At 37.0% G+C, this 71,881-nt stretch overlaps 4 protein-coding genes across 10 annotated transcripts; 1 reads left to right on the top strand and 3 right to left on the bottom strand.

Annotated features, from left to right (window-relative positions):
* Nucleotides 1–11,705: 11,705 nt before the first annotated feature.
* Nucleotides 11,706–19,066, bottom strand: LOC132153079 (inhibin beta B chain-like). 2 transcript variants are annotated; one of them, XM_059562259.1, is made up of 3 exons: nt 18,698–19,065; nt 18,270–18,593; nt 11,706–13,921 (listed from the first exon to the last, which is right to left on the bottom strand). In XM_059562259.1, the coding sequence occupies exons 2-3, from the start codon at nt 18,505–18,507 to the stop codon at nt 13,140–13,142; spliced, it is 1,020 nt and encodes a 339-aa protein (XP_059418242.1). In that variant the 5' UTR covers nt 18,508–18,593; nt 18,698–19,065; the 3' UTR covers nt 11,706–13,139. The 2 variants fall into 2 exon arrangements, with proteins under 2 accessions (XP_059418242.1, XP_059418241.1); XM_059562258.1 differs by having other exon boundaries at nt 18,270–19,066.
* A 3,644-nt stretch (nt 19,067–22,710) lies between these two features.
* LOC132152510 (ras guanine nucleotide exchange factor F-like) lies at nt 22,711–29,619 on the bottom strand. 4 transcript variants are annotated; one of them, XR_009436541.1, is made up of 8 exons: nt 29,449–29,619; nt 27,891–28,085; nt 27,685–27,767; nt 26,600–26,678; nt 26,265–26,311; nt 26,065–26,201; nt 25,743–25,923; nt 22,711–23,593 (listed from the first exon to the last, which is right to left on the bottom strand). XR_009436541.1 is itself a non-coding variant. In XM_059561272.1 (8 exons), the coding sequence occupies exons 2-8, from the start codon at nt 27,894–27,896 to the stop codon at nt 22,999–23,001; spliced, it is 1,137 nt and encodes a 378-aa protein (XP_059417255.1). In that variant the 5' UTR covers nt 27,897–28,085; nt 29,449–29,617; the 3' UTR covers nt 22,711–22,998. The 4 variants fall into 4 exon arrangements, 3 of the variants coding, with proteins under 3 accessions (XP_059417255.1, XP_059417254.1, XP_059417257.1); XM_059561272.1 differs by having other exon boundaries at nt 26,065–26,185; nt 27,685–27,788; nt 27,887–28,085; nt 29,449–29,617; XM_059561271.1 differs by having other exon boundaries at nt 26,065–26,185; nt 29,449–29,617.
* A 1,990-nt stretch (nt 29,620–31,609) lies between these two features.
* LOC132152508 (actin-fragmin kinase-like) lies at nt 31,610–35,501 on the bottom strand. 3 transcript variants are annotated; one of them, XM_059561269.1, is made up of 7 exons: nt 35,326–35,501; nt 33,772–33,970; nt 33,570–33,673; nt 32,483–32,561; nt 32,148–32,194; nt 31,948–32,068; nt 31,610–31,806 (listed from the first exon to the last, which is right to left on the bottom strand). In XM_059561269.1, exons 2-7 carry the CDS (start codon nt 33,779–33,781, stop codon nt 31,622–31,624), a joined length of 546 nt encoding a protein of 181 aa, XP_059417252.1. In that variant the 5' UTR covers nt 33,782–33,970; nt 35,326–35,501; the 3' UTR covers nt 31,610–31,621. The 3 variants fall into 3 exon arrangements, with proteins under 3 accessions (XP_059417252.1, XP_059417253.1, XP_059417251.1); XM_059561270.1 differs by having other exon boundaries at nt 33,570–33,652; nt 33,780–33,970; XM_059561268.1 differs by having other exon boundaries at nt 33,570–33,652; nt 33,776–33,970; nt 35,326–35,499.
* Nucleotides 35,502–37,499: 1,998 nt separating this feature from the next.
* On the top strand, nt 37,500–55,042 carry LOC132153078 (ras-related protein Ral-B-like). Its single transcript, XM_059562257.1, has 5 exons — nt 37,500–37,610; nt 51,712–51,871; nt 52,031–52,239; nt 52,364–52,541; nt 54,053–55,042. The coding sequence occupies exons 2-5, from the start codon at nt 51,758–51,760 to the stop codon at nt 54,173–54,175; spliced, it is 624 nt and encodes a 207-aa protein (XP_059418240.1). The 5' UTR covers nt 37,500–37,610; nt 51,712–51,757; the 3' UTR covers nt 54,176–55,042.
* Nucleotides 55,043–71,881: the final 16,839 nt, after the last annotated feature.

Raw genomic sequence — 71,881 nt, 5'->3', positions numbered from 1 at the left:
CTTGTAAAATCCATATATGTGTGTGTGTAAAATACAAAAATGCAATTCAATTATATTATTATCATATATTTAAGATGGTTTTAAAAAAAGTATTTTCAAAACTAGCTCCGGTCTCCCTGTGTATATTTATAGACACCAGGTGTAAGAATTATGTAATTGTGTGTATTTCCTTGTAAACAGATACACAATAGGGAAGTAACAGCACATGATTAATATTTTACAGTACAGTGGATTACAGTGTTCCAGTTGACCGGCAACAATACCTATAAAAAGACGTCTTTGTTTTTTGTTAAACATTTTGGTTTAACTTCCTGGTCCTCTGTCTTTTTTTCCCGCTCCCTGCATATTTGTTAGTTCTTTCACATGCCATCTGACACAATCAGTTCTAATATATTCTTTCTTTCTGCTTCTTTATTCAGCCAATGGCAGACAGGGGGAGTGCTTGAGAAACCTATTTGCTAACAGTCATTTTTTTAAAACAATTTTTTAATCCTGCTGGTTACACACTTTTTCTTCAGTAGCCTGTATCAAGTATGTAATTAAAACAAAAATATGAGAGACAAGCAACCTACATTTATTCTAGATTGTTCTTGACATTGTTATTGCAGAACAAAAAAGTACATCGATTTTGAAACGTAATAGACCACTGAATGTCATTTCTTTCAGAAGTGCTGCCGTTTCAGGTCAGAACTATTATTCAGTCTGCCTTGGCGGTCTCTGTTCCCTTCTATACTAGTGTGGACCACTCTGAAAGCCTGGTTGAGCTGACCCTGACCTGCAGTCATTGTTCACAGAGCTTGGTATTCCCCTCGCAGCACGCTCCAGCCTCTGAAGGATGGCCTTTTAGGACCGGTGTTCAATTCAAGTTCTCCCATTTCCCCCCTAACATTTAATTTATCAAACCTCACAGGCTTTCTCTTAAGTTGCACTTTTCTTTCTACACAATCTCACATTTAAATTTGTGTACATGGTTTTACCCACACCATCTTGCATTGTGCCCAAATTGCTCTTTGTTTACTTGTAACTTGCCCTCCCTCTTCACTCATTTGACAGAATAGCACTGTTTGACACAGATGGGACACCCTCTTAACCGAAAAAAAAAGAAAAATCTATCAATTATGGCTATGTTTTCTGAGTCAGTGAAGTGTACGGGATTGTAATAGAAGGCTTCTGGGAATCCTGAGCACAGTGTATTGACAGATATTGATTGTCAGTTGCAGTTTGACCTAAAGATACACTCACAGAAGTTTACTAATGCTTTCCCATGCCTGTGCAAATATTTCTCCCACACTAGTTTATCCTCAGAAGGAAGTTGTTTTATATTTAAAATTATTTGGAATTTGGGGAATCCATTCATTTCTTGCTGCATTTACAATAGAGCAAGAAACTGTGAGTGTTTTATCCATGTAAGTTTGCCTAAATCCTATCAACTGTGCTATGAAGGCAGTTTTTCATATGGTTTGTCTCTGTAGTAGTTGAATACATACCTGTGGTATAATGTCATGGCAAATCTGACAAAGACTAGCTATCATGTCAATGGTTGTTTTTATGGTATTGTTTCGTTATGCTTTCATGGTCGTATGCATGTCACACTTTGATGTAGATCTGATACAGAGTATGTCTTATCTTGTAATTGTGTTTTCGGTTTGGCTGAGTTATGTTTGGTGCTGGGAGACAGTAAGAGTAGTGTGTAGGAATGAGATGGAGACACATTTAGGAAGTACCCTGTCTGACATCAGCTGTGAAGGCTCTGCTCTGTGTGTTTATTTGTCTGAGATATCTAGACTCAGACCCTGGAAAGTGTCAGCACATTCAGCCACTGACGCTGATTCAACTTGAAAGTGGTGAAGACAGCAACATTATACTACACAACTAACAAGATTTAGAACAAATAAAAAAAAGAACAATTTAATTCAGTTAAAAAGGTCCTTTAGATCATTAAGGGTCATTAAGATGTTATTCTGTTTTTTTTTTTAAAGAAATAAATAAATGAATCATCTTACTCATCAAGGATGCATTGAATTGATCAAAACTGACAGTACAAAAATTGTGGTTAACATAGTTGTACAAAAACACCTAACAGTTCTTGAAGTGTCTATTACTTTGTGGTGCAGTAAAGACATAAGACAGTAAGTAATATTTACACAGTTCATTTGAAATAGACAGGTTCTACAGCTATTGGTCTAATCTCTTTATTCATGCCATTGTGTAGAGCCTGAAAATAGCATCATTTCACAGCCAGTGTTCTCAGCTATGAAATGGACTTACTGAAGAATTTCAAAGGAATGTGACCTCAGAGAATCAAACAAACGTATTTAAAGTAGCAAGGAAAATCTTCATAAGCAGGTGAAAGTATTCGGCATTCGCACCATGAGCTTGCATAAGCCCTTAAATGAAATTCACCGTGCATTGGGCCCGGACAGATACCTTCTTGACTGATGGAATCACTCAGACCAAGAGATTAGTTAAATCCACACAGGGGCCTTGATCCCGAGAAGTGCTGTACACTCTGCCCTCCACCATACCTGAAGTGAACATGCAACAGCAGGCACAGGGTCCTGTCTGAGCCTTTTTTACAGATCAGAGCAGGATGGCTGCACCATTCCAGCATCAGCCCCAGTCAGGAATGCTGAGCTAATCTTCATTCTTCAGGTGCTGGAGCAAATTCCAGCCTTCACTTTCTTTCTTCTTTACAGGCCCTCACAATATAAGCAAACAGCCATTTTTCTGTAAGAGCTGGGCATTTGATAAACACCGTGTACCAAGATGACAGGAGACATAGTGTGCAGTTGTGCTTGGATATAGCCATTTAAACTTAAAAGTCAAAATATTGTGGAACTGTTTTGTGAAGTGACATTCAGCCAAGTATGGTGGCCCATACTCAGAATTCACGCTCTGCATTTAACCCATCCAAAGTGCACACACACAGAGCAGTGAACACACACACAGAGCAGTGGGCAGCCGTTTATGCTGCAGCGCCCAAGGAGCAATTGGGGGTTCGATGCCTTGCTCAAGGGCACCTAAGTCATGGTATTGAAGATGGAGAGAGAACTGTACATGTACCCCCCCCCCATCCACAATTCCTGCCAGCCCAAGACTCAAACTCACAACCCTTCGATTGCAAGTCCGACTCTCTAACCATTAGGCCACGACTTCCCACATTAAATGACTTCTTGACGTTAAAATGTTCTTAGTTAAATGTGCAGACTGGATTTCTGGCATTTCTGTTAGATTGAGTGGCCCAACATAGGAAAATGTACTCAACCACTGGCGCGAGTTCTAGGCGGGACAATGTTCTGAAATTGCCAGTCAGTCAGTAGAGTGGGAATCTTCTTTGAAGCTTTAATTTTTGCAGTTCCATTATTGGCACAAAAAGAACATACACCTGACACATTTATCCACGTCTTCAAACTAAAATAAATATTGGCAATAGCAATTTAAATATCATCCAATATAAAGCTAGTGTTTTTAGTTTTTCACTGTTTTCACAACGAACACAGTGCGGCCAGTGTTCTTTGATTTGTGAACAAATTACTCTTAACAATCATTTCATTTAGTGAGTTATTCACTAAAGTTATTCAACAAACAACATTAAACATGCTCATGAGTTTGCAGTATAAACAGACGCACTCAGTGAGCTGTAACTGAGTTTACAACTGACTCCCTCAATTTCAATACAAAATGTATTGTACTTTAGGTTTGTGATACTTTCATCAGTCTATGTACTGACTGATTGTTCATACGCTGAAAAGACTTGGGTATAGAAAACAATTTCTATCAGAGATAGCTAGTAAATTCCACAAATAATGTCAAAGTAACAGCAAGTAACACATTGAATTAAAGGTGACATTTTAAAGTAGAAAAATGTTTCATGTTTCATTTACTGTACATCTTAATTTATTTATTTTTTTAACTGCATATTCACAACAGAAATATTCTTATGAAACAGTGCTATTTCTATAGCAACAAAACAAATGACTAATTACTATCTCTTAAGTGACAACATCAATTGTTAATAATGAACAAATTCATAATAAATTCAACAAATAAACACCTTCATCATAGTCTATGTATACTAAACATCCCTTCATCACCCTTTGTAGAGTAATAACTTTGTAATTTTTCTACACACAAAAAAGAACACTAAAAAAAAACACATGGCACCAAAATGTTTTATATTAGTAGTCAATGCCTCTCTCTTCATTATTTTTGTTAATATTTTCATATATAAGATATCTGCAAGATTTATTTCAGAAAAATGGCCATGTGTTTACTTGTGTCTGAGTGTTCCTGCCTTTACAATTTTTGTTAGTCATAAGTTTGATTTATCGCCCACTGTAATCCTGACATTCCATCCTAGAGCAGAGTGTCTGCATTTGTTCTGTACATCTTCAAGTTTGTTTACTTAAAATAAAAAGAACATTTATGATGTTTGAAAGCCACAATGTTCCATATTCAGGGATATCATGATAAAATCTTCCAAGTAAGCTGCAATGAAGGCATACATCCAACGTGGAAGCCTTGGTCGCTACGGTCAGTTAGTGGTTCGAGTTCTTCACAGACAATCTCTGTGGTCTCCTGGCGCAGGGATGAGTAAATCCTGTTGGTGAATCATGGGACTTTGCGGAAAGCTCCATTCCTTCCCTTATCTCCGTTGTTGTTGCCAGAGTCTTCATGTTTACAACTGGACAGCTGAACATCTGTTGTGATGAGTCCTCCACCCTTCTCTGTGAGACTGACTCACTCACACAGAGGATTCCCATCACGGTCTGAGTGACTGGCTTCAAAACAGAGGTGGCTAGATGTGTTCTGTATTACTAGATACAAACACACATTTACATGCTCTTTACATGCTATTTTTTTAAAATGAAAGTTAACAAACTAAATGATTTGGCCAGAAGCTAAAGCATAGACTTTGGAGGTTTATTTTTGTTTTGGTAAATTGCTCTTAGGGTGACCAGATTTTTAAAGTCTCAAATCGGGCATAGAGGGTGCCCATTCATTAAAATGAATGGGCGGTGTTGAAGGGGTGAAGGGGTGGTGTTGGCGCAGTGGATAAGACACATGCCTTTGGTGTGAGAGACCCAGGTTCAAATCCACTGTAAGTCACCAATGTGTCCCTTAACAAACACACAACCCCTAGTTGCTCCAGAGGCGTGTGATCTCTGACATATATATATATAGCAATTGTAAGTTGCTTTGGATAAAAGCGTCAGCTAAATTAATAAATAACATTAAAATAATAAATCCTCCTGATGATGCACTTTGATGTTATTGGTAAAGACAGCAAATAACATTGTTCATGTCATATTATAAAACACAAGGTTGTGCAAAATTCTAAATCGAAGAATTGGCTCTATTTCAATCCGTGAGTTGGAATTTTCTTTCATTCTTTCTTTGGTTCGTTCAGTCCTTCTTTCAGCCATTCTGTCTGTCTGTCTGTCTGTCCATAAGAACTATAACTTCAAAGCTTTTTAAAGTTTTAATAAAGCTTTGTTAAACCAACATTCAAAATCTTAAATTTTGCATTTGCATTTTTAGTTAGGATTTCATGAATTTAATTATAATTTAAAGGACGTTCTTAATTAAATTCTGATTCAATCCTGGGACATTCAATCACTCTGTATAAGAACATCTAATAAATACCTTATGTTGTTCATCACTAATTAACATGCAAAAGCGATGAGTGTTTGGAGTTACAGTTTCTATTTTTATAAGGAGACATGCCTATAACATTCTAGAGGTTTCCCTACCTGCAATCCACATATCCCAAAGGCTCACTCCACCCTTAACATAACATTGCATAAGATAGATACCATGGACAGACACACATATTACAGCAGCATGAACTTAGCATTATGTCTATGAGTGTCTATGTGTCAGCACTGATAGCATAGCGAAGGCCTGCTGCTCTCGAAGCACACACTGCATATCTTTTCCATTGGCTCTGAGGATGCAAACAGCTGTCCAACTTCCCAATCTAATCTCGACTCTGGCCTGGTACTCGGCCGCCTGACCGCTGGCCCTCACATCAGCTGATAACTGTGGTCAACATGAGGAAGTGACTGAGATAACTAAGGGATTATTCAGTGCTTATGTGCATTAGGTAAGATGTGTGGAATCCATGGTCATTACCTCAGTCAGGCGCACTTGAGCAATCCACACCCAGTGCCACCCAATGCTTTTTTTGGGCAAATGGATCATGTCATCGTTGTGGAATTGGAAAAAACAGCATTAAACATTGACATGTGCTCTGTAAAGTGGTTTTGAGCTTTAGCAGTTTAGTTGTTGAGCTTCGGTTGCTAAAGAGTGGGATGAAAACACGATCTGAATCATTGTGTTATTATGCCTCACTTTTTTAATGAATCAACCAGGACAGCCCATACAATGAACATGAATGTAAAATTCCCAGGTAAATATTTCCTAAATAGAAACTGTTCTCTTCAAAACATTCCTGTTTCTGTTTTCCCCTCATTAAACAGTTACCTGTTGTGTGGTTCTGGCATAGGCCTCTGGAATGTTCAGTATGCACCTGAAAATGTCATCAATTAAAGTATTTCAATTAAATCACACAATGGGATCCATATGAAAGCAGAGGCTTTTGTTGCGTTTGCTTGCCTGGTGGTAGATTACGGGCAAGCTTCCAATCACACATAGAGCAGCCTTTGAGAGTGGAAAAACTTAAGATGGTATCACGAGCCAAAACATCATCATCAGAGGCATCGGAGAACCGCAAGCTGTGTGTGGTTCTCATTCCCTCTTTGACTCAGCACTCTGTGAAATTTATTTGAATCGGGTGATAACCGTAGCCTTTGACTTATGTTGTACCCCGAGGGAAAGCCCAAAGTCTGACAGATATCTAATCCCGGAGAAGTCTTTGATACTGTGCTGTCCTTGGGTCGCTAGCTCCTGTCCAATAAACATCCTTTTTGGTTTTATCGTTTTGTGTGTTAAATCAGATAAAGGCAGAAAATAAACTTTCTTTTAACATTGTTCATATTTCCAAATGGCAGTAAACGTTTCTCATGCTTCCTACGTGTGAACAGTCAGGTTATAGCTTTGCTGAGGCCTTGCAATTAGGCATGCAACTAAAGATTATTTTGATAATTCACCAATCTTTTGATTATTTAAAACAGTTATTTCCCATCCTGTATTTTCCTCCTTTTTCTAATTACAGTGAAAAATAACATATTTTAGCTAAATCAATATTGCATTTAGTGTTATTGTGTTCCATCTTTTTGATTCGTATATACTCACATTCAAGTTTGTTGGTTTTTGGTTTGTCAGTTGTTCCCAAGAAGAGAGATGGATGCAAATAGTAAATACACACGTGTGGATTTAAACATTTACGGAGAGGGATATAGCCATAAAATGTAAGTTGTGTATTATGGAAAACATGTTTTAAACGCATTAAAGAGCACCACATCTGTCAAAGCGCATGGCAGGTTGTAAGTTAGTTTGAAATGCTTACTACAGAGTCATGAGTTATTACTACAAAGGTATTAAGTTATGTTTTGACTCACTTGAGACTTGTACTTTTAAACTACTTACAGATGTGTTTTTTCCATAGATACAATTTGCAACCCATCATCTACTGTCAAGGTTTAGTAAGGTTTTAAACATATGCCTGTTACCTATCCTATGAGATAATGAAATATAAAATTAATTTCACAATTTTTACAACGAAAAATATCAATAAAACCTGTTGTGGTTTTTCACAGGTGAGCAAACAATCATTTCTGTGTTTTAGTCTGAAATGCGAAAGGAACAACTGATTTTCTACATATGTCTTGCATTTTACTTTTTACCAGGGGGTTAATTATGCCCCTGAGACTGGGTGGAATCTCCTTGCTAACTGCATTTATAGAATTGTGTTTCTCCTTACTGTATAGTGGCGTGCAGAACTGAAAAAAATATTAATGAGATTTGTGCTGTTCTATGTATGATGCAAAGATCATCTTGGAGGCATTGTAACCTGTTCTTTGTGAGAGGTTCAGCAGAAGATTCAAGGATTCATTTAGTTTAGGTCAGTCAACGCTTCATTTATAATTCACAGTTCAGGCCTTTATTAATGAGGCTTCATCCATGTAAAAAAAACAGTGCGTAGTTCACTACTCAAATTTGGATACTTTGTCACCATTGTAATGATATGATGCCTAATATTCCCTGCCATGTGGAACATCCCCTGAGTATGTATCTCATATATTAACTTGGTCCACATCCATTAGCATAGAAGAGCATGTCAAGCCTGTGTGTATCTTTTCATCTGATCAGGTTGCCTTCTCTCTTTGTGTCTTTGTTTCTAGCTTCCTTTTAACCAATAGGTGTGTCACCCAAGAGTGACATTCTGCTACTCTTTCCACTGCCCTTCTCTCTTTCACGTCTCTTCCGACATCAGTTTCTCCTCACAAAGGTCTTCTTTCTTCGAAGCATGATGGAGACGGCAGCATCTTGAGTCACCCACACTCAGCATCACTGTTTTGGTCGAACTATAAAACTCTGCCAAGGCTGAACAATGGAAAACAATGAGGCACCTGCTTAATAATGAGACATCAGTCAGCCGTGATAAGCCACACAGGCATGATGGCTTGCTTTAAAGTGGCCTGTGATGAATGTAAAACCACACCTGAAATCCCCTCAAATGGAATTCCCTCTCACACAAACACACAGTGTGTTCGGCGATCCAAATATGCCCTTATTTTCCCCCATATTTTTGTGAGATCAGAGAGTCACAGGCTTTTGTCTGTGCACTTGAAGGCAGAGCCGTTCTGCAGTTTCACTTGTGCTCATCATTGTCACTATCACCGTCAGTAGTTTCAGTCCTTGCATGCACCACGTCACATGAATGTGGGGAGAAACTCTGCCTGGCTGAACAAAAGGCCAGCTGTTTGGCTAAGCTTTTAACTACGGCGTACACACGGGGAATTACTCCCAAGTACAAGTCTTCTTTCAGTCTTTCTTCCGTTCTCCAAAGGTTAAAATAATCCCATCCTTCAGAATGCTGCCACAAAGCAGCCTCACTTAGCTCAGCCAATGGCCAGAGAAAAGCCAACATCAACATCATGTTCGTCTGTGATGGATATGAAATGAGTTTTGGATACCAGACAGAGGGTAAGGGGTGATTGACTGTGGGTATTCGGTGTTGTTTAGTTGCGCTTTTCATGCCTTACACTATAATATCAGCTCTTTCACAGTGGCGACTCTCTCCTAGATTCCCTATAGAGGTGACCCTCGTTGATCCCTGATCCCCCAGCCAGTACTAGGTAGAACCACGGCACAAATGGAAGCTTTGTGGGCTTGAATGTACGCTAGTGCTCAAGGAGTCAAGGGGTCAATGTGGAGGAGAGAAGGGAGGTGGAGAGTGACAAACCTTAGGTTGTTTCCCTGCAGAGTAAAAGGTGTTTCCTTCGAGCATGATGGTCAGGAATGAGCTTTTTGTATAATTATCCATTTAAGATTCAGAATCGAGCTTTAAAGCCCAAATCAAATTGTATTTAGTGTTTTTTTCCCCCATGTCTATAGTAGCTTAGGTGTGCAGACATGGGAGAAATGCTGGATTAATGAACTTTCTGCTCATTGGGCCACTCAAGCATGCTTTCATGTTCCCAAACCTTTTTACATGGCCTGTAATCCCCCTCTGAGAGTTCACAGGCCTTGTGCAGGTCAGTTAGGGTCAAAATTTCAACCAGCATTTAAATGTGACATAAAAGGGGGAAGAATGATTAGTTTTAGTTTGTTTAGATTCTCTCAAGCCTACTTACTTGTCTCACATGCACTCAAAGCGTAAATGCTGCTGCTCAGTAAGTGCAATTGATAAAACACTACAAATTTCTATAATAATAAGTTGCATGTTTTTCACATTTTCAGAATAATAAAAAGTATTTAAAAATTATACAATAGCGCTTAAAAGTTTGGGGATGGTACGATGTTTTATTGTTTTTGATAGAAGTCTCTTATGCTCACCGAGGCTGTTTATTTGATCAAAAAAACTGAAAAGACAGAAATATTGTGGAATATTATTACACTTTAAAGTATCTGTTTTTTTTGTTTTAATATATATTAAAATGTAAGTTATTCCTGTGATGGTAAAGCTGAATTTTCCCAGTCATTACTCCAGTCTTCAGAGTCACATGATCCTTCAGAAATCATTCTAATACTATAAGCTGATCTGATGCTCAAGAAACATTTCTTAGTATTATCAGTGGTGAAAGCACTTGTGGAAACTGTGATATTTTTTTTTTTATAACAATGTAAAAGACATTACTGTGATTTGATAAATTTAATCATTGCTTAATAAAAGCATTAATTTCTTTAAAGAAATGTAGTGTTATATATATATTTTTTTATCATGCAATTTGTTATAACAGAAATTATAATATAATTCATAATTAAATAAATATATCTAAAATATAGATTTCAAGTGCATGTGAACCCTGTAGAACCATATGTGGACTTCTGAAATTATAAGCATTTTTACCTATAATAATGACCATTTTAATGACAAATTATGCCAAGTATGTGTCTATATGTTGTTTTGCTTTTGATTTAATCTCCATAAACCTTTTGACACCTGTTAACCTCAGTTGGTGTTTACAGATTGTATTGTATGTGTTTTGTCATGTGAGATGGTTTAAGGTGTTTTCTTAACTTGTGTGTGGCTTCACGAGTTTGCCTGCAGCGTAGCTATGGTGTCATTAACATTCCAGCAGTCATGGCGGCACTGTTAACAGTCCGCTACATGATGAGACAGCTCTGCCTGTACCTCTCTACCTGCTGCAGTTTCTTTCCGAAAGTCTCTCGTACTTTTCTCACACCCGAACACCCACCTACACAAACAAATACATGTATATATATATCAACCTCCATAACTAAGAGATTAAATCTGGAATATTTATTTTTGTTACATGTGGGTGTCAGTTCTAACTCCATCATTCTTGTGCTGTCATTTTGAGGACTTTTATAAACATGTAATTTTTCACACCACTTTAACTGCTTTTCTTGACATATGCAAGACAGGAACACTTCAGGTAATTGTCTGTGTTATGTGGTATGTTTTGGAAAGCTTTTGTTTTGCAGTATTGAACTAGGATTTGGCTGATACACCCCAGACCATTGGTAGGTGCGGTGGTCTGGCACTCTCTGTTTGCCTAAGGTATTTTAATACTGCATGTTTTGCATCTATACCTCTAGGGCTCAGAAAAGGCAGTATAGGTTGATTGTACTTCCAGGGGACCCACTCTGATGTAATCAGTCTCTGTGCCTACATGTTGCGCAGTGAGAGCCCTTTTGCCTCTGAGCCAAGAATTTAATAAGAATGACAAATATTGAAACATGGAGCGCAGTCATTATATTTATGTGCAAGATGTTAACTGGTTTGTATATATATATATAAATATAAGCTGATTCTATCATAATTTGTTGATCAATATCTCTATGAGGTTTCAGGCACTGTGATCTCATTGTCTTAACCAAGCATTTTTGCAGGCTTTGCAGAACACTGCATAGAACTGCAGTGGTTGCAAGACTGCTTCCTCTGTCTTGTAATCTCAACTTAAAAAGAGAAAAAAAAAGAAAAAAAGGTATATTCTTTTACATGCATGCAACAGTGGGACTGTCTGAACAATCTGTGTCATAGTTTTGTCACAGTTAAAAGCAACTTGTTTACAAGAATGCAAAGTAAGAATTTATTTTAAAATTGCAAAATATTTAAGAAAGAATATTTTTATTTTGCATAATCTGTACAGAGATGATGTCCATTTAATTAAATGACACTGTAACATCAGCTAAGTAATAAATCCAATTAAATAGTAGACTGGAAAATTAAAGACAAGGAAGAGATTGTGTTCATCAGTTTTCTGTACACAGTATAAAAAATTAGACAGAGCTACAATGAAATCCATAATGTTGTACCCTGATTATTAGGCTCTTGAGAAGTATCAACAATTACTTTACAAATATTGGAATGGCCTTGCCACCTTATTGTAATAGCTAAAATATTGGCCGCTTTGGTACAATTAATTAGGTACAATACATTTTTCATAAAATTCAGTTTTACTACAAAAATATCATTTTCAATGGCATTTTTTTTTTTTAACCAATCCCGCAACTTTTCAGTGCAAACATCGTAACAATCATCCGCTTTGGAAAACAAGCGAAAGATCACATTTCAAGTATTGATAAAGAATTAAAGATAATCAGAAAGAAGAATCCTTTTTTTTTCTTTTTTTTTTTTAAATAGTTCAGGATTACTATACATTGCATAGTTCTTGCGGCACTTTATATTAAAAGGACTATGGGCAAGGGTAGGTCCACATCTATGTACCCTTTTGAAGGCTTTGCAATATGCTAGTGCTTTAAATGGTGCATTTCGAGAGTTGTCGCAAGTGCTGTACTCCCTGTAAACCAGCTGGACAGAATGGAAGCAGCTCCGCGGAACGCACACTGCTGCGAGCATTTGTCAGCCACTGAAGTGTGCAGATGAAGGAAGTGGGGAAGTTTGCACTCTACCGGTTAGACCTCAAGATCTAGTTATGCAGTCAGCTACAATCAAGATGTGCACATATTAGTAGAATGCCAGAAGTGGTTTTAGTTTCAAGATGATCTTGTCCAGAGGTGCTTACAGTTTGTGTAGAAGCCTCACAATAGATTTATCAATGCCGCAGACAACTGGAGTCCTTGCTGTGGGAATGCCTCTGGGGAAAGACAGGGAAGATGACACACTGATTTGGAAATCTCCACATCAGCTGGAATGATTTGTCATATTGTCTTAAACAAGCTATTGAAGTGCTGGTGTTCTGAAGAAGGAGATATGTCAGTGCTTGTACAACAGTCTCTAAGTACTTATGTCAAAGTGTGATGCCAGTTTGTCTCCTTTTTGCTGTTGGAGAGGAAAGTATTGAGACATTTTTTTTAAGTCTAGAAATGGCAAACTAGAGAAAAGCCATGTGGTGTTCCCTTTCCCTTACCATCCTAAAGCCTTTTTGTTCATCTACCTGTCATTCATCTACTGCTTGATGTACACTGCACACACTGTTCTTTGTGAGTGTACAAATATTAACATAATCTATATGCACATGGTTAAAAAAGACCATAAATATGACTGTCACTGTCTTCATAACATGTCCTAACGTAGATTTTCTTCAGGCACAGCCACACTCCTCCACGATCATGTTAGGCACGTCACGCTTGACGATGTTGTATTCGTCATCAAAGTAGAGCATGGACATGGTGCTGAGTTTGGTGGGTATGCAGCAGGAGTTGACTGAACCAGGACTCATGCCTCTCATGCGGTACTGGTTTACTACTGCTGTGTGAAATGATGAGGCAGAACCTGGAACTCCTGCCAAGAAAGCTGGGCAGCTGCCTTCACAGTAGTTCCCATAGTACCCTGCTGGCGCGATGATCCAGTCGTTCCAGCCAATGAGCCGGAAGTCAATGTAAAACTGTCGTCGGCAGCACAAACCTCCATTGGTGCCGTCACACTCCAGGCCTCGCTTTCGGATACGGTGTTTCCCATCAGCCTGCTGGGCGTGGACCACCAGGAAGGGCCGGTGTGAGGGATCGTTTGGGTCCACCAGGATGGGCTGAACGTTGGCAGCCTCGCAGCCATCGCAGTGAATGTCAAGGTCCTGCCGACGACCCCCTTTTGCCAGCATTTCACGTACGGCTTCGGACACAGGGAAGGTGTGCCAGCCACTGCGCTTCAACTCCACACGTTTTTCCATCATGGGCCAGTGCATGTTCTGCCCTCCAGGCTCATAGTAGTGCACTCTCACCATCACCTTCCGTCGCACTCCTTTTTCCTGAGTACCTGGCAACAGCTTGAAGTACAGCCACAGGTTTGCCTGCAACACGTAGAGGTTCTGATTCCCCTCATTGGAAATTAAGAAGTATAGGCTGGACTTCGATGGAGTCACATCATCTGTAAGAGACCGCAGACGTTTGTTAATTCTCAAGTAGCAACTCTTTCTTACAAAATAAGCTCATTTATGTCTTTTCTCACATTTGAAATAACACAAACAGGTCTCCTTAGCCACATTCGCTGAAAAAAACCACTTAACTTTTACAGATAGACTAGATGCCACAGTTCTGGGCCCAAGTCCAGTTGGACTCTTGGTTTGGGCTGAAGATGCTGGGCCATGTGGAAGGGTGGGGGGGTCGGACATGGGTCTTGCCCCAGGGGGTTCATTGAGTTCACAGGGAGTACTGTGAAAACCCTGAGCTTCTGAAGCCGAAAGACTGACAACACAATGCACTGCGAGAGGTATTAGGAGACTGCTGTGGCACAGCCCAGCATTGAGCGTGTGACCTCTTCAAATGAGAAGCATGATGAGGCATTTACATCACACTGCTGACTTTCTAAATACAATTGTGTAGCAAATGGTATTTGGAAAGTCCAAGATGCAGAGCTTTTTTGCTGTTGTAATTTGATTGTAAAGATTATTTTGACCACCCAGAAAATTAGAGAAATTCACTCAAATTAATCATATTCTCTGTAATCCTAATTTGAATGCCAGAGCTGTTTAATATTGGCAGGTTTTGAAATGGTAAAACAACCATGTTTGCCAACAGATTAGTTAATGTCAACAACTTGCCACAAAGGGTGGCTTCTTCAGTTGACAGCCTGACCTCACATGGAGTAGTAGTGACTTTACATGCACTATCTCTGCTTTTTTTTTTAGAAATTTGTAAAAAAATTATAGACTTGAAAGCATGTTCAAAACTTCAAACATATCAGTAATGATTTGCATCATACAGTGTGCTGTCAAAATGTTATAACAGTTATTCTTGCTGTATGATATTGTTAATTAGTGAATCAACCTGCATAGCTTTTAAGAAGAAAAAAAAAATCTGGTTATGCTAAGACATCTAGTTTGTGACCTGCTTTCAAACACATGCTAGTGACAAGCAGTGCGTTTTTTGTTTTGTTTTTGTTTTTTAAACAAGACTGTCAAGACTAATTTGCTGGGAGCCAATCCTTTTATATCACACAGTGCACAAACATAGTCAAAGTTCATCAGTGACAGAGAATCAGCCCTGGAGAGGTGTCAGGTGTGAACATGTATGTCCTGTGATGATAGGGAACACACTGACTGAACTGATTACTCCACCATTTCACCTCGTTTACCTGCCTTTAAATACCCCCGGGATACACATATACTTGTATGGCCATGTGCTCAGAACCTGTCTCAACAGCTCCTGCTTAATGTGAATCTAGTCAAACAAGGCTTTGTCCACTTCACACTCTGCAAGGCTGTGTGAGCAGGGAGACGAGATGATGTCAGTGTTGTGGCATACTTTATTCCCATAATTATCAACACTTACCTACATCAGTTTGGCCCATCAGAATTCTTTCAACATATTTGCATAATAACTAATAAATGATTTGTAGAACACTTAAAAATTGACTATTTCAAGTTTGTTTAGCTTGTTGCTTCTCCTGCATCCTGTGATTCCCTGTGGCTGTTTAACCGTTATCTTCCCTCTGAGCAAAAGTATGCAAACTGACAAATATTTATTTCAGCAATGCATTTGAGATTTTTGTTTTGGTGTAGGCCCTTAAGATCTAATTTAAAAAAAAAACTATTTCCCAGACATTGTTGGGAATAAATGGTGAGAGATGCAGAATATATCTACATGTACCCGTAATACAATGAAAAAAAAAAAGTAGCATACAGTCTAGGTATTTTTATTTTGTTGATACTTTTATTTTTTGTCAAACAGAGCACAGGCAAATTAACTTTTGAGAAAATGGGCATTAGCTTTGTATCTGTGTTTCATTGAAGAATGCTCTCATGCTTAAAATGCTTAATGTGTACTGCTTGTCGAAGATCAATAAGATCAAGACCATGGCATGGTGCCTGATTAGATTTTGACCGTGTGCCAATCTGTTAGCACTACAGGCTCTAATTTCCTTTTTTGGATCAAATGTCAAAAAACAAAAAAATTCTAAAGAGATCAATTTGGCTCTTTGACCTTATGGACACTGTGCCATGCTGAATAATGTCTAATAATGAAGTCTTAATACCCCGTGATGAACTGGTTCTGAAGAGTTCAGTGAGTCTGAATGGTTATGCTGACAAATGAGAAGCAAGCATCTACCGCTCCGCTCCTGTGGCTACGGGACACCAAATACTTCTGAAATGGCCCATAGGACAGTGTCAATAGAGACCTGAAATTGGCAGCCGTCCTCTCCTGTACCTTGGCAGCCCTCTTCTTATTGCTCTCCTAAAGCATGAAGCAAGATCGGAGCCGCCTTCTGACTAGCAGTCATACCACGTAAAAACAGGGAAGAGCATGCAACACATGAGACAACTCAACTGCCTGCAGCTGCAGTGATTTGCACATTACATACCTCACAAATTCCTCTTTTTGTACCTCTGAGCAGAATGGATCTTGGGTTTTCTAATTCTATGCCCTGGCCGGCAGCCCTCACTTGAGGGGTTAGCGCCAGCTGGCCTTGAGGCAGATGGGGGTTCAGAGAGCCAGTTTCAGGATGCATTGTTGCTCAGTGGTTCAAAGTTGTTGTAAATAATAGGGGACACTGCAAAGAGGCCTGATCGCGCTTTAATATTTGAAATTCATTTTCAGAGTAGGATATAAGTAGTCCAGCCTCTCTGTCACCCACAACGACTCAGATGTCTCATACATTATTCTGAGTGATTTCTTTTGTTTTCTTTTTTTTTTTTTTCAATGTTGACATATTGGGTTCAGCAAGAACTCACAGTACTCTCTTAATAATTGCCGCCTTTTGTTGCACTGTCATTAGTGTGTTCAGATCATTCTTATTGGAGCAAGAAGTTCGGATAATGTCCAAGCTAATTGTGCTGCACAGTGTGCGAGAATAGAAGAAAAAGAAGCCAGTTTTAAAAGCTTAAATGTGTGTCAAATCTGAGATATTGGAAAACTTTTGAAAATAAAGTCATTAAAACATTTACATTAAAACATTAACATATCTCCATATCAACTATCCTTCCCCATAATGAAGATAGATTATGATTGTCTATATAAAAATCTGGGTAACGCTTTTTTAGGGAACACTGTTCACTATTAGCTAGTTGCTTATTAACATGCATATTACTAGCACAGAACCTGTTTATTAGACCTTAAGCACATATTAATGCCTTATTCTGCATGACCATATTTTAGATCCATATTCTAGATGTATTTCTTCTATTAATGTCCTTTTGCTCATGCAAACTTGATTGACACAATTAAAAATGTAAAGAAGGGTTAATCCATGTGTTTTTCTTTAACACTTAACAAGCTCCATACATTCTCCTGTAAACTGAACTGTACCATAGATCTATAATTGATGAACTGGTTAATAAAATGAAATACATTAATCGTCATCACTTTCAAAAAATAAAATAAAATTGAATTGACAATCAGTATATTTCTATTACTTTTTTCAGACCTCATATTTCCAGGCTGTCCATGACACTTCAAAGCAATGAATAATTCAATAAAAGACATTGGTTTTTATTAGTTCTAACAAAAGAGTTTTATGGCTGTATTGTCTGTCAGAAGGCGTGAAAATGTTCTTGCCCTCTTATTAACAAATTATCTGTAATACTTTGATTGCCATGTTTTTGATGCTCTCTTGGCGTTCCTTGGGATGTTCTAGGATTTTAATTGTCTCAACACCAACCTAGCAAAGATCACAATTTGACAAACTACTTATGATTTTCTGTCAGCATATCTAATAATATGTTAAGAGAGGGTAATGTGTTCTGATTGCTCCAGTTACATCATAGAAAAATTTGATGCATGTGTCATTAACCCCTCGAAGACCCACTAAAGCAAAATCGCAACACTTGTCCAAAGAAATTCAGATAATTCTAGCAATATAATTAAGTTTTGAAACAAACCCACTGGATGTCACAGCTAACTAAAGTCTCATAAGGTAGTCATCGTCTACTGACACCACTGCTAATACTTTGAAGCAAAACAATTTTACCTGTTAATTAAATATTTGACTTGTAATACTTGTAAATTCTGTAAATTCCAAGCACGTTTTGCGATAAATTAATTAGCCTACATGCCCCCAAAATAAATGTAAGCTACTCCAAATATTTAAGTTAAAGCCAAGATTTATAAATAATTTGTACTTGTAAATTTAATTACCCCTAACTGGAGAGACATTATTCCAAGTTTAGGGTGTTTCAAAATATTCTTAAATATTATTACAAATAAATACAATAGATAAATAATGTGAAATTTCCTATAAAGTAAAAGTAGGCATGCAACATTCGAGATCTTTTACACACCTGACTCGGCGAAACTAATTATTTCCGAAGTTTCTTCTTGCACCTCGTTGTAGGCAGCATGTCCATCCAAGTTGGGAATTTCAACCCTCCCGTCCTCCCGAACTTTACCCGCGTGAAGTTTGCGCAGCGCCGTTACCATGGCAGCTTTAGGAATGGAATGAGTGATATTTGGTCTCTCTCTCATCTGCAGTCGGTTCAATATGTGCCTTTTAACCGCCTCCAGAAAGTCTGTGTCCATTCGCCCCGACTCATCCGGATGCCCGAGTCCACAAGAAGCACACTGAGACTCCTGAGACACTGTCTCAGCTCCCAGACTACACTGAACTGAGAGTATGCAAGCCATTAAACAGGTTACAGAGAGGATGGGGATACTCATTTTCCTAAATAACGTGTCCATTCAACAAACAAATCAGTTCATGAATTCCTACCGTAAAACAATTTGACTATAAACCGAACAGAGTTGTACTTCCAACAACCTCCTCTGACAGATGTCCATTCATCATCATGCTCGCGGTCACTTTTGTAAGACGTTCGCAGAAAGTGTGTGTTTTATCGCCCGGTAAACACATTGAGTAATAACGAGGGCAAGTCGCGAAAACCTAAGTCTTAATTGAAGCGCGAAAACGTCTCCTCATCTCCAAGGTAACTGACAAATTGACGCGTGTAAAGGATTAAAACAAACCGGTTTCTAGTCTTGTATTCCTTTAAAGGTCAGTGTAGTCAAAAAAAACTTTCTCGTTTGAAGACAAATTTGCACTATTTGTCTTTGTTCCGGCTCCTCTTCTCTCAGTAAGGGTAATGTGAATTATGTGTGTTCTTGCGTATTTCTTCAGCCTCAGGAGGGATGTTGTCCTTCGTGTAAACACGACTCTAAAGCACCTCGCGCTGAAACTTTTTTATACTTCAAACCACGTGGGACGCTCGACCAACTGCAATAGAGGGGATTATGCGCTAAAACAGGTTAGGCTCTCAAACTCAGAGCGCATCAGTCCAAAAAACAAAACAAAACAAAAAAAAAACATCCTTTAGCGTGCATTGCCTCTGGATCTTGTACGTGACACTTAAAAACCATCTCACATTAACTTTTTATTTTTTATTGGGAAAATAAACGACTGCGTGGCTTTCATAACGCAACAGAAATCAGATTCCTAAATAAATAAATAAATAAACCGGGGCAAACCTTTTAAGCATAATATAAATGGCCAGTGCATATTGTTGTTTTCACGTCAAATTTACACATCGAGTTATTATTATTGTTAGTTATTATTATTGTTATTATTAATATTAACTAACAAAGCAAAACCTTTAATGTTTAATGAGAATCATATAGTCAGTCATTTCATATACATTTCTGTGATATTTAAATAAATAATGCAGACGCTTTCGACGCTTAAGACGAGTTTTAAGAAATTCACACAAGTGTGGCTTTGTTTGTCCGTTCATCTCAGTATTAATCGACTTTTTGTAGTGCTAATAGGAGGTTTGCGTTGCCAACTTTTCCTGAAGTGATATGGCGCCCTCTATGGCTTCAACAAAATAAATACACGTTACATTCTCTAGGCATCTTTCTTGTATGGCCACATCTGTCTTGAGGGGGCAATTTTAATTAATAACAATTTTTTTGTATTAAACAAAATCTTAAATAATTTTGTCGTAAAATCTGGAGTATTCATAGATTATCCTCATAATTATTATTTGACTCTACATTGAACTACAACCCGAATTCCGGAAAAGTTGGGACGTTTTTTAAATTTTAATAAAATGAAAACTAAAAGACTTTCAAATCACATGAGCCAATATTTTATTCACAATAGAACATAGATAACATAGCACATGTTTAAACTGAGAAAGTTTACAATTTTATGCACAAAATGAGCTCATTTCAATTTTGATTTCTGCTACAGGTCTCAAAATAGTTGGGACGGGGCATGTTTACCATGGTGTAGCATCTCCTTTTCTTTTCAAAAGAGTTTGAAGACGTCTGGGCATTGAGGCTATGAGTTGCTGGAGTTTTGCTGTTGGAATTTGGTCCCATTCTTGCCTTATATAGATTTCCAGCTGCTGAAGAGTTTGTGGTCGTCTTTGACGTATTTTTCGTTTAATGATGCGCCAAATGTTCTCTATAGGTGAAAGATCTGGACTGCAGGCAGGCCAGGTTAGCACCCGGACTCTTCTACGACGAAGCCATGCTGTTGTTATAGCTGCAGTATGTGGTTTTGCATTGTCCTGCTGAAATAAACAAGGCCTTCCCTGAAATAGACGTTGTTTGGAGGGAAGCATATGTTGCTCTAAAACCTTTATATACCTTTCAGCATTCACAGAGCCTTCCAAAACATGCAAGCTGCCCATACTGTATGCACTTATGCACCCCCATACCATCAGAGATGCTGGCTTTTGAACTGAACGCTGATAACATGCTGGAAGGTCTCCCTCCTCTTTAGCCCGGAGGACACGGCGTCCGTGATTTCCAACAAGAATGTCAAATTTGGACTCGTCTGACCATAAAACACTATTCCACTTTGAAATAGTCCATTTTAAATGAGCCTTGGCCCACAGGACACGACGGCGCTTCTGGACCATGTTCACATATGGCTTCCTTTTTGCATGATAGAGCTTTAGTTGGCATCTGCTGATGGCACGGCGGATTGTGTTTACCGACAGTGGTTTCTGAAAGTATTCCTGGGCCCATTTAGTAATGTCATTGACACAATCATGCCGATGAGTGATGCAGTGTCGTCTGAGAGCCCGAAGACCACAGGTATCCAATAAAGGTCTCCGGCCTTGTCCCTTACGCACAGAGATTTCTCCAGTTTCTCTGAATCTTTTGATGATGTTATGCACTATGGATGATGAGATTTGCAAAGCCTTTGCAATTTGACGTTGAGGAACATTGTTTTTAAAGTTTTCCACAATTTTTTTACGCAGTCTTTCACAGATTGGAGAGCCTCTGCCCATCTTTACTTCTGAGAGACTCTGCTTCTCTAAGACAAAGCTTTTATAGCTAATCATGTTACAGACCTGATATCAATTAACTTAATTAATCACTAGATGTTCTCCCAGCTGAATCTTTTCAAAACTGCTTGCTTTTTTAGCCATTTGTTGCCCCCGTGCCAACTTTTTTGAGACCTGTAGCAAGCATTAAATTTTAAATGAGCTAATTAAGTGGATAAAAGTGTAAAATTTCTCAGTTTAAACATTTGCTACGTTATCTATGTTCTATTGTGAATAAAATATTGGCTCATGTGATTTGAAATTCCTTTAGTTTATTTTATTAAAATTTAAAAAACGTCCCAACTTTTCCGGAATTCGGGTTGTATAATATGCAACTTAATATTTTAATTATTTTGGTTTCTGTATTCATAAATCATTTAAAAGGTTAATGTAATAACGATATATTTGCAATTGTAATTCTTGTGTATTTATGCCGCCTCTCTGCAGTATTAAACAGACTGTGTAAGAGCACCTTTTTTGCAGAGAATATGTGCCACTTCCGAAGATACAACCTCCATACCAACTTTGCAGTCTAAAGTGAACAAATCATGCCTTTATACATATTATCAGTATATATATGAACACTTTTTTTAGCGTCATATGTATGATTGTCCAAATATATAACAATTTATTCTCTACAAAAATGCAGTTAAATACCATTTTAAAATGGATATGCTGTATTATGACCCGTCGTCCAGTTCTTGGGAAAATCTCTTGGACTTATGTAACATTTTTCACAATAGAACATTGGTATATTATCCATTAATATTAAGGATAAAGGATACAGATGATGGTCTGTGTCTGTTTAGCCTTCAGGTGTGAACTGTGTTTTTCTGTCTTTTATTTCAATAAACAAGAAATACTGTGCAGAATAACCCAAATGTGTCAAGGAGATTGTTGGAGCATGCTGTGTGTGTGTGTATCTATATGTTTTGTGCATTTGTTAAAATTTTGTGTAGCGTGACTGGCGAAGTCTGTCGCCCTCAAGTGGCAATAAAGACTACATGCATGTAGAAATGTAAGGACAGTTCAATGTATAACAATTACTGATCTACAAGCATAGTTTACTCATTTTTTCAAATTAGTTGTATCTTTGTAATATACTTTAGTCAAGCTAGTTATATTTAATACAAATATGCTATAAATGTAGTTTTCTATCTGTTTTAAACAGATAAAAAATAAATACAGATTAGAGCTGGTTTTAACATTAGCAGAGCAACACATTTTAGCTTATTGCGAATGGATTACACATTGCTCATGTAATGCATTACTTATTAAAGCATTCGAGTGCAACTATCCTGAAACAATGTGAAGGCAGGAAAATGAATGTGTTCTGCCAGCAATATGCATGGATCTAACAAAACACAAACAAAGCAAATTACAAAATGTGACAATGTTTGGATTGATTCCTAGTATGCAATAAAATTCACAACAGCCTTTTTGACAGGTATTTCACACTTGGTGAAGACTATTTAATATAAAATTTTGATACATAGTAAAATGTTAACCAGCATCTCCAACTCTTACAGAAACTAATGACATATACTGTGGAAGATAAAAGCCCTAATTGGTGCCTTTCAGAGTGAATGTGGTTCCTCAGAGTCACAGTAATAATTACAGACAGTGTGAAAACTTTGTACATGACTGAATTCAATTGTTCTCCCACAGGATATTAGTATTGTTGCTAAGGCCCATTAATTTCTCTCAGAGAATGTAGAATGCACTATAAACAACAGATTTATGCCACTGTCATATGCCACACTGAAATCATATGCTGCCCTTGCAGAGGTTTACCACCCAGGACTAACAGCAAGTCAGGCATATGGAGAAACATGGCATCCTCTGTGTCCTCTGCCAGGTCAACACTATTCCGCTTCTCACTAATAGCCTCCTGGTTCTCAAAGGTGAGACAGCTTTCTTTCACCTTAGTGTCTTTCAGTGCAATACTAAAATCTGGTGAATGCTTCTTATTGTCCATGTGGAAAGTCTTGAGCTCAATGCAGGGCTCATGCAAATTAGGGCGGGATGGTTGGCACTTGTTCTTAAATGGTCTTAGTCTGTTATTGATGATGTGAGAGTTGGGTATTTCCCTTAAATAGACACGGTTTGTGACTGTTGGCTGGAAACTCTGGCCTAGACCAATGCTGCAGTGATGGATCCGGCACAGATAGGGGGATCCAGGCAACAATGCTAGCTTTTTCCAGGTTTGTTTTTCCAAGTTGAACCTCCACAAGCTGCTCTGAGGAGAGCTCTGGGTTTCCCCACCACCAAAGATGAGCATGCTGTCCTTCAACAATACAGCAGAGTGACCAACCAGCCTGGGAGGACCTGAACTGCAGAGTAAGGGATCAGAGAAGTTTAAGTGTATGTCTGGAAAAAAACAAACAAGCTATATGCCAACATTAAAGGGGTTATATGACATTGCTAAAAATAACTTGATTTTGTGTATTTGGTGTAATGCAATGTGTTTATGTGTTTTAAGGTTTAAAAAACACATTATTTTCCACATACTGTACATTATTGTTTCTCTTCTATGCCCCGCCTTTCTGAAGCAGGTTGATTTTTACAAAGCTCACCATTCTATAAAGCAAAGTGTGCTCTGATTTGCCAGCTATCCAGTACGTTTTGAGTGGCCGAATGCCTCAAGAATAAAAGTTAAGCCTTCTTTCTTTGTGTGAACATTTGGATGGCATATGCAAATCTTCCCATATCGTGATGTAGACATGTGGGGGCATGATGGAATGAACCATTTTAGGTAGGAGTGGTTGACTCTTAACTTTTATAAAGAATATCTCTTTGGATTTGAGACTTTAGTCTTTGTAACTTTAGAGATTGTGTTTATGCACCAAGAGCTTTTAACACTCCATAGAGAAAGGAAAATTTTTAATCGCTTAATTTGACCCCTTTAAAGGCAAAGTTCGCTCAAAAACTAAAATATGCTGAAAATGTCTCAGCAAATGTCACCCTCAGACCATCCAAGATATAGATCAAGTTTGTTTCTTCATCGGAACAGATTATGAGAAATCACTTGCTTACCAATAAATGGGTGCTGTCAGACTGAGAGATGAAATAGCTGATAAAAGCATCACAATAATCCACATGTATTGTAAGTAATCCACAAATGGTGTACTTGTAAAAAACAATCCATCATTAAGATGCTTTTAACTTCAAAACGTTGCTTCTCCATCCATAATATTACTTTCTCCTATGAGAAAGTCTTATCTGAATCAGGAGAGAAATATGCACAAAAAAAGCTCAGTTTACAATTCAAAACGGTTCTAAAAAAATATATATTAGTGGATTTTAATAAAATCACTATTTTAATAATTTTCACTACCCAGTGAAAATTAATGGATTTTCACTGGGGGAAGCTTCATTATGGATTATGAAATGGTATTTTGGTCAGAAGTGCCTTGATCGAATTTGTTTTTTACAAGCATAACGATTTTCTCTTCACAAAACATTAAATAATGGACTGGAGTGGTGTGGATTACTTGTAGATTATTGTGATGCTTTTATCAGCTGTGGTATCCATTCACTGCAGAGGATCCACTGGTGTGTAAGTTATGTAAAAATAAATTTCTCAAAAGAAAAGAAACAAACTCATCTACATCTTGAAAGGCCGGAGGGTGAGTAAATTTTCATTTTAGGATGAACTATTCCATTAAAACGGAAGACACTGCATAATGTTGTAAAGTGACCAACTACAGTATGTTTTGTTTTTATGTGCCATTTAGGGGTGAATTAACCAGAAATAGATGATGCTACAATAATAATACATAGGCACAGGAAACAACTGTGTGAAGAAATGCGTGACTACTTTATCCTTGTTCAGAATGTCAGTCCAAAACTGATTTTTTTGTGCATATTCCATTGGAATACGATGATATTTAGCAAGTCTGAACAGCAAAAAATTATGTGAAATCTGATTTTTACAAATCCATTTCAAGCCACATTCATATGAAGTTTGAAATCCTATTAATTTTTGGAAATCCGTTTCATTCTTACCGCTCAGGTCTGAATTAGTGTAGCTTTTTTGTCACTTTCTCTCGCAACGTAAAATGGTAACAAAACATAACTTTGTTTTGTAGAAAACATGCTAATGTCTTTGCAGAAACAAGGCTTTGTTGTTGCGCAGTGAATGTCAAGCAGAAAATGACTATATACTGCTGGCCTATGCACCTCTCTGAGTTTTGAGACCAGAGGGTATGGCAGCACAGATATAATCAATGCAATATAATCCAGTGTGACAGCAATGTAGTTACAATGCAAGACAACATCTGTATTGCAAACTGTAGTGCTGTTGTTGTTTTAAGCTTAGGCATACCAACACAACGTCATTGCTTCCTACTTATTATGTAAAAAAAAACTCTTTCAGAAATACAGGTTAAGCTAAACTAAGTTGAGGCCAAATCTATTGATTTTTTGTATGGAAATTAGGGTTTGTGTTATGGATAGATAGATGTTAATAAAGAAACTCACTGGAATTTGATGCAGCTCCAGGTTTGACTGGCAGAACTCCAGCTCCACAGGTCCTTCTGTTCCCTCAGGCCCTGCAGGCCACCATAAAGGTACATAGAATCCTGGTGTGTCATAGCTGAGTGACCATGTCTGGGACCAGGCCCACCTTGTACACTGCTTAGTAGCGACCACCCCCTAGAATCTAAAATATCATTATTTGGCGAGGTCACTTAGCAATCTGAAAATGACAGAAATCATGCATGACTTTTAAAATAAATATTTAGTCTTAGAAGATGCTTGCTCACTGAAAAACTTAAATCCCATGGAATGTTATAACACTCACCAAAATCAAATTTCCAGAATTCCTTCGTTGATCCTCTTATATCAATGTATCCACCGTAGACATACATAGATGACCCAAAGATAACAGCACTGTGCCCTTTTCTGTTTGCTGGTGTCACTCCCTACAATAAGAGTTCACTATAATAAAATAATCATCTGTTTCAGCTGTAGGTCTTGTAAAAAAAAAAAAAAACTGTTTACCTGTATAGGTTCACTCCCTGTTTTCCAGTTAATCCAGCACTCTTTAACTGCAAAGAATATAAAACTGAAGACGTGAATGACAAAGTGGCCTATTACTGTGGTAAAACACAATCTGCGTTCATAAACACAAGTGCTGCTGTCAATAGAACAAAATACCTTTTCCAAAACAAATAATGCAAAAATTCTGAAAGTTACATATGTTTGTTTTTTAAGTTTTTAAGTTAAATTCCATTCAAATAATTTATAACTAAAGTACATAAAACCTTTTGTTTAAGCATTGTCTAGTGGACTCAGAAATGTTGGACCCCAATGAACATGCACTGATTAAAAAATACCTGTATCAAATACCCAAAGAGGTGTTTTTGAGCTAGTATATGATGAGTCTTGAATTCCTCCGAAGACATACATAAACCCCTAAGAAGAAAAATGGTAAATTAATTCACTCTTTTTGGTGCAAAAAATTAACTTAAGTTATATGTGGAAATATACAGTGCTGTCTTCCACCTTCAATAACAAAAGGTTGAGCAAAAGGTACCCCAACTGCTCCGGGTTTGTGCTTATGGTGTTTGTTCACTACTCACCGCTGTGTGTGTGCATTTGGACGGGTTAAATGCAGAGCACAAATTCTGAGTATGGGACACCATACTTGGCCACTTGTCACATCACTTTTACTTTCATATATATATATATATATATACAGTACAGACCAAAAGTTTGGACACACCTTCTCATTCAAAGAGTTTTCTTTATTTTCATGACTATGAAAATTGTAGAGTCACACTGAAGGCATCAAGGGCTATTTGACCAAGAAGGAGAGTGATGGGGTGCTGCGCCAGATGACCTGGCCTCCACAGTCACCGGACCTGAACCCAATCGAGATGGTTTAGGGGTGAGCTGGACCGCAGACAGAAGGCAAAAGGGCCAACAAGTGCTAAGCATCTCTCGGGGAACTCCTTCAAAACTGTTGGAAGACCATTTCAGGTGACTACCTCTTGAAGCTCATCAAGAGAATGCCAAGAGTGTGCAAAGCAGTAATCAAAGCAAAAGGTGGCTACTTTGAAGAACCTAGAATATGACATATTTTCACACTTTTTTGTTATGTATATAATTCCATATATAATTCCACATGTGTTAATTCATAGTTTTGATGCCTTCAGTGTGAATCTACAATTTTCATGTCATGAAAATAAAGAAAACTGTTTGAATGAGAAGGTGTGTCCAAACTTTTGGTCTGTACTGTATATATATATATATATATATATATATATATATATATATATATATATGGAGCCATTAGAATGTATAGCATGATTTACATGTACAGCTTTTAATAAAAAGTGAAAATGTGATAAACTGACAGTCTCTTGTTTCTCATAACTGGTGAACACCTTATGCTCAGTTGTGAGTTTGTTGCAATTACCTGATATGCTACCATTGTGTGCTCCTCCAGTTCTTCAGGTGCTTCTTCGCTATCACAGGGAAGCCCGGCCCACTTGTCACAGACTACAAATATATATATTTCCCCTAAATTGCAATCAATCAATGTAACAGGAACCATATACTATGTCACAACAAACAGAAGTATCCAAATCAGCAGGTAGCCTCTGATAAATAACAATGACTTACCCACATTATATTTCCAGAAATCTCTCAGTGAGCATTTTTCTCTGCCACCTAATACGTAAACATGGCCTCTGTAGACACAAGACGCATGCTTGTAACGATCACATGGTGCGGGGTAGTGCTGAGGCACTGAGGTCCACAAACAAGCACCTCTCCCCTGGTTCATGCTCAGGCTCTGAGAGTCTCATGGGTTAATCTCTGCGGAGAAAAGCAAGAATGAAATACATAGGGACTACTAATGAAGACTGGTTAACAAGAATAGTACAGAAACAGCAATACAAGAATATTGCAATGAAAGGAATTTTTATTATGGAGTTAAGTAATACATTAGACAAGAGTTGAGCAAATATTTGACCAGAAGACAAGTATTTCTAGTAAGCAACAATGCAGATTTTGGACCATATAATATAATTATAATTGCTTTTATACAGTTCAATACAAACATTATTACGGAAAAACTTACATTTAGACACAATATTGTATATTTCAACATTAGAAATAGAGCAACAGAACTGACTGAATGACTCATTCACATAAAGTCAGTTACTTGTTGCCATCTACTTTGCAATGTAAATATACTGTATGTATATGTGTGTGTGTACAGCATAAATGAATGCACCTCTTCTGAAATTTAACAAATTCAGCAATTACCCTTTAGTTTTTTTGTTTAATACATTTAAATTTGTCCATCTTTTATGAATTGTATTAGTAATTACTAAATATTAAGAAAATACATATTTTGTATGTATTATGTTGTGCACTGTATTTACACACACACACACACACACACACACACACACACACACACACACACACACACACACACACACACAAAGAATATGAATTAATTGTTTACTTGGACACAGATGTTATTTCCTGTTGTTTACAGACACTAAGAAAGTTTCCGGTATACGTTACCTGTAGTATACAGTATTACTATTGAAATTGAAATGTGTTTGATTATGGTTTGAATCTTTATATGACATTTCGTAATTTTTTTAATTTTTTTTTTAAACAGATGTGAAATGTTTTTAAAATAAATTCAACATGTCACATATCCAAAAATATAACAAACAATATGGGATGTTAGGTGACATTTAATGAGGGATTCATCGTATTAGTCAACATTTAGTAATTAAGTAAACAATGTAACATACACAGTAAAGCAAGAATAGAATACCCTTTCTCGACAAAATAAATAAATAAAAATGTTTTTACTTTTATTTTTATGTTGTTCACCACCGATATTTTTAACACATATAGGCTAAGCTTATTTTATCTAGCGTAAGCCTGTTATACTACATTTACTATCATTCGCACTTGTAACGGGCATATTAATGTAACCAAGAAAAACTGTGTCCAAATCGCTTTACAGTGGTCGCCGAGTAAGTTTATATGTGAGTTTTCATGGTAAAGAAAGTGTCACATGACCGCGAGGAGGAACTGCTTCAAACCTTGATAGAGGTCCTCAAAACAGCAGCGCGAGCGTTTGTGTTATTTTTGCTGACTGTAGAACTGTTAAGATTGCGTTGTTAAGAAATGTAGTATTAAAGTCCCTTACCGCTCAAAATCGTAGTTGAATATCTGCCCTTCCTTTAGTTTCACTGAAAAGATAAGCGATGATGTGAAGTATGGTGGCCAATGCCACTTGATTGAATAACGTTACTCGAGGAGGAGGGGCGAAGAAGGATCTTCTGTGGGTTGCTTTTTTCTCAAGAGGGTTTCTGGCCTGTACTGAACACAGCGCATTCCCACTTTTAAAACAAAACTCGCGAGCACAGAAAACTAACATTTATATTATAGGCCTATTGTTTATATCATATTTCGTATAGAATGTATTCATTTTGCAGATGCTTTTATCCGAAGATGGGTAAAAAAGAGAACTTGTAAAATTTGTGAAAACATGTAAGATGGTACGTTATCAACGAACAATTTTATGCTAGGCTACTTTAAGGCCTTATGTTTACTGTTTCTGTTTACTGTATAATTTCTGAAGAAGACTGGCCATAATCTTGTTTTCTAGAGTGTTTTGTTATTGAGCCACAGCCCATGTGTGAGCTCAAGCCTTTGAAAAATAACATTTTAATGTTTATTAAACTGTTAACATTTTTATACGCAATTACTGAATAACCTTCAGCTTCTGGAATATGTACTGTATAGCTGCATTTCCATTGGCACCTACGTTATTCAGTGAGAGAGTTCACTGATGTTACAAGTGCTGCCTACATCGCCAAAGTATTGAGTCTGACATTGTGCTCAGTGAACTTCATAAACACCCTGAGGGATTTTACAAAATAGCAAGTTACTTTATCCACCAACCTGAAGTAAGTACTGCTAAACTAATCACATGTCTTTGGCCCTACAAGAGGAAACAGTGTTTTAGATTATGAATACATATACAGTCTTCTTACTGAGTTTTTTCCCATCTTTTGTTTACTTGCACACCAGCCACCCTTGAAATGAAAGAAATTGCTTACTACAGAGTCAGAACATGTACAAATATGTTAAAACCTGCCATGTATGTACCATTTAATTAAGAATATGGTGTTGTTGCACCACGATTACTCAACAACCATGAGGCCTTGGCTAAATACATACATTGACTTGTGCATGATGCCTACAGACAGAGCCACTCCACTGTGGATGATTAAACGGGACATATGACGTTGCTAAAAATAACATTATGTTGTGTATTTGTGCAATGTGTTTATGCAGTTTAAGGTAAAAAAAAAAAAAAACTTTATTTTCCACATATTGTACATTATTGTTGCTCCTCTATGCCCGCCTTTCTGAAATGAGTCAATTTTTACAAAGCTCCTTGTTGTTCTGAAAAGTAAGGTGTACACTATTGGCCAGCTATCCAGTGCATTGTGTTTGGCCGAATACTTCAAGCGTGTGGCGGAAATGTTACGCCCCTTAATATGTGATGCCGTCTCTCGGCATGGAGAGACAAAACCAATAAAAACCATTGCAAACGAGGCATTTGTTGCATCCAGTGGGGACATAATTACTGATTATAATCACTTATACTGTTATTTTATGCATTGCGTTGTGTATCGCGCCACATAAACATAAAACCATGTCTGCATTTGTGATTGGAGAAATGGCAAACAAGCACTACTCTACACTGCTTAAAACTAACTAGCGTTTGAGTCATCAGTGGCTCTATATATATATATATATATATAAATAATGTATTTACAAGCTGTGATTCAGAAGCACCAGACTGTCCTTGCAAAGTTGAAACTGCCCCACTTTATAGAACAGCCTTTGAGCACAGAACCATTTTAGGCTACTCTGCAGGTTCAAGAAAAAGTCCTCCATAAAATATCTCAAAGTGTCTAAATTTGATATTATTTATTGTCCATATAATATTGTTACCAGTTTTTGTTTCATTCACTATTATTTATTTGTTTATTTATTTTCAACAATAGGGGGCGCCATTTAGTCTATCTCAGCCATCTCTGTCATTAACAGTGGGTAAATAAACAGTGCCAACTTATTACACAATAACATTTTTCATAACATTTTAATAACTAATTTAGGATGCAACTTTTCTTACTTTTTTCTGCCTTTACATTGTAGGACGTTTTTTTCTTCTTTAAAGTAATAACATTGACTATCATGAAATATCTCCAGCTGCATACCATATGATCAGTCCATGACATCATATCCCGTTTTTTGTATGGAAATTAGGGTTTGTGTTATGGATAGATAGATGTTAATAAAGAAACTCACTGGAATTTGATGCAGCTCCAGGTTTGACTGGCAGAACTCCAGCTCCACAGGTCCTTCTGTTCCCTCAGGCCCTGCAGGCCACCATAAAGGTACATAGAATCCTGGTGTGTCATAGCTGAGTGACCATGTCTGGGACCAGGCCCACCTTGTACACTGCTTAGTAGCGACCACCCCCTAGAATCTAAAATATCATTATTTGGCGAGGTCACTTAGCAATCTGAAAATGACAGAAATCATGCATGACTTTTAAAATAAATATTTAGTCTTAGAAGATGCTTGCTCACTGAAAAACTTAAATCCCATGGAATGTTATAACACTCACCAAAATCAAATTTCCAGAATTCCTTCGTTGATCCTCTTATATCAATGTATCCACCGTAGACATACATAGATGACCCAAAGATAACAGCACTGTGCCCTTTTCTGTTTGCTGGTGTCACTCCCTACAATAAGAGTTCACTATAATAAAATAATCATCTGTTTCAGCTGTAGGTCTTGTAAAAAAAAAAAAAAACTGTTTACCTGTATAGGTTCACTCCCTGTTTTCCAGTTAATCCAGCACTCTTTAACTGCAAAGAATATAAAACTGAAGACGTGAATGACAAAGTGGCCTATTACTGTGGTAAAACACAATCTGCGTTCATAAACACAAGTGCTGCTGTCAATAGAACAAAATACCTTTTCCAAAACAAATAATGCAAAAATTCTGAAAGTTACATATGTTTGTTTTTTAAGTTTTTAAGTTAAATTCCATTCAAATAATTTATAACTAAAGTACATAAAACCTTTTGTTTAAGCATTGTCTAGTGGACTCAGAAATGTTGGACCCCAATGAACATGCACTGATTAAAAAATACCTGTATCAAATACCCAAAGAGGTGTTTTTGAGCTAGTATATGATGAGTCTTGAATTCCTCCGAAGACATACATAAACCCCTAAGAAGAAAAATGGTAAATTAATTCACTCTTTTTGGTGCAAAAAATTAACTTAAGTTATATGTGGAAATATACAGTGCTGTCTTCCACCTTCAATAACAAAAGGTTGAGCAAAAGGTACCCCAACTGCTCCGGGTTTGTGCTTATGGTGTTTGTTCACTACTCACCGCTGTGTGTGTGCATTTGGACGGGTTAAATGCAGAGCACAAATTCTGAGTATGGGACACCATACTTGGCCACTTGTCACATCACTTTTACTTTCATATATATATATATATATATATACAGTACAGACCAAAAGTTTGGACACACCTTCTCATTCAAAGAGTTTTCTTTATTTTCATGACTATGAAAATTGTAGAGTCACACTGAAGGCATCAAGGGCTATTTGACCAAGAAGGAGAGTGATGGGGTGCTGCGCCAGATGACCTGGCCTCCACAGTCACCGGACCTGAACCCAATCGAGATGGTTTAGGGGTGAGCTGGACCGCAGACAGAAGGCAAAAGGGCCAACAAGTGCTAAGCATCTCTCGGGGAACTCCTTCAAAACTGTTGGAAGACCATTTCAGGTGACTACCTCTTGAAGCTCATCAAGAGAATGCCAAGAGTGTGCAAAGCAGTAATCAAAGCAAAAGGTGGCTACTTTGAAGAACCTAGAATATGACATATTTTCACACTTTTTTGTTATGTATATAATTCCATATATAATTCCACATGTGTTAATTCATAGTTTTGATGCCTTCAGTGTGAATCTACAATTTTCATGTCATGAAAATAAAGAAAACTGTTTGAATGAGAAGGTGTGTCCAAACTTTTGGTCTGTACTGTATATATATATATATATATATATATATATATATATATATATATATATGGAGCCATTAGAATGTATAGCATGATTTACATGTACAGCTTTTAATAAAAAGTGAAAATGTGATAAACTGACAGTCTCTTGTTTCTCATAACTGGTGAACACCTTATGCTCAGTTGTGAGTTTGTTGCAATTACCTGATATGCTACCATTGTGTGCTCCTCCAGTTCTTCAGGTGCTTCTTCGCTATCACAGGGAAGCCCGGCCCACTTGTCACAGACTACAAATATATATATTTCCCCTAAATTGCAATCAATCAATGTAACAGGAACCATATACTATGTCACAACAAACAGAAGTATCCAAATCAGCAGGTAGCCTCTGATAAATAACAATGACTTACCCACATTATATTTCCAGAAATCTCTCAGTGAGCATTTTTCTCTGCCACCTAATACGTAAACATGGCCTCTGTAGACACAAGACGCATGCTTGTAACGATCACATGGTGCGGGGTAGTGCTGAGGCACTGAGGTCCACAAACAAGCACCTCTCCCCTGGTTCATGCTCAGGCTCTGAGAGTCTCATGGGTTAATCTCTGCGGAGAAAAGCAAGAATGAAATACATAGGGACTACTAATGAAGACTGGTTAACAAGAATAGTACAGAAACAGCAATACAAGAATATTGCAATGAAAGGAATTTTTATTATGGAGTTAAGTAATACATTAGACAAGAGTTGAGCAAATATTTGACCAGAAGACAAGTATTTCTAGTAAGCAACAATGCAGATTTTGGACCATATAATATAATTATAATTGCTTTTATACAGTTCAATACAAACATTATTACGGAAAAACTTACATTTAGACACAATATTGTATATTTCAACATTAGAAATAGAGCAACAGAACTGACTGAATGACTCATTCACATAAAGTCAGTTACTTGTTGCCATCTACTTTGCAATGTAAATATACTGTATGTATATGTGTGTGTGTACAGCATAAATGAATGCACCTCTTCTGAAATTTAACAAATTCAGCAATTACCCTTTAGTTTTTTTGTTTAATACATTTAAATTTGTCCATCTTTTATGAATTGTATTAGTAATTACTAAATATTAAGAAAATACATATTTTGTATGTATTATGTTGTGCACTGTATTTACACACACACACACACACACACACACACACACACACACACACACACACACACACACAAAGAATATGAATTAATTGTTTACTTGGACACAGATGTTATTTCCTGTTGTTTACAGACACTAAGAAAGTTTCCGGTATACGTTACCTGTAGTATACAGTATTACTATTGAAATTGAAATGTGTTTGATTATGGTTTGAATCTTTATATGACATTTCGTAATTTTTTTAATTTTTTTTTTAAACAGATGTGAAATGTTTTTAAAATAAATTCAACATGTCACATATCCAAAAATATAACAAACAATATGGGATGTTAGGTGACATTTAATGAGGGATTCATCGTATTAGTCAACATTTAGTAATTAAGTAAACAATGTAACATACACAGTAAAGCAAGAATAGAATACCCTTTCTCGACAAAATAAATAAATAAAAATGTTTTTACTTTTATTTTTATGTTGTTCACCACCGATATTTTTAACACATATAGGCTAAGCTTATTTTATCTAGCGTAAGCCTGTTATACTACATTTACTATCATTCGCACTTGTAACGGGCATATTAATGTAACCAAGAAAAACTGTGTCCAAATCGCTTTACAGTGGTCGCCGAGTAAGTTTATATGTGAGTTTTCATGGTAAAGAAAGTGTCACATGACCGCGAGGAGGAACTGCTTCAAACCTTGATAGAGGTCCTCAAAACAGCAGCGCGAGCGTTTGTGTTATTTTTGCTGACTGTAGAACTGTTAAGATTGCGTTGTTAAGAAATGTAGTATTAAAGTCCCTTACCGCTCAAAATCGTAGTTGAATATCTGCCCTTCCTTTAGTTTCACTGAAAAGATAAGCGATGATGTGAAGTATGGTGGCCAATGCCACTTGATTGAATAACGTTACTCGAGGAGGAGGGGCGAAGAAGGATCTTCTGTGGGTTGCTTTTTTCTCAAGAGGGTTTCTGGCCTGTACTGAACACAGCGCATTCCCACTTTTAAAACAAAACTCGCGAGCACAGAAAACTAACATTTATATTATAGGCCTATTGTTTATATCATATTTCGTATAGAATGTATTCATTTTGCAGATGCTTTTATCCGAAGATGGGTAAAAAAGAGAACTTGTAAAATTTGTGAAAACATGTAAGATGGTACGTTATCAACGAACAATTTTATGCTAGGCTACTTTAAGGCCTTATGTTTACTGTTTCTGTTTACTGTATAATTTCTGAAGAAGACTGGCCATAATCTTGTTTTCTAGAGTGTTTTGTTATTGAGCCACAGCCCATGTGTGAGCTCAAGCCTTTGAAAAATAACATTTTAATGTTTATTAAACTGTTAACATTTTTATACGCAATTACTGAATAACCTTCAGCTTCTGGAATATGTACTGTATAGCTGCATTTCCATTGGCACCTACGTTATTCAGTGAGAGAGTTCACTGATGTTACAAGTGCTGCCTACATCGCCAAAGTATTGAGTCTGACATTGTGCTCAGTGAACTTCATAAACACCCTGAGGGATTTTACAAAATAGCAAGTTACTTTATCCACCAACCTGAAGTAAGTACTGCTAAACTAATCACATGTCTTTGGCCCTACAAGAGGAAACAGTGTTTTAGATTATGAATACATATACAGTCTTCTTACTGAGTTTTTTCCCATCTTTTGTTTACTTGCACACCAGCCACCCTTGAAATGAAAGAAATTGCTTACTACAGAGTCAGAACATGTACAAATATGTTAAAACCTGCCATGTATGTACCATTTAATTAAGAATATGGTGTTGTTGCACCACGATTACTCAACAACCATGAGGCCTTGGCTAAATACATACATTGACTTGTGCATGATGCCTACAGACAGAGCCACTCCACTGTGGATGATTAAACGGGACATATGACGTTGCTAAAAATAACATTATGTTGTGTATTTGTGCAATGTGTTTATGCAGTTTAAGGTAAAAAAAAAAAAAAACTTTATTTTCCACATATTGTACATTATTGTTGCTCCTCTATGCCCGCCTTTCTGAAATGAGTCAATTTTTACAAAGCTCCTTGTTGTTCTGAAAAGTAAGGTGTACACTATTGGCCAGCTATCCAGTGCATTGTGTTTGGCCGAATACTTCAAGCGTGTGGCGGAAATGTTACGCCCCTTAATATGTGATGCCGTCTCTCTGCATGGAGAGACAAAACCAATAAAAACCATTGCAAACGAGGCATTTGTTGCATCCAGTGGGGACATAATTACTGATTATAATCACTTATACTGTTATTTTATGCATTGCGTTGTGTATCGCGCCACATAAACATAAAACCATGTCTGCATTTGTGATTGGAGAAATGGCAAACAAGCACTACTCTACACTGCTTAAAACTAACTAGCGTTTGAGTCATCAGTGGCTCTATATATATATATATATATATAAATAATGTATTTACAAGCTGTGATTCAGAAGCACCAGACTGTCCTTGCAAAGTTGAAACTGCCCCACTTTATAGAACAGCCTTTGAGCACAGAACCATTTTAGGCTACTCTGCAGGTTCAAGAAAAAGTCCTCCATAAAATATCTCAAAGTGTCTAAATTTGATATTATTTATTGTCCATATAATATTGTTACCAGTTTTTGTTTCATTCACTATTATTTATTTGTTTATTTATTTTCAACAATAGGGGGCGCCATTTAGTCTATCTCAGCCATCTCTGTCATTAACAGTGGGTAAATAAACAGTGCCAACTTATTACACAATAACATTTTTCATAACATTTTAATAACTAATTTAGGATGCAACTTTTCTTACTTTTTTCTGCCTTTACATTGTAGGACGTTTTTTTCTTCTTTAAAGTAATAACATTGACTATCATGAAATATCTCCAGCTGCATACCATATGATCAGTCCATGACATCATATCCCGTTCATCCCAGAGGGCGGAGTTTACGGGTAGCGACGTCATATCCTGTTAATTCGCAAGTCCTGACAGCAACTACAGCTTCAGAGAAACCACTGGGTGTATGACTTGGAAAGGCGATTAATGCGTTCCACAAGATAGCATAAGAGACTGTGGAGGACATAGTCACCGAGAGGTAATGTGCCTTTATTTATGCCCCAATTTATTAGTTTGTTTGTTTTTAAATTTTAGAAACGATCCACTCCAGCCCGAGCTTTTGTTACTGGTCGACAGGCAGTTATCACAAGTCCCTGTGGGCGTATTTACTCTGTGTAAAATGTTTAAACCAGTTGAATAAGGCTTAAAACCGTTATATTTTTTTCCCTGTATGGGTTATGGTAGTTCCACCCAGCCGACGGCTGATCTCGAGAGACGGGCGTTTTTGCGGATGTTATTTTCGAAGCTGGATGTGCTGCTTACAGCGTGTATGAATCAAAAATATAATAGGCACTTCAAGTGAATAAAGTACAGCATGAATTGTTCACTTTTTCAGCAAATAAAGTGTACTTAGATGCTTATACTTAAGGAAATATTGCTCATTAGCCCCACTTGGTCAATCAAATATCAGCCTGCATGACCGTTTCTGTTCAGTTTCTCTAGAGACCGTTAGAAGAATTGGAGCATGGCTGAGTGTCATTTAAACACTAAATACACATACATTTAAACATATATATAATGAAAATAATTGTGTTTTTGTTAAAAACAAAGCAAAAAAATGCTCAGTAAAGCTGTCATTCATTAAGTGGCTTAATGATTGGGACCAAATATTAGTTTGTGGTTATTGTTAGACTTCTTATCCTTACTTCCAGTAATTCCCTAATAATATATGATAGTAAATTACATACTGGTAAAATGGAGCACATGAAGGCAACTATGTACACTTTTCCATTTTAACCAAACATTTCAACTGTTTGCCATTATATTTAGACAGCACAATCCAGCTTTGAAATCTTTTTACTTTTACAATCCATTTTAGTTTATATTTAGTAATCCATCTTGTATTTTTACCAGGTATGTAAAGATGTACTTTTATATCTCTTTAGTAATTTGAAATATGGATTCAGATGTCCTTGTTACCCCCCACCCCTTGTCTCTAGGGTGTTTGTCCTTGTAATCCCCCCCACCCACCCTTTGTTTGGGTGTAACCTCAGTGCCAGTAGTGGCTGTGCCCTTACCACCTTCAGTTCGGGAGTTGTAAAGTCATGGGCCAGTTACATTCATTTATTATTATTTTTTACAGTATTGTAGAAGTATGATCAACTCCATGCATATTTTTTTAATTTTTTTAATTGATAGTGGTTTGATTTTTAGCTGGAAAGCTATAATGTACATATTATATACAGTACCATATTTTCAAAAGATTATGTATAAATCCTTTTGAACTGCGATAGAATAAAATAACAATTTCCCTTTCAGTTGATGAGGCCTGTGCAACAGGTTTTTAATTATCTTTTAGATGGCTTGCTTGCACCTGCATTGGCTAATTTATCATGAAAACAAGCAGGGTTCTGAGTTCAACGACACATTAATGACCTATCCAAAGCTTGTACCATTTAATTTATTTGCTGTACTCCATCTCCATTCCAGACATAATCTGCGTTTGGACATCTGAACTGATGTTTCCTCAAGTTAGCTAGCTCTGTAGTTACTATTTACTGGTTTGAAGTAGGGCTGCAACTAACAATTATTTTGATAATCGATTAATCTGCCGATTATTTTTACGATTAATCGGTTTATGTACTTATATTTTAGTTTTGCCCATTTTCCCCCAAGTAAATAAAAAATAAAGGGTATTTATCATTCAGCATAGATTTTTAAGAGATTTTAACCATTTTGCATTGTCATATCCTCATCAAAATATACCTGGAGTTGTTTAATTATGTGTTAGTAATCCTTTATCGAACTCTTCTGCAATCAAAACACTGACCCATACTCTAGCAAATTTCACAAGGAGATTTCAAATAATGTTTTCATCATGGCAGTCCTTAGAGCTCCTAAAGTAGTTTAACATCCTGAACAAAGCTTATTAAGGAATCTTTAAGAACCTATTTTCACGAAGAATAAGGATAAAACAGAATAAAATTGCAGTACACTGCATTTTATAATTTACTGGGAAACAGCTTTATAGCTTATGCTGTGAAATTGTAAACAATCCTTTCGAATAAAGTGCCAATGGCATGAAACCTGAATGGAACTCACATTTTAAAGTAAAATCCATCAGAAGGTTGTCCAGAAAAAAAAAAATCGGACACACACAAAAAACCTGCTGTGTGAAAAAGAGCAATGAATCCTTAGAAAAAAAGTGCATTTCAAATATCTTTAAACATTTACCTCTCTCATTCAGTCATAATTAAGCTGCAAGACTGAATTATGAACTGGTAAACGACAAACTGATCACAGAACATGTTTGTAAAGCTTTAAATGTTAACTGTTAAAAAGCAATGTTATCAGCTTTTACGACTAAACATTTGCAAACAACATTGTACTGGAGAATCTGCACAAATAAAAGTCTTAGGGGCTGTTCACATATCGTGCCTAAAAATCTGTGGAAAATGCTAGGCGCGCTGCTTTCTCCTCCTTTCCAAAGCGCTCGTGCAGAAGCGCCCCTGAGGCGTCTGCCTTTGCTAAGCAACCATGACCTGCTCTCTCCATGAAGACGCGGAAATTTCAGCAAAGGATAAATGGATTTGCAGCTCTAAAAATCGCTTGCAGTAGATCTGCTACTAAATTTATTTCAAAATGGCAATCCATATACAACTATGATTAGCTGTTCCTTCATCTTGGCTGAGCTTTCAGCGTTGTTACGGGAAAGGATGAAGCTGATTGGTTAGTTCTTGCACATGACCCGCGGTGCGCTTGCGGCTCTCTGAAAAGTTGAGATGTTTTTAACTCTATGCGGTGGGGACGCGCTTGGAAAAACGGGTGGCTCGCGTCCGCGTCGCTACATTGGAAATAACGAACTTGAGCGCGCAAAAGTCGCGATATGTGAATGCCCCTTAAACAGTTCAGTAGTGCAGAGTTTACAGGTTACTCTTCTTTTTTGAAGGCTCAAAGTAAAGTACTCCCACATCCTGCTGAATGCTGCTGAGACGCTTTTCGGGAAGCATGTGACATAAAACGAGGCCAGCTATTGGCTATTCGCTACTTCTCCTGCTGTACTGGCTGAGTAAAACCTCCGGTGGCTCATTACTGCCACACTTTGGTCACCTCAGATTTGAAATATGCACGAAATGAGCCGCTTACGGCAAATAAAAGTTATCTAGCAACTAATCGATGACTAAATTAGTTGACAACTATTTTAATAATCAATTTTAATCGATTAAATCGATTAGTTGTTTCAGCTCTAGTTTGAAGCTTTTCAGCTTTAATTTGTAAGTGATTCATTGTGTACCATATTGGTACTTGAGTGGTTTTCATTAGGTTTTGCAAATATTCTGAGTTTTTGATCCCTGTAGTCATACCTTATCATTAAAATCTATACACATGACTGCATGCTCACTTATAGGTGGTTGACATTTCACATTTGCTGAGCTCTCTGGTGTACACATTTTAACATGCAAAGAGTGCAAATTATTTGACATTTTATATCTGTATTTCATGAAACACATTTGCCAGTAGGTCTCTCTCAGAGATAGTTTCTCTGATTGCCCCCTAAACTGCAAAGTTTTGACCTGACAAACAAGCTCAAGTGTCAGTTTAAAAAGAGTGTCATTGCAAAAATTGCAAATTTTATAATATTCATATGACAAAATTAATCAAAAAGGAGGATATATCTGCTTTTTTGTTGATGAAAGGGTACTTGAGGCTCACTAATGATGATGAGAATACAAAAAAGGTTAGAAAAAGACTAGATTAGAATTTGAGAATGACTGTGTAGTAAGCATACATGCTGTATATTTTGTCAGTAATCTCAGTCAGATGCTTTTACAAAGTTCCTCAACCAGATATCTAACTATAACAGTAAACTCGTGTATCTACTCAGTTTATAATAGGATCAAGTTTTAAACTTATTAGGATTAAACCTAATTCTAGAAGACTAAGCATACATTCCCAATAAACATCATAAAATGCTCCAGATGTCATGTTGATGTGTAAATAATTTACCCTGTTGGTGTAAAATTTCATCAGATTACTGGGAATATAGGCAGAAATGTTGAATCATTCATTTTATGCCCATCTTTTTTTTTTAAATTATACGAGCATGCATTATGCCTCGTTGTCATATTGTGTTGAAATACCATCTTTGCATGTTTATAGGGCTGGGTATTGCCAAATACCTCAATACCTTTGTGTATTTTGGGAGTGCAATAAACCACCAAACCATGTGATTTGTTGCTTCTTCGCCACGGTAAGAAAAAATCCCATACCGTCACAGCCCTAGTAACTACAGGTATAGATTTCTTATTCATGTTACACCTTAATGTTTTAGAGCTTTTTCCTGAAAAATTTCCTCTCTGCTAGTCATTGCTCTTTGAGGTCAATAAGGGTACTTTTTGACGAGAGATACACATCAACCCGGCCAAGTTTATGAATGTCAACGGTTTCCCTCAGATTTGTTTCTCTTTTGCCAGGCCTTGTGATCTGACTGAAAAAAAATCAACCCTTAGAAAAAAAGGTCAAGTTCTGCTTTTTATTACAGGCCGTTTCATACCAGCATCATTAGTATGTTCTGTGCACTTCCTCGTATAGGCAAAAGGTGCTGATTTAATACAGGCCCCAACACGATAGCAGATTCTGTTCAGCAAAATGTTCATTTTTGGTTGAGATTTAGTTTTCGACTGCACACTTTTTCTTATAGAAACTTTTTATTCTGGAATAATAGTCTGATATTCTTAATGTTACTATCATCATTCACTTTATAATTCATTATTTTTAATAATGCTCACATGAACTAGGGCCATGAACTAGTCATACCAGTGGGGAATGTGGAGCCAGAAATGAGTTCAGTAATTTGTCTCTTGGTTTTGACTGTGCTCCTAAACACTCCCACTTGGGATGTTTCTCTTGCCCTGCATACCCCTTGAGAACCCAAATGGAGTCTGTATCTCTGGGAATGTGATTTAAAAGGGTTTGAGATAAACGGGGGCCTGCTTAAATCCATCTTTTATAAAGTGTGTGATGGGATCAGCTACATTGAGGTCTTTGTCAGTGGTTTCTTTTAAAACTCTTTGCTGCTTTCCTCTTTAAACTTAACATATTATTGCTTATAATTAGAGGTCAGTGAGTAATGCATTTTGCCCATAATTAGAAAAAATCTTAATAATCTCAATTACCGCCGAATGCCTTTCAACGTTTGCTCATTAACAATACCTTAAGGATAACGTTCATCAGTTCTCACAGTTTTCTAAAATTCCTGTTCACCCGTTGATTGCATAAGGATTTATCTGTAATTTATTTGAATGGAAAATTCTTTGTCTGTCTAACACTTAAACAGATTATTTTCCCTCCCTGTAAATGAAATGGAGAGATACTTGGGATGGTATATTTAACTTGCTCTGGAGAATGTTTTCGCAGTGTTGACATCAATTCAACCTTTCCCACAGAGCAGGGAGCAGCAGCATGTTGGAAATTATTTAATATTGGGGATAGAGGTCTTCACGGGTCCAAAAATTCGTGCCCGAACCCGAAAGAGACCCGTAATGTACTACACCGAACCGACCCGGACCCGTCTAATATTTCAAAAACTGGACCCGGACCCGTGTAGATCCGAGAAATGCCTACCAGGACCCGACCCGGACCCGTATATTATTTAAAATCTGGACCCGAACCCGCCGGGAAGACACAGACCCGACTGGACCCGACGTTCACATATTCCACCTTAAATTACTATTACAAGTCAATAAACCTGTTGCGAAAAATAAAGCTTTTTGTCTTACCTAATTTAAAGAGGCGTAGTATCTCTTCCTTGTACCTGCCTGTGATGCATTAATCCTCCGACAAGAAAGTTATTCATGTTATTCCTCTCGTTATTCCAAGTCCAAGCTGAATCCACTCATTATTTCAGCTTAAAAATCCACTTGATGTCACGGTGACGGATGACAAATCCTACTGTGCACATGTACATTCTGACTCGAGTTAACTCGCATAATAACTTCGACTCTTTGCCCTTTTGAACTATAATAACGATAGCTCGTACAATGCCATGGCTGCTGACGTTATTTATTTGCTATCATCTGATCTCTGTGCTCTCTGCTCTGCATCGAGTCTGAATCTAACCACTAAAACTTTAAGATTAAACGGTTTATTTATAATATTATAAAAATGGGAGAAAATGTAAAACGCGGTTTGGCGGTCGAAGTGTCCCTCACTGGTTGCCATATAAACATGAAACGCGATCGAGACTGCACATGCGTGCTAGCTGTATCAACCTAAAATGCTTTAACGCAATTTGAGCGTCATAGAAAACATTAATGTGACAGTTCACCTCAGATTGTGTTGCTGATTTGAAATATATTAAATATGAGTGTGTCAAGTCTTTAAGCATTAATACCGTGCGCGCTCTGCTTCTAAAAGCAGAGAGAGAGAGAGAGAGATCGATCACTTTTTTTGGCTCACTCTTTTCTTTTCCTAATTTTACAAGTTGCAAGTTACAAAAAACACAAGCAGTCTTTGATCACGGCCGGATGTTCTCCGAGTCCGATGATTCCGATCGCACGGGTATTACACACAATGTTAAACAGACCCGGGACCCGAGGTAATAGTTTCGGACCCGACCCGGACCCGGCTGATGATTTAAAATATAGACCCGAACCCGTACGGGTCCCGGGTCGGGTCCGGGGTCGACGGGTCTCGGGTGCACTGTGAAGACCTCTAATTGGGGAAAATTGGGCATGATATAAAATGTTCACTTTTCAGAGAATATCGGGGCTACTTTTGCTTGTTTATTCATATTAGTGAAAATACTATTAGGCAGCTGTGTGTAAAAAGATTGTGCATTGGTGTTCAGCTTCCAATCTGCAGTTTGGATAACAACATGGCTGTAAGGACCCAGTTCATCACCACTGCCTTTATATATCTGAATGAAGCCTCTGTGTCCCAGCTCTAGATGGTTAGTATTCAACAGAGATGCTCACCTTGAGTGTAAGGGAGAAACAAGCTCCTCAGACAGCAGGTCCTTTGCTTTCTTGCACAGACAGTGCACATTTTTGCAGTTTAGTTGATTCATAACTGATCCAATCTAGAAAAATATGAAAGGCAAGACTGGTGGCTGTCAATGCAATGTGTCAGTACAGCATAGACATCATACTGTAATTAGGCATTCAGGAAGTTCACTTAAATCATATTCTGTGTATTATTAATCCTTATAGTGTGCAGTCTTTTTAAATTTTGTAATATAGGCATAGATCTGGGTTGGGCAGTCATGTTTAGAGGAAAGTGAGTGGTGCAATGGTGTAATGACATTAAAACTAATTTTTTTTTTTTTTTCGAAAACACACTGTCCATATGTGTCCATATACCAACCAGGGATCACTGTTAGGACCAGAACAAGAATGCCATTTTCCATTAGTTTCTCTACTATAGGGCTGCAACTAACGATTATTTTGATAATCGATTAATCTGTCGATTATTTTTTACGATTAATCGGTTTATGTACTTATATTTTAGTTTTTTCCATTTTTCCCCCAAAGTAAATTATTAATAAAGGGTCTTTATCATTCAGCATAGATTTTTAAGAGATTTTAATAATTTTGCATTGTCATATCCTCATCACAAATATACCTGGAGTTGTTTTATTATGTGTTAGTGATCCCTTGTCAAACTCTTCTGCAATCAAAACACTGACCCATACTCTATCAAATTTCACAAGGAGATTTCAAATAATGTTTTCACCATGGCAGTCCTTAGAGCTCCTAAAGTAGTTTAACATCCCGAACAAAGCTTATTAAGGAATCTTTCAGAACATATTTTCATGAAGAATAAGGATAAAACAGAATAAGATTGCAGTGCATTGTATTTGATTATTTACTGGGAAACAGCTTTATAGCTTATGCTGTGAAATTGTAAACAATCCTTCGAATAAAGTGCCAATGGCATGAAACCTGAATGGAACTCACAATTTAAAGTAAAATCCATCAGAAGGTTGTCCAGAAAAAACGGACACACAAAAAACCTGCTGTGTGAAAAAGAGCAGTGAATACTTAGAAAAAAAAAGTGCATTTCAAATATCTTTAAACATTTACCTCTCTCATTCAGTCATAATTAGGCTGCACGACTGAATTATGAACTGGTAAACGACAAACTGATCACAGAACATGTTTGTAAAGCTTTAAATGTTAACTGTTAAAAAGCAATGTTATCAGCTTTTACAACTAAACATTTGCAAACAACATTGTACTGGAGAATCTGCACAAATAAAAGGCTTAGGGGCCATTCACATATCGCGCCTAAAACGCTAGGCGCACCCATAGACTGTGCGCACCGCTTTCTCCTCCTTTCCAAAGCGCTCGTGCAGAAGCGCCCCTGAGGCGTCTGCCTTTGCTAAGCAACCATGACGTGCTCTCTCCTTGAAGACGCGGAAATTTCAGCAAAGGATAAATGGATTTGCAGCTCTAAAAATCGCTTGCAGTAGCTCTGCTACTAAATTTATTTCAAAATGGGAATCCATATACAGCTATGATCAGCTGTTCCTTCATCTTGGCTGAGCTTTTAACGTTGTTACGGGAAAGGATGAAGCTGATTATTTAGTTCTTGTCACATGACCCGCGGTGCGCTTGCTGCATTCTGAAAAGTTGAAATGTTTTTAACTCGATGCGGTGTGCACGCGCCTGGAAAAACGGGTGCGTCGCGACCGCGTCGCTTCCATTATGGGCGCGCATACTGCGCGCCTACATTGGAAATAACGAACATGAGCGCGCAAAAGACGCGATATGTGAACGGTCCCTTAAACAGTTCAGTAGTGCAGAGTTTACAGGTTAATCTTCTTTTTTGAAGGCTCAAAATAAAGTACTCCCACATCCTGCTGAATGCTGCAGAGACGCCGTTCGGGAAGCACGTGACATAAAACGAGGCCAGCTATTGGCTATTCGCTACTTCTCCTGTTGTACTGGCTGAGTAAATCCTCCGGTGGCTCATTACTGCCACACTTTGGTCACCGCAGATCTGAAATATGCACGAAATAAGCCGCTTACGGCAAATAAATTATTTAGCAACGAATCGATGACTAAATTAGTTGACAACTATTTTAATAATCGATTTTAATCGATTAAATCGATTCGTTGTTTCAGCTCTACTCTACTAGCATAATCGCACCCTTCTGTGAGGGCATGTGCTTTACATGAAAAATGGGCCCATGATGCAGTTTAGCAAGAAAGTCCCATGAATACTTCAGAGGAATTGCTCATATCAGTTGCTAGTGTATTATCATTTTACATTTCAAACTTATTAACAGCTTGCACTTACTGAAATGTATCATTCCCTTTGGAGTAGCAGTTTTATTTCAAGGTATGCTTCTACTCTCACTCATCAGAAAGATCTAAACCCATTGCTTTCTGCCTCTCACGTGTATAGAATAGGTAAAACACATTGTTTGTTTACCCATTCTTCACCAGTGCATTCCTGCAGAATTAATGATTATAACCTGCCTGACCTGGCTCATGATATTTATTTGTACTGTATTAGTTTCCCCGCTGTACATACTTTTTGCAGTACTCTAGGCTTAGGTGTCTGTTGCAGATGAGCTTATCTCTGCTGTCAGTTCCCAGCTGGCACTGGTCTCAAGGGTATGAGAGCGTACAGGAAAAGTATGCAGGGAAGCAAGCATACTATGTGGAAGGGGAGAGGGGGTATATGGAGCACTATCTGGCTTTGGCCTAGTTTTTCCCTCTGTTTTTCCCATTAATCTGGCAGGAAGTTCCAAACAAGCCTAGCTTAGTAAAAAAAAAAGTCATCTGGTTTCCTGTAGGTCAGATATTTCCTCTCGCACAGCATGTCAGAGGATCTATATGGATTTTTGTGTGTGTGTTTGTAGAACCCATTTTAGATTGACAACTTCATCTTAAACACATTTATAGCTGTTGAAAAGTTTATTCGGCAATATTTCTTGTTCAGCCGAGACTGTTTGCCTTTAGTACTAAAATACACTAGAAAAACTATTTTAAGCATTGTACTTTCAAAATATTGGGGTGAGTACTTTTTTTTTTTTTTTTTTTACATTGTTACAAAAATGTATGTAAAATATATGCTGTTCTTTTGAACTTTATTCATAAAAGAAATAATACTGAAAATAAATGTATCACATTTTCCACAAAACCATTAAGCAGTGCTGTTTTTATTATTATTATTATTATTATTATTATTATTATTAGTAGTATTAGTATTAGTATTATTTATATAATGTTGCTTGACAACCAACTCATCATATTATAATTATTTTTGAAAGATCATGTGACTGAAGACTGGCTGCTGAAAATTCAACTTAATCACAGGATTCACATTTTAAATTGAATAATATAGAAAATGTTACTTTAAATTGTGATAATATTTTAATATTACTGTTTAAGAGACTTCTTTCAAAAACATTTAGACATTTTATTTTACCATTATACAGTCCTAATAATTATATAAACCTCAGGGTCTGCCTCAGTTTTGTAAATGCCAACTTGCAAATACGCTTAGTTCAATCTTATTTAAGCTCAAATTGGTTTAATATTTAATGCAACAAAGCTGTGTTTTATCAGTAAGTGTGTTACCTGGGAAATTCACCAATGATGAAACACCATCAAAGTGGCAAACACAATTAAGTAGAACAATCACTTCCTTTTAGAAAAGATTATAAAACCTAAAAAAGGAACTACACAGAAGGAAGAAAAAAAGTCAGATAAATTCATTAGTATTTCTGTGTGCCTGTTATGTTATTCAGTCAAGTGTGAACTGCTAGTGCTCTAGGTATTACACACTACTTTTTTATGTTTGTGTAACTCCACAATAGTCTTATGATGGTGATAATTTAGCTTGTGCATTGTTTTGTTGGTTATCATCCAAATACTTTATCAGTTGATGAAGTGTGCCATATGAACTAATGCTGGCCTGGCCCTGACCCAATCATGGTCTCCTGCTCTGCTTTGCTCTGGCCTCCTGACATGTGCCATGATTGTCTCCAGCAGGCCTGCAATCAGAGAGGGTGAGGCCGAATAGGTCAGTTTGCCCCTCCACTCAAGCAGAGGGCATCATCCTCTCTTGTGTATGAAATCAGTGACCCTCTTCTAACCTGCCAACCATTTAAACAGCTAAAAATGAGAGAATCTGTGCTGCATGGGAATTGAATCCTCATTGATCTCTGCACTTCTCCCTCAGCTGTAGAGAGACTCACCAGCGACACTGCTGAATGCTCATTGCTTTCAGTGGCACGGATGCTCCACAGGCCCTGCTCACAGGGGTTTGGTGATGAACGAGTGTAGCAGAATGTGGACAGTACTGAGGGAAACCGAATGAATTCCACCAGTTGGGGCAGGAGGAGTGCCATCATTAATATTTCAGAAGCTGGTTGCCATCCGACTGTATTTAAGAAGCATGCATATGTAGGTCATATCTGCCATCATTTTACTGTTTAACCCAGTTTAACTGGCATTTTCTGTAATTGTGATGACATTGTGCATGTATTCCACTGTGTTGTCACTGCCTCGTCATTTGGATTTTACCAGTTACATTTTTACTTGGGCCATTTTCCCATAAAGTGCTGCTATCTGCAACCAGATGAAAGCCACTGACCTTTATTTATTTATTTGTTATATTAATTATTTATTTTCAGAAGTCTGGGGTCAATAGGAATCTTTTTTTTTTTTTACAAAATATTTATTTCAAATAAATACTATTCCTCTGAACTTTCTATATATATATATATATATATATATATATATATATATATATATATATATATATATATATATATATATATTTCCACAAAAATATTTAGCAGAACTATTTTCAACATTGATAATAAAAAAGTTACATGAGCAGCAAATCAGCATATTAGATTAATTTCTGAAGGATCATGTGACACTGAAAATTTTATATCTTCAACATAATCAATTGGAAGTTATTTTAAATTGTGATATTTCAAAATATTACTGTTTTTACTGTTTTTGTGATCAAATAGAGGATTTTGAGTGATTTCTTTAATTATCATGCTATTATCATACCCTGGTTTTTAGCGTGGTAAAAAAGTTCTACCCATTATATTCCTTTTTTCATACTGTCTTCCCCAGCATGACTGTATAAAAAAGGGACACCAAGCATCTTAAATTGACATCTTTAAATAAGGCTCTGTTAGCAGATTCTTGCGTCTTCCTGCACAGTGCCCCAGTTTCCTATTGAGGGATTTTTTGGGGGACCACCAGGAACAATAGCTGGAAGCAGTGGGTCATGTTCTTCTTTCCTCTGTTCAAGAATGCTAGTATGAACATTCTTCAGTGGTCTTCACATTATTCCCATATGGATGGTCTTATGAATCATAACACGATGCAGTATTAGCTCAACTGTTTGGATTTCAGACCTAACTAAGCCTAAATAAGTATTATCCTCATTAATCAGCCATAGTTCTCCAAAGGAAAAGCACTACATTAAAATGTTACTCGATACAGTGAGTATTGTATATCATTATATATGACACGATATACTTTGTACTCCAATGTAGGCCTACTTCCCAAATACATCATGGTATTGTATTTAAAGAATCCTTGGGAATTGTTTCTGACTTCTTTTTAGGTTACTGTAGTATGGATCACCCTCATAAATGGCCAAAAAAAAAAAAAGTGTAATGTGAGTTGCAAGAGGAAGCTTCCAAAATAACCAGTTTCCTCTAAGTCTTCTCCTCTTCCTATTACTAAGTCAAGTCAGCGCTATTTATATAGCACTTTATACAATATAGATTTTCAAAGCAGCTTTAAAATATTAAACAGGAAAGATGTGTTCTGATAATACAAGAGGGCAATAACAGTTTATCAGTTAAAGGCAGTTTATTGATTCAGTGATGTATTAGTGTTGAGCAAGAAAACCATTTTTTTATACTACGGTTCTTTGTGGTTATACCAATAACTTTCTTCATAATTTTCATTTATTTATAGTGACTAAAAACAGCGTTTATTTCGTGCACAACTTGAACAGACTACAACCGGTAAAGCTGTCAGCTGTGTGGATATTGGCAATATCGTTAATAATTCTCGTTTATAATCATTATTAATACGGGTTCTTAAGATCTTGTATGCTGTGTTCTGTTAATGCGTAAACCGCATTATCTGAAGCGCACTTGTCGTCCAGTAATCGCAAAAAGCTTTGTAACTTTTTATAATTATAGTATCAGCTCTAAAATGATTCTAAATTCATAAGGAAATAAAAACAATAAATCGTTTTGGTGCTCCTTAATGCGGCAGGCGCGATCGAGTTAATGCATCAGTTCAAGCAGCAAGTAACATTTAAACTTTCTCTTTACTACTATATTACATAATGAACATGAATTAACATCAAAAGGTATGTTATTTTATAAGAGAGCCTACAGTACAACTGTTCCAAACTGCGGAAAACGTGTAAAGCTGGTAAACATTGCAGTGTAATATACATTTTCCTCAGAATTACCCTTCGGTGTCCATAAGCTGATCAGTCAGCTAGAAAAAATAACCATAAAGAGGTGCATTTTGCTATATTTATGCGCTATTGCATTTTAATGTTTTACTTGTCTGATTCAACTCCTATAAAAATGCATTTTACTGATTAAGAAAAACAGGCTGAAAGTGAAAATAGGTTTTTTTTTTTAAAGAACCATTTTTGGTCACAAAGAACCTTTTGTGAAACGTGTATTACAACATTTCCAGGATGCAAACTACACTAAGAGGCCAAGTGATGTTTATGGTCCATGATATTGGTACATATAATGAACATTTCTTTGTGACTGCATATTACAAGTGGGAAAAGACATTTAGTTCCCACTTTAAGCAAACCTTAGTTCCCAGGTCATCTACACGATGGATTAAAATGCGGATAAAGTCAAGAAAATATGAGACATAAACACATGACAGTATGATTAAAATGTTAAAATGTAAAATAATAATAATACAAATAAATAATAAACTAATAAAATAAATTGCATTTTATTTGGTGCCGAAGTTTTTTCTTACAGGGGCCAATGGCTCCTTACTCTATTTATTTGTTTGGAGCCCTGTCCATGATGCAAATGAAAGTTCAACTGCACTCCTGTGCTTGTGTTGATGGTTCAGCCTCTCTATAATTATTTTGTTTCTCTACAGGTGGTGCCAGCTTGTCTGTGGGTGTACCTGAGGAAGGCAGTTAGATATGGCAGCCAATAAGAGTAAGGGTCAGAGCTCCCTCACGCTGCACAAGGTCATTATGGTGGGCAGTGGAGGCGTAGGAAAGTCTGCTCTTACCCTTCAGTTTATGTATGATGAGGTAAGTCAACAGACCAAAATCTGTCAGATTTCTATTTATTATTTTTATATGGAGGCTTTACTAACCCTATAAGAAAAAAAAAGTGTGTTGCTTGCTAGTCTTCAGGATGCATTGCCTTGTTTTATTTAACAGTGATTGTTCCTATTTTCTGTCCCTCAGTTTGTTGAAGATTATGAGCCCACAAAGGCTGACAGCTACAGGAAGAAAGTGGTGTTGGATGGAGAAGAGGTGCAGATTGACATTTTGGATACAGCTGGGCAAGAAGACTATGCGGCCATCCGAGACAATTATTTCCGTAGCGGAGAGGGTTTCCTGTTGGTGTTCTCCATAACAGAGCATGAGTCCTTCACTGCCACAGCAGAATTCAGGTCTGTGGTATTGCACTATTCTAGCTACTTGACTCATAAACTTGTACAATCAGAAAATGTAATTTCCCATTGTGACTTCGTATAGTCGGATCAGTCAGCATTAAATGTATCCGTGTGTTTACAGGGAGCAGATCCTGCGGGTTAAAGCTGAGGAGGATAAGATTCCACTGCTTTTGGTTGGAAATAAGTCGGACCTTGAGGATCGGAGGCAGGTTTCAGTGGACGAGGCCAGAGGAAAAGCAGAAGAGTGTGGTGTGCAGTATGTAGAGACTTCTGCCAAGACACGGGCCAATGTGGACAAGGTAATATTTTTGCCTAAATTTTTTATTTAGATCCTAGAAAGATATAGATCAGGGATCAGCAATCTTTTCGGCATGACGTGCCATTTTTTATTTTTATGGTTAACCACTGTGCCAACACAGCCCCCCCCCACACCCCGATATAATTCTGTATTTAAACGGTACATACACAATTTTTTATTATACGATAAAAAAAGTTTTTTTAACGTTTAATCAACGTTAATGCACTGCTTTAATTGGTGAACGTGCACACACAGACACACACACAACACACACCACTCGCACACAGAGATCTGAGATCGTGCTGTGCAAAAAGTAGCATTCAGAAGCTCATAAACCTATGAGTGTTGTCACGCTACTTTTATTAATCGATACTGAATCGCTACATTATATTTCTCAACAACAAAGGGGCAAAATCGCTTCATTGTCTGCAGAGAGAGACAATTTACCCCCCCCCCCCCACTTTCTTTCTCTCAAAATGGCCATATTTCAGAAAATTTTTCATCACTGGATATAGCTTTAGGTCATTTAACATTTCTATGGTAAAATGTATTATTAAAAGTTGACTAATGTTAATTGATTTGCAGCTTCATCTTACCTCACTCTCTTTAACGTTAAACTGACGCTTCGCGCTCTGCTTCTGTGAACGGTAAACCCCGCCTACTTTGATCTGATTGGCCATCTCAGTCATTTTGACATTGACGAGTGCTGTTAGACCGAGGCTTTGATCTGAAGCACCTAGTATGTGCAGTGTTTGCACGTGCATCCATGCAAGGTAATTCTCACACTTTAATAGTATTTGTAGCTCCTAACAGGCTGTGTGACTATGAGAAGTTATTACATCAAACTGTACGTCATTATACAGTTTTCCTTATTGCTTGCGTGCCAGCGATTATCCCTCTGCGTGCCACTGTTGGCACGCGTGCCGTAGGTTGCCAACCCCTGATATAGATAGTCAGTCAGTCAGTCAGTTAGTAAATGATATTGGTTTATGATATATGATAAATGATATATGATTTTGGTTATATTTTGGTTATACTTGCACAGAAATTGTTCCATTGCAGCACATAACCATACTTGCTTTTATAAAACGCATCTCGTCTGTATTGTGGAATGATGGATTCCTTGATTACTGCATGCTGATAGTGGCTACAGTTTATTAAATGTAGCAGAATCCAGTTTTGGAATGTTTTCTGTGAAATACAGTTTCTGATGGAAGAATTTTATCAATATGTGCAAAATGTGCATTACAATTTTTTTTTCCTTTAATTCTACATGGTTGACATTTTGTTTTTATATCACAGTATAGTTGCGGTTTCCTGTTTTGTTCAGTTGCAATAAATTTTTTTGTTAACATTTTTTGCTGCTTGTATTCATTTGTTAAAAACAGTAAAATTTTTTTTGATTCGTTAAGGGAGATTTGAGCTGGGAAACAGAAATAGTCTCTTTTTTTTTTTCTGCTTTGGTTTTTATTCACTATACTGAGCATTAATGAACCCTTTGTTTTTCCAAAGGTATTTTTTGATCTAATGAGGGAAGTCCGTGCTAAAAAGATGTCAGAAAATAAGGACAAAAACGGGAAGGGAAAAAATAAGAAGAATAAGAAGAGCTTCAAAGAGCGATGCTGTTTACTTTGAACTACACTTGGACTTTTCCAAACCAAATCTACTTGCAACTCTATGGGGAAACTCCATCAGAGCCCCTTTTCTTTATTAAAATCATCACTTGATTAGTAAGGTTTTGTACTGGTCAAGGTAAGCCTTTATCACAGTCTTTCATTCTCTTAGTTAATTTCAAATAACTAGAATAAGAATGAATGGTATGGATACTTTTTTAATAGACGATGACCACTATATGGCTACTGGTGGATGACTGTGGCACTTCAGGATTTCGTAAAATGTAGTTGGCCAACATGTGCCCGACACTAACTTTATTGCTCTGTAATTTATCTTTCCCTGACAGTTGTGAGTAGAAATGCTCTTTAGTAGGCAATTTTATCTCTTTATTTTTTATTTCAAGCCTTTTTAGTATTTTTGTGTTAGGTTTTTTAAAATCTAACCATTTTATTTCAACATCTGTCGACGCCATCAATGCATTGAGATCAAGAAATGTTTTTGTAGATCAAGTAGTACTGTGGTTTTAGACGCCATTGAAAAGCACACGTGGTATTAAGGACGGGGTGCAGAAGCATGGGTTAATAGTGCCACCTGGTGGTTCATAATATATCTTTTCATGAAGTCCTCATGCCTAACGTCAAGTTACTAATCTCTGTGAACTGATCTGCCTTTGTTTTCGTGTTTTATTGAAATATTTTTGTAGGACTTGTTACATTTCCGTCTTATGAGAAGAATGTATTCGTTGTGTAAATGTGCCAACAAGCACCATGACTAAAACAACCTTGCTGCATTTTCAAACTAGACATTTTTATTGTGTTTGTTTAGCACTCTGACCTTGGAGCTGTGGTTTCACCAGTAATTTAAAACTGCTCTTTTATATGAATATCACCTAACCCAGACTACAATTTGTATTGTGGTTTCCACTGGCTTTTAGAAGAAAAACTTCAATCCATGTTGCCAAATAAACTTTTTTTTTTTCTCCTTTGTATCACTTGGTTTTCACTTCTAGAATTGAATGAATGTGAACAATTGGTACCTCACATGGAAATAATTTCTATAAAATATTTTTTTTAATATCAGAATTTGCCATACCCTGTATTAAGTTAATAAAGCAGTTTTTTTCCCTTAGGATAATAGAGTGTGGAACTCCTATTGTAACTTTTATATACAGTTAACTTTATGTATTTTAAAAATAGTATTCTTTTATATTTGTTTTTATTTTATTATTAATAATAAGAGTAGAATTTTATTATCATTATTAAATGTAATTTATTTTCTGTTATCAATGTTGTTGTATTTGTTTATTTTTGTTGTTACAATGATACACTTCAAGGACCACACAGATTTACATTTAGAAAAAACTAAAGAATCTTACTTTTTTATGTAAATTAAGTTGGTTTGTTTCTATTAGTGTTCATTTCAAATTTATCAGTAGGTCTTAACGGTCTTCCTTGCAAGTGTGAATAAAAATCAGAGAGGGAGAGAATATCAATATTTCACCACAAAAGAACTAATCAGGCTAGTACTGTATGTTTTAGTCATTTAGTGGTTTCTATTGCAGAATAGCAGATGAAGAAAGATGCCTGCAGTTGACCACTGGATGGCAGTCATGATGTTTCCACATACTTGAGTCAGATTGTGCTGCTTGCTGCAACATGGAGCTGTTGTGAATGTATTGATCAGGATCAGTGGTTTCTAATGGGTGCCATTTGTTACATGTACATGGCATTTAGTTGCACTGGCCAATAAGTGCCTTAATGGTGACTACAATTAGGCAATATTATGCGTGATTATACAGTATGTTCGTGTTTTCTTCTGTAATTAAGAAGCATTACATTTTAAGACCAAGCTTTTTGCACTGATACCAACCTCTTGCCATTAGCAGTAAGGAATATTTAATGCTTTCCCAGTGTTTAATTTATTTATACATTAGAATGGCATAAGTGAAAAGCAAAGGCAGAATATTTGGTATTGACATTAATAGACTTATATTTAACTATTATTCAAACTTTTAAATAACCTTAAAGGTTAATATTGCTGTCATATATTATTATTTTTCTTCATTTGTTTCACTCTTTATATTTAAAAGAGTAAAGCTAAAACGTTCACAAAGACAAAAGAAGCAGAAAAAGAAGTTGCAAAATAATAAAGGGTTCTGGAAAGTCAGCTGCAAAATTCACACTTAAAGCACTAAAGGAGAAATTAATTGGTTGTAAATAAATAAAATCAGGTATTTCAGACATTAATTCATTTATTGTTTATTTATTTTTCAATTTATTTAAAGATTTTTTTTTTAATGCTTTAGACAAGGGCTGCTTCCTGTCGTTTGGGTTGTGGAATTATTGAGTAGAACATATCCAATATTTAAATATTTCATACTGATTTGTTAAAATGGCTTCTTCAATGTCCTTTGTATTCACCATTTGCATGAATATACATTAGCCATGCACTGATACATACATGACTGAGATTGTAAAACTTAATCAACAAGAGATGTCTTGATTTTAATAAGAGCTTTCTATTAAAGCAACCAACAACAAGCAACTATAAAAGTATGTTCTGGAAACTGAACTGATATTAGTTTCTTTTTAAGACAATCTTGGGGAACATTTGAGTTTGTGGTGCAGTTCAAACGTAGAATTTTGTTTCTCAATTTTGTTTCTCATTTCAACCAAATGTCTCAAGAAGTCTCCTTCTGGCCATTTTTATAGTTTTCATATTACTATTATGACTCCCAAAGCCAGTGAACTTTTAAAAATAAGATAATAGAGGGCATTTACCTCCTCCTCATATTCAGCACAAAGGCCTCCTGTTTTTTTTTTTTTCAATTGCGTCTTGTCTTCTGAAAGTACTTTTCTGCGATTGATCGTGCTTTTTTTCTATCAAGATTTCTAACTAAATTTAAGTTGCAGGAAAGCAGAGGTCAGCCGCCGATTCTCATCAGTCTACAGGAGGACACTAATAAGGCACGTGACATTTCCCCTGATACTATCACACCATCACTGTGCGGATCTATGCACTCATTTGAGTGTTTGTATTAGACTCTTATTAAAAAAAAAATTCCGCTGTTTGTGTTGAGCATTATTGCAACCATTTTTTTGCATAAAGGAAAGCAATATCCTTCCCTAATGTCCTAATATCTCTAGACTGAATATTCCATCTCTGGTTTCTTTGCTGAACGATACATCAAATAAATCTTAAAGCCATTATTTCACAAGATGCAAACTGCTCATCTCAAAACAGAACTGATAAATGCTGTTCTTTAAGATCTAAGGAGAGAAATCACTAAGAATGAATTGCACTCGTTGATTGTGTCGTTTATTTGCACATGATGTCTGCATTGTTTAGAAGAAAGTATGCAATTATGCAAGTGATGGTTAATGGTGAAGCAACCTAAACATATAATGAAATATTCTGTATGTCTGTCTCTGTAGGGTTCTGTCTATTGGTCTTTTCTTTCTGTCTGTTGTTTTATCTATTGGTTTAGTTACTGTCTGTTGTTCTATCTATCATTCAGTCTGTCCTATTTATTTATGTCTGTTGTGGTTTCTTGTGTTTATTCTGAGATCTATGTATTGATTTGTCATTCTATCTATTGCTCTCTCTCGTTGTTCTGTCTGTCATTCTAATGTAAGGGAAACAGGTCAATTTAGCTCAAAGGGAATCATTTAAGATTTTAAAGGGAGTTTGAACAGAATCACTGTTTCACGGCTGATCACTGAGACGCCCTGCGATTCACTGAACGAGCCGTTTAACATCAAATCTGCGCTGGATATTAATATCCAAAGTATAGTGAAAACACTATCAATTAGCACAGTAACAAGATCAGCAGTTTAAGACATTAACTTGTAAGCAGAAAACACAAGATACTTCTCTTTTCAATATGAATAAGGCTTTATTAGATAAATCTAAGACATATAAACTAATCTAACACACAAACGCACGCACTCACACATTCACACAAGTTGCAGGAAGATCGAAAGTTAGGGAAAGATGAGTTTAAGAGAATGGAAATGTGGAATCCCAAGTTTACAGCAATACGTTAAATAGACATGAACAACCATCAATCACTTAATAAACCCTCGCATTGAGTTCCTCAATGAGGTTAAAATTATATTAGATACACCAGCACAAATGTCTGAAGGTACATTGCCTGTGTAAAGTTGTCGCTGATTGGCTGGAAGTTCAGTAGTCGTTGAAGTGACGGTTTCAGTCTGGTTCTGCTGGGTGGGGGAAGTCAAAAGATCTTGTGTAGTACTCTCATGGGTTTACACATGATGTCCGGAATTTGCTTATCAATTACGAACAACAAATTTGACAAATCTCTTCTCCGAATTGAAATTGTCAATAATTGTTCTAGTGGTGTTAATGTTGAAAGCTGTTCTGTGAAAACGTTGGTTGGTTGGTTATCTTGCTTGGGACTTGTGGCACAGAATGTTTTATGACTTCCTGTTGCCTTACTGAGGAATTCAGCTCGTGTTTCAGCCACAGCCCTGATCGACTCTTTAATTTGTCTGGTTCGAGTCATTTCTGCTACACTAATAATATATATTTCATCATTATTTGATGAATAACTGGTGTCATAATTTCTAAAAACATACATTTTTAAACATGAAAGATGAAAAATAGAACTTGCCTTAACTTTTAATTTGCCTACTGTATGCTTTTATCCATTAAAACAGTTCTGTAAAATGGCGTTTCAGTAGTTGAATGAGTTCAGTCAGTTATTTAGCAAAATACTCCCCTGACTGTTTTCGGGACAGATGAGGCTATAGGCTGAAGATCTCTTTGTAGTCCTCCAGATTGATTCTGCAGTTCATAGGTGCAGAACCACAAGTCTGAGCCTCATTAACTGATAGCAGCTGAGATGGAAATATCAGCCGGGAAAAAGTGAATTGGCGCTCAGCCTGGAGACTGTCACACGGAGCCTCGAGCCCTGCGGATGTTAGATGTGAAGGCTTGCGTGTTCTTGCTGGGACATAGTGTAAGTTGTTATTGCCACTGACCACTTCTTCTTTCCGGAGGATGAAATAGCAAAAGTAGGACAGTACAGCTGATAAGACTTTGGCACAAAGTTTCACAGGAATACAATGAAACACCTCGGCGTTTCTGTTAGATGAGATTTCTGGTATTACATCAGATGCAGAGCTAACTCAAGGCACTGTATGTTTTTCATTACTAAAAGAACCTTCCTGAGCTCATTATTTCTTTTTATAGCACATCTGTTGCTCAAAGAAAGCAATAGCAATACTGAGCTACAGAGGATATCAGATTTTTTTTTTTTTTTTTTGGTTGAATTATTCTTTTAATTAATCACATTTCTGGTCGTATTGTAAACAGTGGTCTTATTAAATATGTTAAGATCCAATTACTGGATGAACTATAAACAGGGACGTTTTGGTGAAAAATGTAGACTTATTAGTTGATCTTAACGGATCGTCATTCATTTCTGCATTTCCAGACAGAAACTATTTATCTGTCTATTTATCTGTTGTATATCTATTTCTAGTCTTCTATTATTTAGTTACCTGTGGAAAACAAAGAAAATCTTTTGAAGGACGTTGGGGACCAACCTTTCGTTGCATTCACTCAAAAACAAACCCTGAGATGCTTTTCAAAACACATTCTTCTGTTTTCCACAGAAGATGACAACATGAGATTGAACAGAGGATGACAGAATTGATTGAAAGAAAACATAAGTCAAAAATTACAATCACATTTCTGGTCTTATTGTAAACGATTCATCAATCCATCATTAAAAATGTCTTTATAATCTGTTTATAATCCGTATTCAAAATGCAATAACACTTTCTCTAAAATAGTGTCCCATTTCCACTGATGTCACTGGTTAACCAATAGCCAAACTCATTCGATTAACTTCCACTCTGAATATCCTGATTCACTTTTATCCTATACATAAACTGGGTTGTGAATCAGTAATTGAAGTTGACTTAAAATTGTAGATTGGACGAGCACTAAATGGATGGCCTTGAACGATGATGCATCAGCAAATTTAGCACAGCTCTATTTGGAGTGTCTCTAGATAATTCTCTCACAGCATTATCCCAATATTAAAATGATAAAAATATTGTCCTTCAGTTTAAATCGACTATTTCATCTATTCATTTAATTGTTGTTCTTAAGAGTCAGATCATGCCTCTGACTCCCCCACAATAAGGAGGAGGAAATCTAATCATAGGAGCTCACTGCTTCCGTTTATTAGGCCTGGAGGGGACCTGCTCCTTTGCATATTCATAATGCTGTTCACCATTGTTGTGAGGACTTAAGAGATGAGCTATAGCATATAGCACCGGGAGTACAGCCCTGTTCAACAACCCCATAAACAGCATTCAGAGAAACTGTGCTAATTACCCACAAATTCAGGTCAAGCACAAGTCATCTGAGCTGAAAACCTCTTACGGTGAGATATAATTAAAACGTGAACTATTTACACTCAGTAAAATTAGCATTTTGGTGAAAAAAAACAAAAATGTAATGCTTTCTCGATTATTTATAAAGGGTCAATGTAGACTCATTAGTTGATCTTAATGGATCTTTATTCATTTCAATATTTCAAAACAGAAACTTTTTTTAAAGGATGTTTTACAGCAGATTTCAAAAGAGCCTTGAGACTAATGATGCTTTTTACTTTGTTGGATTTGTCTTTAATCAGCCGAGATGTGCTTGACCGTCGTGTCAACGTTTTAGTCATTAGTCTTTATGATGACTGATTTATAAGAGAGTGGACTGAATCGACTGGAGGTCTTCCATGAAAGCTTTCAATAGAGTTGATGTTTTAGTTTTGAGAACTATTCAAATAGCCGAATACTATATATTTTCATGTTTTCCATGAATAACAAAAATGCATCTACGATTTCAAGTGTTTATTCTTTTTTTTTTCTTCCCCACTGTCTAATTTTCCATCCCCCTTGCAATCTGGAGACACAGCCCTCTTATCTGCATGCTGAAAGAGAGCCTCTGATGGAGCGAGATTGCATGTAATGACATCTCTTCATCTGAATCCTGTAGACCAATCATAAGGTTTGAAGAAGAGGTGGACTGCACATTATAGGGTGTCAGAGCTGTTAGTGTTAACACACAGAAAGGCAAACTCCTATTAGAGCAAACAGCCAGCCATTACGGACAGATGCCTTGCTCCCAGAGGAGGTCATTATGTGCTGCCTGAGCTAGACTTACTTTATGGAGGAAGTTACGTGTGTGGCACTCCTTTAAAGGCAGACGAGTGGCTGACGAAAAACTGGCATGATGTGGACTGAGCACAAAAATAATGGATTACCATGATGTTAAATTTCCTGGAGGGATGTCAGATGATATATCAAGATAGGTTTGAAATGTGATAAATCCAGCCGACAGAGTACTCCTGACCTTAAGGCATTCGAATATGACGGCAACTAATGGTGAAATTTGACAGACCACAGTGGAATATTGTGGGACTTGAAACACCTGCAGCATAATTCACCTCTTTCCCAGTCTAAGCACATCACTTTCCAGTACATTTCTATGACTGTTTATTGCACTGAGAAGCATCTTAGGACTCCAGGAGTGTTAATAGTTTAACTTACTATTATTAAAGATGAATACATGCCCTCTGTGTAGCTTTTGAAAAATGATTGATTGTATTATATGAGTATGAGTATTGTAAAATGACAATCATGATCATCAATCATCACTTGCTCACCAATGGATCCTCTCCAATGAATGGGTGCCATCAGAATGAGACCAAACAGCTGATAAAAACATTTCGTAAAGTGAAAAGCTGTGTGTCTGTAATAAATTCACGATTAATATGTTTTAACTTCAAACTGTTGTTTCCTGCTAAAATACAAAATCCATATTATTGCTTTTTCCAATGAAAGAGTCGTCTTGTCTGATTCAGGTGAGAAATATGCACAGATCAAGTACCATTTACAAGTGAAAACAGTCCAAAGCAGTTATAAACAAATATGTCAGTGGATTTTGATGTGGGAGGACAACAGGGGATGGACTTTTTCACTGGAGAAAGTGTTTTTATGGATTATGGACTTAGTTTGAAGTTAAAAATGTTGTTATGATAAATGTATTTTATAACAAACATTCAACGTTTTGTTTTTGCAAGATGTTAATTGATGAACTGGAGTCATGTGAATTGTTTGTAGATTATTGTGATGCTTTTATCAGCTGTTTGGACTCTTATTCTGACGGCACCCATTCACTGCAGAGGATCCGTTGATAAGCTAAATCGTAATGCTAAAGTCCAAATCTGTTAAAATGAAGAAACAATTAAGTTAGTTTAGAAAGTGTTATTTACAGCACCTGTAACTAATTAATGACTGATCACTTTTTTAGTAAAACTTTTTATTCATATTAAACAAGATTCATATTAATTTGGCTTGAAATTAAATGACTGGAACAGCTTGCAGAATTAACCAGGCTAAAGAATATTGAATGTCAAGTTGAAAAACCAAAAATCTTTAAATGTTTACATTACATTTAAATTCCCTTTTAAGAGATCTTTTAAATATGGCCTTAAATTGACCTTAAAGAAAGAGGTAAAACATTGTCTAAACAAGAATCCAAATTTATCTTCGTTCTCCAATATCCACTTTGGTGAAGTGGTAGTTTGTGAGTCTGGGAGAGATATCATGTCCCATGGGATTCAGAAGTTCACTACAGCGCCAACCAATTATCTAGCTTAAACTTTGGCTGAATACAAATGCAGTCTGTTCTTTGCTGAAGCCTGGAAACTGACAGCCTGTCATGTTTTGCTGTATACTTAAACAGCCTAGGTGCTTCCATCCTTATCATTTTAGTTGTTAAACATGAATAGATTTTACAATTTACATTGCTTTTTCTCTTGTGTCTTATTTTATATTTTACCGGTTGTAAGATGTAAAATATTTTTGCCAAGAATACGTTTGTGATTACTGATCAAAATCAAACCGACTTCACACATCTAATTATGTGTATAAAAATATATGTGTGGATGACAGTCAATGAGCCCTGTGGTGGTCTTAATTGCATCTTGCAGTCATACAGTGGTTGTGTATGACAGCGCTGCATTCCTCGGAGTGGTAATCACCTGACTGATAGAACAGCTCTGCGTGCATCTGTCTTCCCCTTTTTGTAACGTGATGATAAAGAATAAGACAGTATTTCATGCAGACTTTGATGTCTCCAGCATCTTTATCTGGCTCTCGCCTTGTGTGTGCTTGTGAGTTATTTTAATATTTGTGACTTTAAGTGAAAACAACTAGTGACTCTAACTGTCTATGCACTATATATTGGTGTCATTTTTGTATAATATATAGCTATGGTAATAATAGTTTTATCGAAACACACATTTCATTTCTCTTTTATGGGGTGCATCTCTAATTACAATGAATTTTTGTTGGTCTGAGTGTAGTTTATTGGCTTATGAATGCAAAATATTGATTTTATTCCTGATGTTTTTCTTGGTATAAGATGTATGCTTTTGGAAATATACTGAAAAACACATCTTTTAAAAAGGTCATATTGACAGATTGCACTTATATATAATGTTTACCTGAAAAAATGCAATAATGCACCCAAGGTCAAAAATGTGATGATTACTGAAAGCTCAGTCTATGCATTGACAAAGCACTTTAGTACATGCTTGAAACACTAATTTCTTATTAAAATGAGAAGAGGGTTGAGAAGTAAGTTGAACAGATATGGACTCAAGACCCTGTTCCTCTGAACACCATTCCAGTAAGTTCAATTGACTGTCACTGCTAACCAACCATGCACAATGCCTCTTTTGACTTTAAGTAATTGTGGGGTATTCGATGGACGTGAAAAATGGCCTGGACTGAAACTGGGTCCCGGCAACACATAATGGGGGACTACGGTGGCACAGAAGAATGAACAGAGGTGCCTTTGACTGCTGACTATCTGGGAAGATAGTCTAAACCTAGACTGTCGCATAAAAAAAAAATATAGCTCGTGCAACATGCTATATTTTGTCTGTAGTATACTCTCAAATTATGGACAGCATTATCAGCGGCAGCTGCACATAGAGGCACACTAGATGTCAGTCACGGAAAATGAGTAATTGATTTAGTATTAAAATGAATATTACACACATAAATATGTAATTGAATGTCCTAAGGGTGTTGGCTTAATCGTCAGCATAAACCACTACATCAATCAATCGTGATAAAACGCAGAGATGTTTTCGCAAACAAATCAGCCCCCCATGTCGATAAGTCACGCAGTTTGTATATTTTCTTGTGGGTTCAAGAAACAGCAGTGAATGTTGTAGATCATTTGATATTTTTCTTGAATTTCCTACTTAGGAGAGACAAAAGGTCGGCCGAGGTCACGTGGCAAACTGAGTCAATTTAAAAGCAGATCACTTGAAGGGAGCAAACAACGGCAAGCAATCTCAAATTGATGTTCTCGGGGATGAGGGAGTTATCACACACAGAAAATATGACCAGTAATAACATACACAGACAGACAGATACACACACACATATCGCTGTGTTAGCTTTCCATTACGCTGCTTACTAATAGTGTTTGTTTGGAGGTGATTGATATTTTACCACCAGCTTTGACTTAATCGGAAAGGGTAGAGCTCTGGGTAATGTGCTGTGTACTGATAATCATTCATACTAGAGCTGTCAATCAGTAAGTTAACTTAAATAAAGAGGTCTTTTTGGGTGTTTGCCTAGCCTATTTTTGCTTTGACCTTCAAAATTTGTCATAAAAGGGGTGTATTTCTATTTAATGTACAGTATATACTCATATTCTGCTTTTATTTTCTGTTATGACTGGCCAAAATGTGTTTTTAAAAAAAGGCTCCCTGGGTTGTAATTCTCGGGTTTTCATTTCAGTTGCAATTTGGTTAACACTATTTTAATGGTCCCCATCAGAAATTCTGTTGACTACAAGTAACTTTGCAACTACATGTCAACTTATTTTATCCTAACCCTGACCTAACAGTCTCCTAATACTCTACTAATACTTCAGTGAGAGTTAGTTTACATGTAAAGTTACTTATAATCAACCATTTCTAAAGGGGACCATCAAAATAAAGTGTAAGCACAATTAGAATAGGAATTACAGGAAGTTGTATACTGAATAAAAATTCAACAGGTAATGGCATTATGTAAAGATGAATTATCTAAATATACAATGTAAACTTTATGTGCTTCTTATAAAAATGTGTCCAAATATTATACAAAAATAAGTCTGCATGAATTCAAAAGTTCACTTTTGTGAAGTATCTGGGATTTTACAAATCTGTTTGTTCAAGGCCTATAAAACCTTCAAACTTTTATAAAACTTGCACAATTTAAAAGTTTGTCTTGACAAGCTTTGCTTTTCTGACTAAAATTAACCATTTTAAATCGTTTCTTAAATTCAAATTCAAATTACAAATTCTGCATGTTGTTAGCAGCCTCAATTCGAATTCAGTTTAAATTCAGGCATTTAATTGGAATTTAGGAAGCATTCTCAGCACTGAACACTCTCACCGGGAAGTTGTTCTTATTTGAGTATAAAAGCCAAGAATCCATAAAGGATTCATCTGCTGTCATGTGCTCTGCTTGAATTATTCTCTTTGGTGCTAATGAGACATTCCAAGTGTTTGTGATCACAGAAAGCTCACCAGGCTGACACTGACACTGAGACTGGTTCTTCTGATGGTGCGCTATAAGAAAAAAACAGCCGTTGTTCTATTTGCTGCATGTGTGAATTCACACAAAGGCTTTGTAAGTCTTCTAATGCACATTTCATAGCCGGCCCTTCTCTCACACATGACTTGCATTTGTGTAAAGGTAACCCAGTATTGGGATAAAGAAACACTCTGGGGTGCTAGGAAACAATTATTCTCTGAAAGAGAGATAGATACTAATTATGTCGGCACGTAGTGTGAGTGGTTTCTGCATTAGGTCTGAATTAACAAACTAATTGGCAAATTCACCAGTGGTTCGTTGGACATGCTCATTGCTTTCCTGTTTTGAAAAACACACAATGAATGGCTGGTTCGTCTTCTGGCTTTGTGATCTGCAATGGAGTATCTTAGAATAAATCATATATGTCCCTTGGTAGGAATTGTTTGTCAGTAAATCATTGAGAGGAGATCCATTAGAGTACAAAGAGGAAATCTGAACACCTGCAGTAGCCAAGGCTGTGGTAATAAACACATCCTTGAAATAAATAAATGTGGTCTGCTCATAGAGCCACTTCAGGATGCTTTTTGTCATTTGCCAGCGATGAGCATCCAGGAAAGTATCAGTAAGATGAAAAGTCTCTGGAGACTAACTTACCTGGGGAAGGATGCAGATCTTAATCATGAGGGACCCAGTTCTCTGGCATTTCTCTCAGTGTCGCCATGCCCTTCACAATTTCATAGGAGGCAGTCATTTGCATATTTGCAAATCATGATTTCCATACCAATGACTAACACCAAAGTGAGCAGTTTTGAAATTTGACCCTGGCGGGAATATTTCTCTCCAACATGATCTTTTCCCTGTATCATTTTTTTTTGTTTAAATGTATCACTACATCAAGTGCCTCAACACCACCCTTGTCCCCTCTGGTTTTTAATCCAATGATATGATTTCTTGATATCTGAAAGTGGGTTTATGAATGTGTCTTGGGAGCTGTCTGTACATGCGTTCAAATGTAATTAGGGACTTCAAACTGGCTTTACTGACACATTCAGAACACTTTGAATTTGTGCTGGAAGTATTTGCATGAAAAATAATTGCCTGATTTGCTCTCTTGCTACATGGCATCTCTCTCTCTCTCTCTCTCTCTCTCTGTTTTATTCCTGAGATGTCCAATAGGGTACGCTCGTGCATTTTAAACAACAATGGATACAGCTCAGCTCAAGATGCAGTCACAGTAGGAAAACTAGACAAACAGTATTTTTGTAGTATGAAATATGTGGGATAATGAACAGTCGGGTGATCATTATCGCAAAATAAATAGGAAGTAAGGTCAGTTATATAGTGTTGCCCTGAGCAGTGGTCATTATTAAGAAATATTTGGCTGCCAATGACCAATCAGAATCTATGGCAGAAAGCCACTGCAATAAATCAGCTTGAACCAAATACATAAATCATAAAGTAGCTCTGGTAATATTAGTAGTAGTTTACTTTTTTGTTTCTTTAGGCACTAAGTGAAATAAGAAGGTCCCAGAACATTAAATTGTTTTATTTATATTACTTGTGCTGAACTGATTTATATTACTTGTGCGGCAATAAAAAAGGAGCCATGTAGGTTCCTTTTGGAGTTTCCTATGATTTCTTACAACTGTAGTTTTCAATTTATGAGTAAACTCATTAGCTTTTGGGGTAATCTGCATTCTGATTAGATAAGCCTTTGTAAAAGGGCAACAAAAAAAAAATCATTTGTGGGCACTTATTCTATACCAAATATTGCTTCAATCGACTGGCAACCAAACAGCTTACAACCAGGCTGCTGGATCACTTGGTAAACGAGTTGTTAAAGGTGCCATGTGCAAAAATTGAGGTAAAAATATTCAAAAAATTACCTACACGCATCAAAAGTATGAGAAGAAATAAGGGCGATGATGTCATGAAAAAAATGTCAAGTTATAGTGCTGCAGAGATATCAACCTTAATTAGCAGTAGCATTACTAGCCCCGGCCCGACAGGTGTCGTAATACCAGTTTCGGCCATGGGAGGCGGTATGCAGGCAACATAACCACCAGCCAACCTGCAATACACGAATAACTCGCACGGCTTGTGGGCGTACTTATACCTGATGTCAATCATGTGGAAAGTACAGCCCACTACTTCAGTTCAGGGAAGAGAGCGCAAGGATGACTTAAGCCCTTGGCAAGAGACCACCACCCTCTACAGGGAAACAACCGCGCTCGGAATCACAAATCAAATCCGATAAGAAAAGGAGCCGAACCAGAGTAAACATCGGCACTGCTTTCAATCGCTGGAGACAACTGATGGACCTGAAAGAAATGAGGTTCGACACCAAACTTGCAACATTTCTTTTGGATTGGTAAGTTAGATGCTGTTAGTATTGCGCTAGAAGTTTGTTTTATATGTTTGTGTATTTTGTTTCGGGAAGTTATAACATAGAAATGTATCGAAGGCTGTTCTATAAACGTGCTAATGTTAGCAATGGCTAACCGTAGATGCGTTTGATAATTAGCTAGCTATAACTTAACCATTTTTTTATATCATAAGTAACCTGCTCTAACTAGTCTGTTGGTCTCCGTGTCCTCTTTGCTTCGTGGTTTTTCTGTACGTGAGAAAATTGATGTGTGGCGTGAAAGCGTGTGAAAAGAGTCAATTGCGTGTGTCTCACGGTGAATGCTTGAGAGTTGCCAGCTCTGGTTACGTTGGTTGGCGCTAGCTTGGTCAACATCAGCTGTCTGATGTTGACCAATGATGTTGACAGAATGCTGTCTGTCAAATTAATTTAATTCAAATAATGTGTATATACAATTCAATGTAATATGAACAAAACGAATATGAACATATTCACTGGGAAAGGTGAAGGGGAGTAGCTTGAAGATGTCATGTTTCAAAATCACTTGACATAACCAAACGTCCTCTTATAGCAGCGGTTCTCAATTCCAGTCCTCGCGCCCCACTGCTCTGCATATTTTGCACGTTTCTCTTTGTTAACACACCTGATTCAGATAATCAGCTCGTTAGAAATGAACTCCGTTCATGAACTGTTTTTCAAATGTTCATTGCTCCCTACTCTCTGAGCAGGGGAAATCTGTTGAAGTTTACCTCACATCGAAACATTCAATCACTGATTTGTGCTGTGCAGCATCTTTAAACATGGACAACTGTGACATCATATACCTCTGTAAATCAATACAATTTAAATTCACGTCTTGCACACTTCAATGCACTTTGATTGGAACATATAGCTACGTTCGCTGGAATCATGGCTGAATATCCTGTGATGTCCACTTCGCAGGGCACTTATGTTCGAATAGAACAAATGTCTGAAGCGCTAAGAGAAACGTTCAAAATGTGCAGAGCAGTGGGGCGCAAGGACTGCAATTGAGAACCGCTGTCTTATAGGCTTCAGCTATGCTCTAGGATTGTTGTGAAGGTAGGGGCGGAGCATAGAGACTATGCCGTTTCTCGTTTGTTACTCTAGAGTAGACCAATTCACTTTATTGAGGCATACTGTCCCCATCTGGTATGGAATGTGGAGTATGACTTGATTTTTTTGCCAGATATGACAGATGGCACCTTTAAACTATAATAAATTAATTCAACTATTTTATTTAATAAACAGATTATATTTAAACAGATTTTATATTCTTATATAACTGTAATGTTCAGCCTTTAGTGGTTTATTGCTTTATTAATATTCATTTGTGTAGGAGAGGGTTTTGTACACTAGTAAGAAGATATGGATGTGTAAAATGCTAAAGGACGAGTTCAAGGTTTAATGTGTCATGTGCAGAATTTCAACAACGGTGAAGCTTTACTGAAGCACCTAAAGCTTATTGTGAAGAATAGTAGTAACAGTAATAAACAATGAAAGAAAGAATGCCTATGTTGCTCTGCTGAGGTCAGTGAGCAGTATGCATCATTATTTAAGATCTGGATAGCTTGAGGCTAGTAATTCCTCCTGAGCCTCTCCAAGCTGGCCCTCAAGCTGTGGTGCACTGTTTTTCCCGCTATAGTAGCAATAAGAGACCATTGTCTCGGCAGCTTTAATAATTATCTTAGTTTTTGAGCAAGTCCACATGGAAGATCTCCTCCAAGTTAGGAAGAGCACTCCTTGTGAAACATTCAGCCAATTATGTTAATTAAAATACAATCAAACAAGGCCCAACCTGAGTTTAACTCCCATTAAACAAAAACCCACCAATTCACTATCTCAACAATTTAGAATATGGTGACATGCCAATCAGCTAATCAACTCAAAACACCTGCAAAGGTTTCCTGAGCCTTCAAAATGGTCTCTCAGTTTGGTTCACTAGGCTTCACATAATGGGGAAGACTGCTGATCTGACAGTTGTCCAGAAGACAATCATTGACAACCTTCACAAGGAGGGTAAGCAACAAACATTCATTGCCAAAGAAGCTGGCTGTTCATAGAGTGCTGTATCAAAACATGTTAACAGAAAGCTGAGTGGAAGGGAAAAGTGTGGAAGAAAAAGATGCACAACCAACAGAGTAAACCACAGCCTTATGAGAATTATCAAGCAAAATCGAACTTCACAATGAATGGACTGAAGCTGGGGTCAAGGCATACAGAGATGTCAAGGAATTTGGCTACAGTTGTCGTATTCCTCTTGTTAAGCCACTCCTGAACCACAGACAATGTCAGAAGTGTCTTACATGGGCTAAGGAGAAGAAGAACTGGACTGTTGCCCAGTGGTCCAAAGTCCTCTTTTCAGATGAGAGCAAGTTTTGTATTTCATTTGGAAACCAAGGTCCTAGAGTCTGAAGGAAGGCTGGAGAAGCTCATAGCTCAAGTTGCTTGAAGTCCAGTGTTAAGTTTCCACAGTCTGTGATGATTTGGGTCCAATTTGATTTTTGAAAACCAAAGTCACTGCACCCATTTACCAAGAAATTTTAGAGCACTTCATGCTTGCTTCTGCTGTCCGGCTTTTTGAAGATGTTGATTTCATTTTCCAGCAGGATTTTGCACCTGCCCACACTGCCACCAAGAGTTGGTCAAATGACCATGGTGTTACTGTGCTTGACTGGCCAGGAAACTCACTAGACCTGTCAATAGGAAAATGAGAACCAAGAGACCAAAAAATGCCTGGGCTTCCATACCACCTCAGCAGTGCCACAAACTGATCACCTCCATGCCACGCCGAATTTAGGCAGGAATTAAAGTAAAAGAAGCCCCTACCAAGTATTGAGTACATTTACACTAAATTAACATACTTTCCAGAAGGCCAACAATTTTATTGGTCTTATCAAGTATTCTAATTTGTTGAGATAGTGAATTGGTGGGTTTTTGTTAAATGTTAGCCAAAATCATCACAATTAAAAGAACCAAAGACTTCCAATCCATCACAATCCAACACGCTCCCTAAGGTCTCAAAACACTGGACTTTTGGTAGTTCCTAGGATAGCAAAGTCCACTAAAGGAGGTAGAGCTTTTTCACATTTGGCTCCCAAACTCTGGAATCGCCTTCCTGATAATGTTCGGGGTTCAGACACACTCTCTCTGTTTAAATCTAGATTAAAAACGCATCTCTTTTGCCAAGCATTCAAATAATGTATATTACAGTTTTTCGCAATTGCTTTGGCACATTTTTCGAAACAGTCTTAACACTCTCTAAACTGTGAGTGCAAATGTCACAACTGTTTGCAGGAACTTCAAAACTTTATAGCATGTCTGCAAAATGTAGTTACTCACCCAAAACATTTAATTCATGCTTCAAAACCTAGTTATTGTGTCAATAATTTGGCCAAGACATGGTCAAAATGTTTAGTTGTTTTTTCACCACAACAGTCAACCATGAAAATTAAGGGTTTAAACAAAAATCTCATATTTGTTGAGAAAAGTCAATAGTATGTAGAAAAAAAAAAAGTCTATGAACATTTGTATTTTTACAGGTCAGGCCACAGATTTTCATCAACATCACATCTGATGTTTTCCATTGCCACACACCGTGGAAAAAATCTCCTTGAATGCCGCACCCATCCCCTGCAATGGTCAGCTGTGATGTCCTCACATGCAGCATTCATGGCATCCAACAAAGACATCTGATTTTGTTGT

This window comes from Carassius carassius, chromosome 11 (assembly GCF_963082965.1).
Source record: "Carassius carassius chromosome 11, fCarCar2.1, whole genome shotgun sequence".
Taxonomy (NCBI): Eukaryota; Metazoa; Chordata; class Actinopteri; order Cypriniformes; family Cyprinidae; genus Carassius; species Carassius carassius.
Note: the sequence above shows the minus strand (reverse complement) of the source record. Positions and strands in the feature narration are given on the sequence as shown.

What these genes read in the sequence shown, in the direction of transcription:
- LOC132153079 (XM_059562258.1), bottom strand. Translation starts at nt 18,666, where the DNA reads ATGGACACGTTATTTAGGAAAATGAGTATCCCCATCCTCTCTGTAACC. An exon ending in AATTAGTTTCGCCGAGTCAG is followed by an intron (nt 13,922 to 18,269) that starts GTGTGTAAAAGA and finishes GGTCTCTTACAG; the next exon opens with ATGATGTGACTCCATCGAAG.
- LOC132152510 (XM_059561271.1), bottom strand. Translation starts at nt 28,053, where the DNA reads ATGAACCAGGGGAGAGGTGCTTGTTTGTGGACCTCAGTGCCTCAGCAC. An exon ending in TTTCTGGAAATATAATGTGG is followed by an intron (nt 27,768 to 27,890) that starts GTAAGTCATTGT and finishes ATATATTTGTAG; the next exon opens with TCTGTGACAAGTGGGCCGGG. An exon ending in ATTCTGGAAATTTGATTTTG is followed by an intron (nt 25,924 to 26,064) that starts GTGAGTGTTATA and finishes ATGATATTTTAG; the next exon opens with ATTCTAGGGGGTGGTCGCTA.
- LOC132152508 (XM_059561268.1), bottom strand. Translation starts at nt 33,938, where the DNA reads ATGAACCAGGGGAGAGGTGCTTGTTTGTGGACCTCAGTGCCTCAGCAC. An exon ending in TCTTTGGGTATTTGATACAG is followed by an intron (nt 32,195 to 32,482) that starts GTATTTTTTAAT and finishes TATTCTTTGCAG; the next exon opens with TTAAAGAGTGCTGGATTAAC. An exon ending in CAGGGAGTGAACCTATACAG is followed by an intron (nt 32,069 to 32,147) that starts GTAAACAGTTTT and finishes CTCTTATTGTAG; the next exon opens with GGAGTGACACCAGCAAACAG.
- LOC132153078 (XM_059562257.1), top strand. Translation starts at nt 51,758, where the DNA reads ATGGCAGCCAATAAGAGTAAGGGTCAGAGCTCCCTCACGCTGCACAAG. An exon ending in TTCAGTTTATGTATGATGAG is followed by an intron (nt 51,872 to 52,030) that starts GTAAGTCAACAG and finishes TCTGTCCCTCAG; the next exon opens with TTTGTTGAAGATTATGAGCC. An exon ending in CACGGGCCAATGTGGACAAG is followed by an intron (nt 52,542 to 54,052) that starts GTAATATTTTTG and finishes GTTTTTCCAAAG; the next exon opens with GTATTTTTTGATCTAATGAG.